This window comes from Rosa chinensis, chromosome 2 (assembly GCF_002994745.2).
Source record: "Rosa chinensis cultivar Old Blush chromosome 2, RchiOBHm-V2, whole genome shotgun sequence".
Lineage (NCBI taxonomy): Eukaryota > Viridiplantae > Streptophyta > Magnoliopsida > Rosales > Rosaceae > Rosa > Rosa chinensis.
The window spans coordinates 58,449,111-58,517,286 of NC_037089.1; the positions used below are offsets into that span (position 1 = coordinate 58,449,111).

At 38.1% G+C, this 68,176-nt stretch overlaps 3 protein-coding genes and 1 long non-coding RNA gene across 8 annotated transcripts; 1 reads left to right on the forward strand and 3 right to left on the reverse strand.

The window, feature by feature from the left end:
• Positions 1-6,928: 6,928 nt before the first annotated feature.
• Positions 6,929-7,309, reverse strand: LOC112184627. Its single transcript, XM_024322878.1, has one exon. It carries the CDS (start codon positions 7,307-7,309, stop codon positions 6,929-6,931), a length of 381 nt encoding a protein of 126 aa, XP_024178646.1.
• Positions 7,310-7,941: 632 nt separating this feature from the next.
• Positions 7,942-13,903, forward strand: LOC112183415. 5 transcript variants are annotated; one of them, XR_005807029.1, is made up of 13 exons: positions 7,942-8,157; positions 8,265-8,352; positions 9,613-9,702; positions 10,008-10,055; positions 10,782-10,867; positions 10,996-11,122; positions 11,223-11,381; positions 12,174-12,251; positions 12,331-12,415; positions 13,079-13,191; positions 13,279-13,401; positions 13,516-13,614; positions 13,720-13,903. It is a non-coding gene; the product is annotated as an uncharacterized LOC112183415 (long non-coding RNA). The 5 variants fall into 5 exon arrangements; XR_002929886.2 differs by having other exon boundaries at positions 7,944-8,157; positions 8,265-8,365; positions 13,522-13,614; XR_002929882.2 differs by having other exon boundaries at positions 7,947-8,157; positions 8,265-8,365.
• Positions 13,904-23,081: 9,178 nt separating this feature from the next.
• LOC112183877 lies at positions 23,082-24,114 on the reverse strand. Its single transcript, XM_024322192.2, has 2 exons — positions 23,726-24,114; positions 23,082-23,464 (listed from the first exon to the last, which is right to left on the reverse strand). Exons 1-2 carry the CDS (start codon positions 24,007-24,009, stop codon positions 23,152-23,154), a joined length of 597 nt encoding a protein of 198 aa, XP_024177960.1. The 5' UTR covers positions 24,010-24,114; the 3' UTR covers positions 23,082-23,151.
• An 8,734-nt stretch (positions 24,115-32,848) lies between these two features.
• On the reverse strand, positions 32,849-35,646 carry LOC112189554 (profilin). The gene is made up of 3 exons (XM_024328899.2): positions 35,414-35,646; positions 34,870-35,007; positions 32,849-33,229 (listed from the first exon to the last, which is right to left on the reverse strand). The coding sequence occupies exons 1-3, from the start codon at positions 35,534-35,536 to the stop codon at positions 33,095-33,097; spliced, it is 396 nt and encodes a 131-aa protein (XP_024184667.1). The 5' UTR covers positions 35,537-35,646; the 3' UTR covers positions 32,849-33,094.
• Positions 35,647-68,176: the final 32,530 nt, after the last annotated feature.

Here is a 68,176-nt window from a genome sequence, read left to right on the forward strand (position 1 = left end):
ACCCTTATTTGTGAGCTTTTGTGCCTATATCTATAGTGTATGCATCGTTCATTCACTTATTCTTTCATGTGTGTACAATTTCATGACATTGCGTATCTAGAACTTGCTTGAGACCTCTCGAGGCTACTTTTAGCTTGTGACATGATAGAAAGGATGGAGGCATTAGGACTATATACCACCATGGCCAAAGAAGCATGTGCCCAAAAATATTTACCACTAGATTGCCACTTTGAGCCTATTTATATAATTTAGTCTTTTTGTTCATTACCACCACAAATTCCTACCTAGCCTATACACTTTTATCCTACCCTTCCATGGTAGTTGGTGAAGCGATTCGAGATAATGACTTTATGTTTGAGTGCTTCCAAAGAAAAGAAAAGTCAAAAGTGTGAGGTTATAAAAGAATAAGTGTGGCGGTGAGTGATGTGTATAGAAAAGAAAGTTCTAAAAGAAAAAAAGAAAAAAAAAAGAGTATTACGTAGAAAAAAAAGAAAAAAAAAGAAGAAGTTTGTGCAAATAGAAAGAAAGTTCAAGGAAAAGAAAAGTAAAAAAAAAAAAAAAGTATTACATAGTACGTAGTTGTACATTGGGTTTAGAGTAAGTGACTTAGCACTCGAAATCAAAAGTCTTAGATCTCTACAAGAGAGAGTTGCTTTATCGATTTCTATGGACTTTGTATTTCCTTATCCTTCATTTCTATTAACCACTTACCCTTAACCCCATTACAACCAAATAAAAGACCTCTTAATCTTGAATGTTGTGGGTTGCCTAGCGGAGATGAGATCGAAGAGCAAGCATATGGCGGCGCGTGTTGTGAAATTGCTTTTGAGTGAAACATTTATAGCCCCTAAACACTTGAGCGGTAATATGTAGTGAACCTATGTGAGTTTAGCGGGTTATATCGGGTCTTCTATGTGCCTATTTGATTGTGGTGGATTGATTTGACACATGGTCAACACATACATATACTTGAGCATTTTTCACATGTGCTTCTTAATTGCCTCACAAATTCAAAATTCTTATGTTGTGCTTTGTCAACTTCATGGTCATACACATAATTAGTTCTCCGAGAGTTATGGTTGGAAAGGCTAATACCGCATTTTCCTTATGTTTAAGCATAAATGTTTGTGAGTTATTATATTTTCAGATTATATTTCTTTTAATTTACTTGAGGACAAGCAAAGTTCAAGTGTGGGGGTGTGATTATACGCATTTATATGCGTATAATTATATCTAAAACACTATAAATAAGCAAATCCTCATGTCCATTAATATGTAATTAATCCATTTTTATTTATTGTGTAGGGAATAAGCGGAATTGCGGAAATCGAGATAAAATGATGAAAATTGCACAAAATAGAGTTTACGACAAAAAGACGAAAAGTTAACACCAAGTAAACCATGATCGATGGCATGAAGGAACGTAATCCAATTGCCTCCGATAATTTGTGTGGAAGTGCAAGAAGAAGAGAAAGGAAAGGAAGAGACAAAAAATAAAAAAATAATAATGCAGCTTAATTAATTAAGTTAATTAATCACTTGATTAATTAGCTTAATTAATCAAGCTATGGTTGAACGGTAGAAACCATGCACGTGCAGAGTGGTTTAATTGGCAGCCACCAATCCAAGCTTGACACGTGGCACATACTCCAATTAACCTTGACCAGATTTTCTCCACGCTGACCCCAATTCCCTCTTTTCCTCTCGACCACAAGCACAGCATATGAAGTGTCTCTCTCTCTCTCTGCAGAGCAGTAACCACGACCACCAACCCTATTGAGAGAAGGGGGATCATTCTCACACCTACAGCGCCGCACACACCAAACAGAGGCAGCCATTTTGGGCTGCTCTCTCTCTCTCCTCTTCTCCTCCATTTTTTTCCTCTTTTCTTTAGTTTTATTTTAGGGAATTCAGAAGGACTCACTCAAGGCTTCAAGAGAATCATCATCAAGAGTACCACACCTTTATTTTGGGTAGTTGGGTGAAGAAATTGCTTGGTTCATACTAGCTCATAGCTAGGAGTGACCAAACTAACTCTCCCCTCTCTTCCTTATTATCTATTTCATGATTTTTATATATTTTTGTTGATGGATTCTTGTATGGGTTGTGAGTAGTTCAATTTTGGGAGTTAGGGTTGTGAACCCCTAACTCATCTTGTATAAATATTGATGTTTTAATTTTAATAAATGCAATTTCCATTGTGTATGCTTTAAATCCGAATTTATTGGTCCTTAGAAGCATGTTTCTAGGCTTTGTCACCCTTTGAAATTATGTTGTGGGCAATTGTGATGAATGGATTGATAAATTGACAACTTATTGGTCTTGTTGCATCTAGGATTTAAGTGTGGTAACCATTAGCTAGCTTAATTGTAGCTAAGCTTGCTTGGGTCTCTATTATCTTGCACTCTAGGCCTCTAATTTTGGATATTGCGGCCTTAACCGGCGTAATGCCCAAATTAGAGAGTTGATTGTGGCCCTAACCGGCATAATCGATACACCGAAAGGATAATTGGTTTAGTAGCCTTAACCGGTACTAGATACGGGACTTGACACATAAAGGAAATTCATGCATTTGTAAAATTGGCATTGATATTTGCAAGATAGTTAGTGTGAATCACCAGACACTCCCATGTTCCCATTAATTTGAAAACCCAAATTTAATTTTCTAGTTCGTTAATTAGTTGTTTAGTTTACTTTTCGGTTGCGTTTAATTTAGTTGATTCCCAATTCAAAACCCCCTACAAATTTCGACTCATTTGTGCATATCCACCGCTAGGCTCTTAGTTTTGATTAGGCTTTGGTGAAAACCAAAGCCGAGCATTACTAAGGCTTGGTGCCTTAGATTAGCATTTTTATTTATTTTCTTTTTCTTTTCTTTGTTTGCTAAGTGTCTTTATTTCCGATTACCCAAGGATTGTGGTTTAGCCACTAATCCCCGTGGTACGATAAACTTTGGGCATAATATTTCCCTATCTTGACAATGATACGTACGCTTGCGTAAACGTAAATCAAGTCAGTGGCTTATGCGAGACCATTTTGGGTGTGAATGTGAGGAACAGGGTGTTCATCCTCAATCTCAATGGACATGCAATAGTCATCAAAAGTTTTTGATGTAAACTCTCCAGCATTGTTAAGACGAATTGACTTAATGGGATGATCAGGGTGGTGAGCCCTTTACTTAATGATTTGTGCGAGAAGTTTAGCAAATGCAGCATTTCTGGTGGACAAAAGCATGACATGTGACCAACGTGTCGATGCATCAACCAACATCATAAAATATATAAATGGTCCGCAAGTTGGTTGGATAGGTCCACAAATATCACCTTGGATTCGTTGCAAGAATGGAATATTTTGTTTAGTGTCCTTTGCATAGGATGGTCTCGATCCTAATTTTGCTAAAGAGTAGGGTTTGCAAAACGAAAGATCGGCTTTAGAAGCAACCATGGAAGAATCCGGTTGAGCCACGAAGTCACAATTGACTTTAGAAGTAGAGAAAGGAACCAAGGAGGCATTAGTGGTGTCAATACCACTGTTGGGCCGCAGGGGGTAGGCGGCTCTGGCCCTACCTTGGACCGAATTTTTGTTCTGACTTCTTTTCGTTTTGAAAAATAGATGTCTTTGTGAAGTCTTTAGTATACGGATCATCATATCACGACCTGGGTGTCCCAAACGATCGTGCCAAAGCCTATATGTATCAGAATCCCATAAGTCATCTCTCATGACATGGTTGGATTCAATGACTCGAATAGTGGTTGCATACAACCCACTAGAGCGACACAAAAGTTTCTCCAATACTCGCTTATGTCCGTAGTCATTAGAGGTGATGCAAAGGAACTCTTGTCCATTCTCACAATGTGTTTCCACATGAAAACCATTGGCTCTTATATCTTTAAAACTCAATAGGTCCTTCCAGCCCTAGGAGCATATAGAGCTTCGGTGACATTAATACTTGTGCAATTTGGCAACATTAATTGAGCTGGTCCTCGACCATGAACCAATTGTGATGGTCCAGCCATCGTAGTCACAGAAGATCGACCAGGCGTCATGCATAGAAATAGTTTCCTATGTCACAATATAGTATGTGTGGTGCCACTATCAACAAGGCATTCCAACTCTCCAGGAAACATACTGAAAAATAATCAAGTTAGAAATTAAAAACATGTCCATGACATTGAATAATACGATACTTTATTAATAAATGTAGCCAATGATTACATCAAATGGTCCAAAAAGGTCTAATCCAAAATAAAGAAAATCAAACTGAGACACATTGTAGTCACTCTATTCGTTTGGCAACTCCAATCAAATATGACCAGGAAAGTGGAGAGAGAAGTTGGTGGAGCGAGGCTCGCTTAAGTACCAATTATCTCAATGACTTTCCTAGACATCATATTTTATTGGGTACGCCACATAAGAAAGAGTTAATACAATTGTCATTTATTGACTATTACATGATTCTTGAAAAATAAAGAGGACTATTTCTAATCAAAGTCTGCAGCATCCTTGTGCACTTCATCTTCAGCTTTGAAGTCATCTATGGTGAGATTAACGTCTCCACCATTTTCTTCTTCTTCTTCTGCAAGGTACACTTCTTGCTCCCTCAGGTCCCTGTATGCCCTGTATCTTGAAGCTAGTTGCTCGCTTGCCTTGCATTGCTTGAACCAATGCTCACTAGATCCACATCGATGACACATATCATTGTGGTTGCCTCCCTTCAATTGAGGTGCACGTTGTGGGTGTTGTGGGCGTTCCCTAGGAGGATTGGCGCCTCCACCACGACCCATGGCGCCACCACCACGAGCTATGGCTCCATTACCACGGATAGGGTTGCCACGACCCCCTCTCCTACTTGTTGCATTGCCACTACGTGTATCCGCTCCAAACTTATGGTTTCCTTCCTGATTAGGGCGGTTATATAGACCCATACGTCCCTCATGTCCCTTATTCCTAGGGTTCCGCTCCTTGCGCCTTCTTTTGGGTGCATTATAATTCGCCTCATGAACGCTCTTAGTTCCAATAGGCCTTGAATTATAATTCCTCATGAGTATGTTATCATGTTTCTCAGTTACAGATATGATATTGATAAGCTGATGAAACCTAGTGATCCGTCTAGCATTGACTTCAGTACGGTATTGCTTTGATACCACAATGGCTGAAACAGGGAAGGTGGAGAGAGTCTTCTCAATTAGCTCTTGCTCTGTGACAAGTTGTCCACAGAATCTCAACATGGATTGTAAGCGAAGAGCCTCTGAATTATATTCAGCAACAGACTTGAAGTCAGCAAAGAGCAGATTGTTCCATTGAACCTTCAAGTCAGGGAGGATGGAATCTTGGACATTGCCAAAGCGCTCTTCTAGCGCTACCCATAGCTCTCTTGCATCCTTGATCGACATATACTCCAATCTGAGTGCCTTGTCCATATGGCGTCGCATCAAGATAACTGCTTGAGCATGCTTTGTAGATGTTCGGATGAACACAAGATCCGGGTTAGGTGCCTGGATTATGGGTAATATTCCCTTTGAAGTGAGATGGTTCTCAACATCAGTTACCCAACTGTGGTAATCCGAGCCTGTTGAGTCAAGCATGAGAAAGTCGAGCCTAGGTTCATTCGACATCCTGAAAATAAGAAGAGAAGATATATTAGTGTCGGAGTTAAACTTCCACGAAAACTAAAACAATAAGATTTCCGAGCTATGCTACCAAGAAATCAATTTCCAAGAATCTCTTTTGGATTAGACCAAACAACAATGTTGTAATATGGTCATATGTGATGCTAACAGACGCTCTTAGTCCAAGCATTGTGAACACTCTTAGTTCACACGAACGCTCTTAGTTCGTTTAATTATGAACACTCTTAGTTCATGAAGCGTGAATCCCCACAATTCCGCTTTGTTAAATACTCAAAACCATTTGGCAACATATATTCTAATATTTACAGAAAATAAAAGGAATTTAAATATAAGAAAGCAGCAACCTTAATTATAAAAACTTACATGATTGTTCTTAGCTTGAGGACACGCGCGTAGCAAGCGTGTTTTTTTTTTTTTCTCTGGGCTGTTGTTCTTTGGGCTTTCCTCTCTCTCTTTTTTCTTTTCTTTCTCCCCTTTTTTTTCTGGGCCGGCCGGGTCCCCTTTCCTTTTTTTTTTCTTTCTTTTTTTTCTTAGGCCGGGTCCCTTCTCTTTTTTTTTCTTTCTTTTCCTTCGGTCTTCTTCTTCTTTCTTTCTTTCCTCTGTTCTTCTCCCTCCTAATCTGCAGGTGGGTGGCTGGGGCGTGCGTGGCTGCAGGTAGCAAGCGTGGGCAGGAGGGCAGGCTGACTGGGCAGGGGCGCAGTCAGGCATGGGCGCTGGTCACTAGCAGGAAGGATGCAGCAGCACCGGGGCAGGAGGCCGCAGGTCGTGCGGTAGATGGCTGGGGCTGCAGTAGGAGGCTAGTGCGCAGAGCTGCAGGGAGAGTGCTGGGCTGCGGGCTGGTGTGCAGCACGGGCTTCAGGGAGGCGGCTGTAGGGCTGTAGGCGGGCTGGCAGCAGGCAGGTGCGCAGCAGGAGGGCTGCAAGCTGGAGGAGGTGGACTTGCTGCAGGGGGCAGCAGGGGCTGCAGTGGGCTGCTGGCCGAGCTAGGGTTTAGGGAGGAGAGGACTGCGGCAGATGTGAGAGATAGTTTTAGGGTTTTTTTCTTTTTCTTTTGGGCTAGGGTTAGAGCGTCGTACTGATAACGTGTTGTAGGAGAATGGAATTGTGTGTATTATTGATAATATGAGCCCTTTAAATAGAGAGTTACAAGGTACCAAAAGGGTAATAGAATCCGATTACAATTGAATACTTAGAACACATTCCTATTACAACTCTAAACCCTAGTTTGTAGAGGCACACATTATGTCGACATCCTTCAACAGCAATAGAATACTGCTGGTGAACTAATTATCCAACACCTTATCCCATAGGTTTGTAAAAGGATATCAATTTGTTAAACCTATCCCGAGGCCTACGAGAGATAACAGCCTTACAAACGGGGTATTTGTTAATGAATGAGTCATCTTCTTTAGCGGTAATGAAGAGCCGATACAGAATCCCATCTTGGACATCTTTGTAGTCGCCCTTGGTCACATTTTGAAACACCAACTTAATATGATCCCAACCGTAATATTCATCAACTGCCCACTTTGCAATATCTATCACAAGACAGTTTCTGATGTTCTTTATGGGCTGCCAACCACTAACCGGAACAGAGGCGCTGTTGTGGTCTGTTCCTTTTGCTACTTGAAGAGGAAAGAGGAGGGCGAGGAGTACAAGGATGTAGTGAGCAGGCAGCATGATGATAATTTTTTATTTCTTTGTATGTTGAACTGTGGAGGAGGATACATAACCAGGCTTGAAAAATAAAACTTTTGATGTGTTCAGTTAAGACTAACTGATTTGGTCTTTATGGGGTGTAGATTTTCCCTTGACTTTAGTAATTTACTATATACCAAAGATGAGTTCACTGTTCACTGCTTACTGTTCATAGAACAGTAAAGTGACGGTTCTGCCCTCCATTTTCTGTAAGCTGTTCACACAGGTACTGTTCATAGGACAGTCAAGTGATGATTTTGCCCTCCTTTGAGATTTTTTGTTTTTTTTTTTTTTGGGGGGTTTCTGCTGTGCATCGATCTTATCTTCTTTTCTGTTCTAGAGTCGGCTATTGCTGTGTATCCATTTTATCTTCTTCTCTACTCACCAATCCTCAAAAGAACGACAACCCAAAACCAAAAACAAACAGAGAGAAATACAGAAAGAGAGACCTGAAGGATTGACGACGAAAACGAGGTCACGTCGGCGAGAGGAGGAAGACTCACTTCTAGAAACAGAGTTGACGTTTTTGCCATTGCTTTGCTATTGTAATTTCAGGTTCGTAGTGGTGTCCGACACGATTTCGGCTGGGTATATGCGTCTTTGGGTATGGGAAAATGTCCTTTGCTTCACGTTTCACGCTGCCATTGCCTTCGTTTTTTTTTAGCCTCCACTGACCCTTCGAGAAGTTCCACGATTTCCAGACTTCTACTGATCTAAATCTCCAGATAAAGAAGAACGATCTAGAGAGAGATAGAGAGATCGGGTGGGTTTTTTTTTGCTTTGTACAAAGAGATAGAGAGAGAAAGAAGTAGCTTATCGAACGATCGAAGGTTTGTAGATTTTCTTTTGATGAGTTCGTTTTCTGGCTTCTTTTAAGATGTTTGGAATTTTTTTTTTCAGTTTCTGCTTAGACTGATCTTTTTGTTTTATGCGATAGAAGGGATTGTGGTGTTTTGATAGAAAGAGAAGTAAGAGTGTTTGGTTTCGATAATCTTCAGTCTGTTGCGTTGGTGGGTTTCGGGATAGTGAGTATTGCAGGTTTGGAACTTTTCTTTTGCTATGGTTTTTGTTAATTGTCGTTTTTGTTGATTGGGTGTTTTCGTTGTTGGTGGTTTTGCATTAATATGGGTTTTTATGTTTTGGGAGGTTTTGTTTGTCTTTCGATATGAAATCTGGAATCTGGGTAATTGATTGAGAGGCTTTCTGGCTGTAGTTTTATTGTTTAGCAGTTGAACGTTTTTGTGAGTTTTGGTTGTATTGGTTGCTATTAATTTTTGATCAAATTCTGCAGAATTTATTTGTGATTTATCTAATTTTGTCTTCAAATGTGCCGATGTCTTCTTTACTTTGTGAACCCCGGCCCACTGTGAAAAGAGATAAGCCCTCCATTCAAGGCTTTTTACAAAAGAAAATCTGTGATAAGTTCTATGGTCAGGAGAGTAAGGGTTAGGAGAGTGAGGGTTTTAGTTTTATTGTTTATTGTTTATGAATGCCAAGGTTTTTGTTGATTGTTACATCGTGGTTTACCTGATTTGATGCATTTTTAAACGATGGCTCATAAACATATCATGGAAATGAAAACAAATATGCATTAGGCATTTCTTCAATTTCAGGCAGAAATTTAACCTAAAGATCACCAAGGTTCTGCTATTTTTTGTAATAACTGCTGGAAACAGATTCTTACCATACACCCAAAAATTTAGACAATCTTGATTACTTTCGTATTCATTATTTCACCCAAAAGCAATTTAATTTTTTTTTTGGTCTGAAATTGAATCGGGTTTTTAAGTAATATATGTCAGATATTATATATCATTTTAATGATACTCCAGCATTATTTTGTCATTTATGTAAATTTTGTTTTCAAATGTTATGACATGTATTGTTTCTTGGTTTTTATCATAGAAATTGCAAAGTATTTGCAGTAAAGGGATGGTTTAGATTGTGGATATAAATGGTTGGAATTGCAGCTTTGTGCATCAAGGTTCGGTTTGACTGCAGCTATTGTGGGTTAATCCTTTATCTGTGTTTGGTACTTTGTGCAGTCAAATTTAAGTTATTTATGTATTTGTTTTAGTTTGGTTTGAAGACGTGTTTGAATCAATTTTCTTTGTAACATTTTGTGGTGTTTTTTTTTATCTTTTGTTTCATCATTCAAAGAGCGAGTAAGCCTTTCAGAGCTGAAGTTCCTCTTAAAGTATGTGAATGATACTATAATTTCTGACTGTTGTTAGCATCGGGTTTGTGTTGCTTCTAATAATTGTTGTTTTGTTTATGTTTTCTAGATTCTATGCAAAAAAGTGTTCGCGTGGTTCTGTTGCCGCTGTTCCTTTGCTCATTGTTCAGTATTATTTCAACGTTGTACACTTCTTTAGGTATGTGATTTTTATTCTCTTTTATTGATTAATATTTGCTATTAGCATTAATACAGATTTTCTGATGTTTTTGTCTTTATTTCTTTATTTATCTGTCTATATTTATGAAATCAGCAGGTTATCTCTTTTATTATTATAGGTATGGAAAACTGATAAAGTGGGTGATATAGAGTTGACTATTGATGTATACAGGAAGATGCAAAATATTGACTTTTTACCTTCTTTTTTTCTAGAGTTGACTGTATACCTATTGATGTATATAGGTATGAAACATATTTTTTAAGTAGTTCTCTTTTATTGTGCAGCTCTTTCGGATAGTGTTCTATCAAGCCCTTTGGCTATCTCAAATTCAGGTATCAATTTCGAGAATTATTGATTAATGAATTTTTTGTGCTAAAATTTTTCTTTTCATTCTGTGGGTGGATTTGTGCTGAATCATAATTTTGTGTTTTTTTTTTCTGATTTTTCTTTTTTTTGTTAAACCCTATTGAATCTCTGCTTTGCATAGATTCGTTAACAAACAATTGGCACTCCAGTAGATGCCGGTTCGAACATGGGGTTCTACCAGTTCGAACATGGGGTTCTACTCACAGTGACTGATAAAGCTGCCTAAATTGGTAGAAATACTTAGAATAAAATGTGTGTGTTATTTGAAATATTAAATTGAAATCGCAAATTGTGAGTTACTTCTAATGTAGCAACAATCTTAATGTAGCCTGCGCTCTGCTGCGGGAATTATTGTAGGACAACCAAAGACAGATATTGCTGCAATTAATCATATAGACATATACTGACAATAGATTGTGAGTTACTTTTACATACTGTGAGCAAATTTCAGTGATTTAATGGTTTCTTCCGTGAGTTACTTTTATATACTGTAAGCAAATTTCCAGTTTTTAGGTCATCCTTTGATCCACAGACGATAGACTTTCTGCAGATACTTCACTTTTATATACTGTGGTTTGATCTACTTTTTTGTGTCATAATTTTACATACCCTGGTTTGATCCAGGGAGAAAAGACTTTCGGTGGTATCATAACAGTTTGGAGTTCTTGGCTGACCAGTAGTTTTAAATGCAGTTATGGCACCGAAAATGAGATGCAGCAAACCACACCTGCACTTTCTTGAACCCACTTATTCCCGAAGCAAAGGAATACACAGCCGAGTAAGTTACCTCACCAAAACCAAATCTCTATGTTCTAACTACGTCATCCATACATTTCTTCTTTACCTCTTCTAATTATTATTTTCAACTCCAAAAACAGTAATACTTACAGCTTGAAAAACTGTCAGGTTTTCCAAGCCAGGAGATAAGGTGAAACTCCTTCCTCCACCGCCTAGACGGCTAACCCCAGATGAACTCAAGCAACAAGCGATGAAATTAGTTTATGAACTGAATGCTCCGAATCCTGATGCACATGTAATATCAACAAAAGAACATTTATCTTTATTTTCATTTGATCAATCATTCATATTTCATGCAAAAATGTCTAACTATTAATCTATAAATTGCATCACAGAAAGGCAGTGTTTATTGCACTGCTTCTATTTGAAGATTTTCAGTGCATAATGGGTGGTGGTACAATGCTTGCTCAAACCTGTTATAAACAGCTGAAACCGAAGGAACACACTGATGAATTAGCATGTGAAAAGCATGATGTAAAAATACCTATTCCATGGTAAGATTACTAACAATTCTAGCATCTATAGATAAAGACATCGCCAATTTAGTTGTTTTTTTTTTCATTGTTATTATTAGTTCAACTTTCCCTTGAATTAGTAGTGCTCTGTCCACAGGTATTCTTCTTTACCTGTATCTTTCTATGTGCATGTTGTAACTGTCTAAGTGTCATTCATGTTACCATATTGGCTCCCTTATAGTGAAATAGAAAGAAAGAGAGAAGTAAGCAAAAATGAGAACAGATTTCAATGTGTATGGTTTCTTTGATCATTGTTCCACCAGGAAAAGATGTTTAACGTCAACACACTGCTAAGCATCTGTTTATCCAATTTCAAAAACTATAAAATATGCCTTTGTGATATATGTTAAGTTCATAAACAAATAGTTATCAAAAAGATCTAGCACTTTGGGCCTTTAGGGTGGCACAAGTTATTTAAAAAGTTATTTAATAGATTATCTTAAGTAACAAAAGGTGTTTACTGACAAATTCAAAAGTCTCTATCTTAAAATTAGGTGCGGGAAGCTTTATATTGAAGACGAGCAAAACCTGAAAAAGTTAATATGCTATTGTATGGTCTCCCTCTAAACATCGAATGTCACTATATTAATTTTTCTCGCACCATCATATAGATTTTATTGTATAAGGTATTCCGAGAATAATTAGTATGGACTTGAACTGTAATTTGGTAAAATTGAATTTTGGTTTCTTATGATATGTTTGATAGATTTTCTTATGTTTACCATGTGCTTTGCTCGCTCATATTAACTCAACCAATCAACTGGGTTTCAGGACTTGAATGAGTGGTCTGTGCTTAAACCCCTTCCATCTTCCATCTTATGGTACAAGAAGAGATGCAGCAGCTGGAAGGTACTCCACTTTCATATTTGGAACAAATCTCACTGATCTCATTGTTACAAGTACCTACTTAGTTTGAATTCTGCAACAGGTTCCAAGTTATCATAAAAAGAGGCAGAGAATACAAAGGTATAACAGGTTCCAAGTTATCATAAGAAGAGACAGAGAATAGAAAGGTATAATTCGATTTATACAACCAAATAATCACTCTTTCTTATTGCATTAGTATCTACTTGACAATATTTCTGTAAAGGCATAAACCAAGACTCAGGTTTTAATTTCTATAATGTATCAGTTTTTAGTTAATACAAAATACATATCAGAAACCACATGATTTCATCGTGTACTCATCTTTATATACTTCTCATTTCTCTGTCCTTTATGACAGTCTTGCCTATTCTATGACCACAATGATGGCACATAAGGTCTTGGTACATGTACTTGATTTTATGTTTATATATCTCATGTTTATACTTTCATAGCCTCAGTAGAATCTTAAATACAAAGTAGATATCAGTTGATTGGGAATTAAGAATACTTATGGAGCCTAATGCAACTAAACTTTGAACTAAGTGAATTACTGTTATGCTCTCCTGGACTGGAACAAAACTTTGAACCAGGAGGTAGATCGTTTAACTTCTCTTTGTTTTTTGATTGATAAAAATCAATCTGTGCATCTCTGATCAATTAAGCTCTGAATAGAAGTACTAATAGTGATCTATTTGAATCAAAAGTACTAATAGTATTCCAGATATTGCAAATAAAACAAGTGTGCTTCCATGCCTGTAGGTAATTTTTTTGTGTGGTGCTAATCTGTGAATAATTATTTATGCTGTTAGTGGGAAGAAAATCTATCCTTCAGACAATAAGTCACGATTCCCTCCGGTGCTATGGTCCTTAATTATTGAAAGCATTGCCCAGACAAATCACAGTGTCTACAACTGAGATACAGGTTAATCCTTAAAAACTGTTGAGCAGATAGTTAAATGGCAAATCAAAGGTTGATGTGGTAGTAATTTTCTGTTGGTACTCTTTTCAGAATGGTACTAACGTAGACGTTTTTGGATCACCAACTAAAAAGGCAATTCTACACTGAGGAATTAAGATTCTATTCAATCTCGAGGATCAGAGCCCTTTCCAGTGCTCAATCTATCCATAAAAGGTAATCATCAATCATCTTCTCTTCCCATTTTACCTTCATCACTGAACAATAGCCAAATGTCTCATAGAAATCATCGCAGTATTTTGTAGTCTCATACAACAGCATTTGACACAGTTTCAGATAACTACAACTTGAATACAGCCGAAGTAGACAACACGCTCTGCTCCAGACACAGAAACAGGAAATGCAAGCGGCTTTCCATCGACTATCAGTGTGAGTATGATATATGCTATACATATTTTTCTCTTAATTATACATTCAACAAAATTTGTCAAATATCACTTCTAGAATTTAATGATCAACTATTTCACCTTGCAGGACCCCAACAATAATCTGGATCAACGTTATCTTCTCATTAGGTTTGATTTCAAGTTAATGATTTTGGTGGAGAAATTCGTGTAACGTGTTTTAATCATGCAGCCAAAAAATTCATGTATCTGACAAAAACAATATAAATATTCTGCCATGTAATGTTATAAGATCACCTTACTTAAATTGTAAATTTCGACAAAAACAATCAGTGATCAAATCAATCCCGCAGCAAAGCGCGGGCAACATTTCTAGTAACATTTTAAAGGAAGAGTTACATGTGGAACAGTTACTTCAAATAAAGCATTCATGATATCTATTGTGGACGAAATAAACTCAGCAAAGTAATTACGAGCTTATTTGTGAAGTCCTTTTTCTTTTAAGTGAGCAAATTGAACCCTCATTGGTGAACAATCTGACGAGCACATATAGTCGGTCTAAAATCGATTTTAGGGGATAATAAAAAGGCAACTAAATTCATTTCAATTGCAAATTGCAGCCTACATAAATGTTCACCCAGTAACTGACTATGAAAATAATGTTCAATCACCCTTTAATGTAAATCTAATGGTGGAGATAATTATTGTAACTGACTATGAAAATAATATTCAACCACCCTCTGATGTAAATCTATTGGTGAAGAGAATTATTATTAAGTTAAGTTGTTTTGTTTCTCACTATTAGATTTACATTTTGTGAAAAGAATTATTATTAAGTTAAATTGTTTTGTTTCTCACTATTGAATTTACATTTTTTTTAGTCAATTACTGACTGAGTGAACAATCTTACGTGCGAAAAACTCAATGCTTGCCCTTTTCAAAACTCTTGAAATGCTACGAAATGGAGCATTGAATTTTAAAATATAGAATAGGCGCCCTCCTTTCCCACTTTTATTTCAATGTTCAAAATGAAATTTTTTTTTGCTATGTAATTGGATGGCGTAATGATTATTCATTTCCATTATTTATCTATGTTCTTAGAAGAGTCATTACTTTCTTTTATTTAGTCCTACACTCCTACCCACATAAAGAACAGTTTATCATCATCTATTATTTAGATCCCAATCTGAGATCCACGTCATTCTCGTTCGAGGAAGTGGGTCATCATTTTATTTATTTATTTATTTATTTATATATTTTTAGAATGGAAATGAGTCATCTTGACTTAATTTGGATTTGGGATTCGTGTTGGCCTCCCATCTCGATTGAGCACCCGTACCTCTGGTTCTTGTTTCTTCAAGGGCCGTTAGTTCACTTTTTCATGTTCTGATAACTTTGGAGGACTTGAGCCGAATTTCATAACTAGAGTGATTACTTTTTTTCTTGTTAGGTCACTTTGTACGGTCATATCTTATGGTGAGATTGTCTAGTAGTCTGTTCACTGCTTTGATGCATTTTTTTTTCTTTCGATAACAAAAAAGATACAAAGAAAACACCACAAACAAAATAGCCTTCCCCCTGTTGCTCTAAATGGAAAGAGTAGGGGAAGGGACATGATCCAGTCTCTATAAGAGGAACAAGAGTGACCAAGAGAAGCAATATGATTTGCTACAAAATTTACTTCTAATAAACATATGAGAGCAAGATATTCAGGTAAATTGTCTTGCCAAAAGAAGAATATATTAGATAATTACTTGAATTAACCACAGAGTTGCAATAGTACCTCAAATGGAGTCAAGTAAGAGTTTAGAATCACATTCCACTTAAATATGGGAATATCGATGCTGTAATACAATCAGCAGACCATCTATAAAGAGCTAGAGATAAACGAGCACATGATTTGATGCATCTTAATACAAACTACCTTGTAATTTTTTTATTTTATTAATGAAATGTGTTGTTTTCCGCTTAAAAAATGCTAATGAGTTGTAAGTTATTATTATTTGTTGTAAATATTATTATTTATATGGCTGTCCACGTAAATACTCATTAGTTATGTACTTTGATGCAAACCCTACCTCTATATAAAGGAGGCTAATGAGACTGAATGAGAACACTTCTACTTCTTCCCTACTATTCTCTCTCCATATTCTCTCTATTTTATAACTGTTGTAGAGAAACTGAATTTGGGAGAAAATTTATGTGTATTCTCATTGATAATAAGGGCCTCTTTATATAGAGGATTACAATGCATAGAATCTCAATCATACAAGGAAAGGAATTCTACATTGATTAGGATTCTAGATCCTTCTAATTAAATCCTATTACCACTAGGTCAAGTAACCTAGAGTTTGGGTTAAACACAAATTAGGTTTTCCTTCAACACTCCCCCTTGTGTTGCCCAAACGCGGTGCTTCTCTCGTTGCCTCATTAAAAACCTTGCCGAGTAACAAAAACCCAGTGGGACAAAAATAACCTCGGTCGAAGGGGAAAAAGAGCACAACACACCCTTCACGATTCGAGACGAACATGTAGACATCTCCCCCTGATGTCTGCACCTCCCCCAGATGACTACGATCATGGGAGTTCAAATAAATTCTGCAAGCCAATTCTTGCCACATGTTTCTCGAACGTGGATTTGGGCAATGACTTAGTAAACAAGTCTGCCACATTGTCCTCAGATCGAACCTAGTTCACTTTGATCTCGAGGAGTGTCTGTTGTTGCTGATTATGCTTGGTGTTGTCGCTTTTGATGTAGCCTTGCCTCATTTGTTCAAAACAAGTAGCATTATCCTAAATGCTCGTAGGCTCATCTGTGGTAGACTTCAAACCACAATTGTTCGAACATGCGTAATTATGGATCCAATCCATATACATTCACGAACCACTTCGTGAAGAGCAATGATCTCTGCATTGTTCGAAGATATAGCGACTACAGTCTGTTCTGTAGACCTCCAAGATATCACGGTCTTTTCCCATGGTGAACACTTAACCAGTTTGGGAGCGACCTTTGTGTGGGTCAGAGAGATACCTAACATCAGCAAAACCTTCCAAAACACATGTCGTTTTGGGATGGGGATAGAGAACGCAGGCCAGCGTTGGCGGCGTACCTGGTGTGTGATGGGTCCGAATCCATCATCTCTTTGTAGGGATAGAACAAGCCCATATCATTCATACATCTCAAGTATCGAAAGATATCTTTTACACCAATCCAATTGCGTCGCGTTGGCGCAGAGCTATATCTAGCTAACAAGTTCATGGTAAATGAGATGTCTGGTCTTGTGCATTGAGCTAAGTACAATAATGCGCCTATTGTACTTAACTAGGGCATTTCTGCCCCTAGCGCATCTTCGTCATCATCCTTCAAACGAAGAGGATCCTTTTCAGGATCAAGACTACAGACGATCATGGGGGTGCTTGGAGGCTTGACCTTGTCAAAATGCCTAAGCATCTATCGACACGATGCTCAAGTTCCAAACCGAGACATAATCGTGTTCTCCCAAAATCCTTCATCTCAAACTACAGATTTCAAGTGTTCAGCGGTTTCCCTTAACTCTTTAAAGGCTTCTAATGAAGATCATGTCCAACATGAACCGCGATAGAATCTGAAACTTGTCATAGAAACGCGTGGGCATATCCCTTCCCAATCAAGTAGTCACTTTAGTGAGCGTTTCAACCTCTTTGTAAACGCGCTCCATGGTCAAGAACCTCTTGACTTGGGTAAATGAAGTTCGCCATGAACATTCATGTATGTTCCGTATCTAGATCCCTATAGAGATACGTAGTGACCATATTTGTAAGCTGCATGTTCAGTTATTCGGAAACTACCAAACTGACAGGGTAGTGGAGTGCAATGACATCCATTACGAGAGAATATGTCTCATCGTAGTCGATTCCAGGTCGTTTTGTGAGAAGCCTTGCGCCATAAGGCGAGATTACCATATCTTTTTCTCATCACGCTTTCTAACGAAGACTCATTAGTCAACAGGTTTTATGTTAGGAGGTGTTGGCATCTCTAGCTCGAAAACCTTCCTCTTCGTTAGAGAATTCATCTTAACCTGGATCGCATCTTTCCATTTAGGCCAAAAACTCTCTACGTTGGCATTCATTCATCAACGGAGCGTGGTTGGATATCATCGGACTCAGCAAACTCATGCGCAACAAAATGCGTAACTACATCATCAATTCTGATGGAGTTTCTATCCCACGTCTCATGTACACTAGTGTAAGTTTCATAGAGCTCTATATTCTCAGGAATAGGGTTTGACGTTGAGGCGTCCCCCAACGATAACCATAACCCGGAAGATACTCATGAGACGGATTTTGAGTCATGATGATTAAAGGATTGGAATGTGCCAAAGTATCCTTCGAACCCACGGGCCTCCCACGCATCCTAGCTGGGGCCATGGCCTGTAACGCCAGAGTGCCACTCTCTTTGGCATTGGCGCCATGCCTACCTCCGTGTAGGGTGGCACGTACGTCCTCTCGTAGGGACGTCCTTCCTTGCAGGCATGTTTGCAGCATAATTGTGTGATCTCGTCACTTTAATAGGGATCAAGATGAGACATAGTGGGGACAGACTACGACAATTCCTGTCGTTCCTGTTGAACATTCGTGTTCTTATCTCCCCCTAACGACGGGAAGACTGTCTCATCAAAGTGACATCCGAAAAACTAGCGGTAAGGAGATCGCCTATCAAGGGCATTTAAGTGGCGGACGATTGTTGGAAGCGCAAATCCAACGTAGTTGCCCATTCGTCTGTAAGGACCCATCATAGAGCGTTGTGGCTGCGCAATTGGCACAGAAATGACTCACTCAAATGTGCGTAAGTACAAAAGACGTGTACCCAGTCACTAGCTGTAACGCATAGGTACATTGAGTGGCGATAGGTCGTAGACGAATTAGTATAGCTGCATGCGATATTGCATCACCCCAAGCGGATGTAAGAAGATTGGTGCGCATTACCAATGTTCGGACTACCATCGTAGTCGTGTCCGCGAGACCAATTGGGTGTGTACATGGGAATGTGATGTCCAACATCAAACCCATTGCAATATCCATCGAAAGTCTTTCGATGTAAACTCTCTAGCATAGTCAAATCCAATTGACTGAATAGGATGATTCGGGGAGTGAGCCCGTTGTCACATGATATGTGCTAAGAGTGTAGCATAAGTAGCATTTATAGGTGGACAATGGCACAACACGTGACCGGCGTGTTAGCGTGTCAACCAACATCATGAAATATTTAAGCGTCCGCAAGTTGGTTGAATCAATCCACAAAATCCCTATGGATTCTTTGTAAGAACAGAATGAGTATTGTCATATCTTTTGCATAGGACGGTCTCAGTCCTAATTTCCCTAAGGAACGGGCTTAGTAAAACGAGCGAGAGGCCTTCGAAGCAACCAATGAGGATTTTGGTTAGGCCTAAGCGTCTGTAGCGCTATTAGAAGCAAAATGTGTGACTACATCTCCCATCATGGCGTGGGAGCCATGGAAATTAGCATGTATGGCGTCATGGCCACTAGGAGGAACAACCATGGCGTTATGCCCATGGTTGGTGCCATTTATGGCGGCATCTTGCTTCATGTTGCTCCAAAGGAATGATGTCCATGTGAAGTCTTTTGTAGACGGATCATCATATCATGACTAGGATGATCTGTCCTGTCCTGACAAAGCCAATATGTGTCTAAATCCAAGAGATCTTCTCTCATAACTTTATTGGATTTAATAGCTCGAATAGTGACATAGAGTCCACTAGAGAGACACATAAACTTCTCTAAGATGCGTCTTTGTTCGCAATCATTAGAGGTAATGCAAAGGAACTCATTTCCGTTCTCTACATGCATTTTCGCATGGAATTCGTTGGCTATTCATAGAGTACTATTTTCCCTAAGAGCGTAGAGAGTTTCTGTGACAACTGTAATCAAGGTGCATGCCATTTGGCAAATGGAACTTGGGCTATTCCATGTCCTTGAATTAATACTGATGGTCTAGCCATCGTAGTCACAAAGTCATATGCTCAGAATCAAAATTGAGTCATAATGAAAAGAACTCGAAATTGTATTCATAAGCCAACGAAATACATCATTGTTTCTATGATTAAAGAAAATCTAATCCAATAAAAAGGAATATGGCAATCGCCTACATCTCTTGAAAATAAAGACTTAAACAGAATTGGCGATCTATTGATCCCAGCCAGATTTGTAGTCTTCAACCCTTCACTCTAGATCATCTTCTTGATCTTCTTGTTCCACATAGTGAGCTTCTCTTGCTTCACAATATGCTTTGTAGGCGGTGACCAGTTCTTCACGAGCTCTACAAATGTGTGCCCAATGCTCAGACACTCCACATCGAGAACATACATCTCTTTGCTCGAACTCCATTGATTGAGGCGCTTTGAAAGCATCATTTAGATGGCTCTTAGTGTTGGTGGCGCCACCAACATGGCCAGAGGCATTGCCTCCCTCTCTCTTTCCACGTTTACCTCTTCGGTTCCGTGTTCGCCTATTTTGGCGGTTACCTTCCCAAGTAGAGCAATTATATGGATCAGAATGTCCAGAAGTATACCTAAGATTAGGGTTTTGCTCTTGGCGCCCTCTCTTAGAGGTGCGACTATAATTGGATTCCGGAATATGCTCTGTTTCCACATATCTCGAATTATAGTTCTTCACAAGGATATTGTCATGCTTTTCAGCGACATTTATAGCTCCAATGAGCTCATGAAACCTTGTGATCCGTCTTGCATTTACATCGATTCGATAGTTCTTAGCAACCATCAATGCAGAGACGGGGAAGGTAGAGAGAGTCTTCTCAATCAACATCGCATCTGTGATCTCTTTACCACAGAATTCCATTAAGGATTTAATGCGAAGTGCTTCCGAGTTATAGTCAAGAACTGACTTGAAATCACAGAAGCGGAGGCTATGCCATCTCACTTCTAGGTCAGGAAGCAAGGAGTCACGGACGTTGCCAAATCTTTCTTCGAGTGAGACCCACAGCTTTCTGGGGTCTTCTTCATTCATATACTCGTACTGGAGCGAATCATCCATATGACGAGTCATTAGGATGATGACTTTCGCCTTATTTGCCTCTAAGGCTGCTCTATTTGCTTCCAAAGCTTGAGCTTGCTCAACAGTTAGCACGTCCTGGCTAGGCTCGAGAATCATATCCAGGATTCTATCAGCCTTGAGATGCTGGCGGATATCACGAACCCACCTGTGATATCTAGAGCCAGTTGTTCCCAATGGAGCAAAGTCCAATTTGTTCAGGTTACTCATCCTGAAAGAGAACAAGAAATTAGGGTTAGTTTCGGAGCGAAATAGGCTACCACGAAAACATATGAAATTTCTGAGCGTAATCGCTTCCAAGAAATTAGGAATTTCCGAGCGTAGTCGCTTCCAAGAAATTAGATTCCAAGAGATATTGGATTAGATCGAAACAATGATGTGTTTGTGGTCGATCATAACTTCTCAACAAACTCTAAGTTTGGAGGACTCTACAAGCTCCAAGCTTGGAGTGAGCACGAACCCCCACAGTTCGGCTATTGGTCTCCCCTATGAAGAAAGGGGGGTAGAAGAAGGGATTTTGGAAGTCCCCGAGAAAAGAAGAAGAAATTGAAGGAAAAACTTCAAAAACAGGAACTTTTAGAAAAGTTTACCTTAAAAGATGGCCGGGGAAAAATGTCACCGAAAATTACTGTAGCAAGCACTGTAGCAGAGGGCTGTAGCAGCCGAAGTACTGTAGCAGACCGAAAAGTTGTCCAGAAAAGTCGCCGGAAGTACTGTAGCAGGGGGGGGGGGTGGTAACTGTAGCACGTTACTGTAGATGCGGAGGTTTCTGGGATTTGAAGGCTACGATTATAGGGTTTCAGGGTTAGGGCTCGTGCTGATAACGTGTTGTAGAGAAACTGAATTTGGGAGAAAATTTATGTGTATTCTCATTGATAATAGGGGCCTCTTTATATAGAGGATTACAATGCATAGAATCTCAATCATACAAGGAAAGGAATTCTACATTGATTAGGATTTTAGATCCTTCTAATTAAATCCTATTACCACTAGGTCAAGTAACCTAGAGTTTGGGCTAAACACAAATTAGGTTTTCCTTCAACAATAACATTATTATTATTATTATTATTATTATTATTATTATTATTATTATTATTATTATTTTGTAAGTTCGGCGTTACTTGAGCCAAATACATAGACAACATATATTAACCATCTCTCTTCTACAATAGTATTCGTCGGCTCCCTTTGAGAGAAACCCTACCTCGGCGGCTACCAAAGTGCAATCTTCTCGTCCAGTAGCGGTCCTAGCACCTCGGCTGGCCTTGGCCTCGCTGATGTCATGTGGTTCTGCTGTCAGACGGGGACTGAATGAGCTGTTCCGGTTGTCCTTTGATTGGGTTGCTCAAGTTTCTGCAGGTGATGGTGGTTTTGAGTTTTCAGGCATGAGATCTCTGGGAGGTGGCCGATCTCGTGTTGATAGAGGCTGGGATTGACGGTGCGATTCGAATTCGTTTGGCAGCGTCGATCGGGGAAGGTGAAATCGAGATGGATTTGGTGATGTAGCTTAGGGCGGTGCGGTTTCATTGTGTTTCTTGTGGGGGTGGGTTTCGCCAGGTTTTTCAGGCATGGCTAACTGGGGCGATCTTGGGGCAGCGGGGATATGACGGAGCAGGCACTGGGGCAGGGCTGCTCTGGTGATGCGGCTTGTTGCGGCGGTGGTTTCGTCATACTTCTTGTGGCGGCTTGTTTTGTCGGGTTTTCTGGCATGGTGAACTGTGGCGGACTCGGGGCGGCGGGAACAGGACTAAGCAGGCAAGGGGGTTGGGCTGTGCTGGTGGTTGGGTGGTCTGGCGGTGGTGGTTGGATCTCGGGCCATGACATGCTTGTTGGGCCTTGAGTGAACCTTCCTCTTGGGCTACTTGGATTGCAGAATTTTGGGCTAGGGTTTTTTTCCCTTGGCCCATTTTTATGTTTTTAGTTAGTCTAATATTACAATAATTCCTTATATTAGGAAACTAGACATTTTTATGCTCTATGTCTCTCTACTGTCTCTGGAGTAGTACCGAAAGAGGATATCCGCTATTTCTACGTAGTTGAATGTAAAATGAGTATGACTATATGTATGTACTATCAGTGGGTACTACCACTAGCTTCTTGTCTGTCTATGACAGCGGAAGGGTATGTAACGGCCTATTCTGACTTGTGAGGAATATAAATGTTTGAATTCATTCAAAAAAATAGACAACATATATATTAATCAACAACTTTGTCAGTTATCTTTTTTTCAATTATATTAACAACTGAAAATTGCAAGTAGTCTTTCGTGAATCGTCATTAAATAGTATCGGGCAAATTGTTAGTTTAACACGTGAAAAATGAAAAACCAATCGATTATTAATGAATGGGATGTTAAATTGTGACACAACTATACCGATCATTGAGGGATATATGTCATCTCAACATTATCAGACCAAACGAAAATGAAGAATAAAAACGTGTTCTCAAGTTTCAACAAAGATTTCGTATTAAATGTATATGCTGGGTACGTACGTTAAACTTTCTTCGTTACAGAAACTGTAGGGACATTATTGTTAATAATACCTAAAGAGGTGCCTCTTCTACTGGAAAGAGATGCAGATGACAAGGGACCTCTCGAGGCCTTCTTGACTTTAGATATGGTGGCCTTAGGAATTAGAGTGTATGATCTTTGGGTACCTAAGCCACCACCATAGCTCTTGCATGATTTTAGTGCTTTTGATCTCTGATACGGAGTCTCTTTCTTTGCAAGATCTTCAATACTATTCACTTTTGATAAAAATGTAAAAGACTGACTCTTGCCTTGAAAATACTTAGAAAGCCCTCTCCTGCAAATGCATAATTAGAAGTTCGGTCCGTTAGCCTTGATAATATAACAAGAAATTCACCAGAAAACTAATCAAATGGTCTGTTCGTCCAGAAATTCTTAGACGTATGAAACTTATTAAGATGGTTTTCTTTTTCCAGTTTAATTGAATATAAAATCATGCAAAATATGTATCGATGAGAAATATGCCAAAACTACCCCAAATTAAGATATGAGTTTTCATCGTTTCAAAAAAGATATGAGTTTTCATCTTTTTTCTTACTTGATGGGCAACTGGGCCATGAGATCTGAAAAGTCGTACAGAGATCCACCAGAACGCAAGGAAGAAGAACACGAGGACGATGCCGATGAAGATGCATCATCCACAAAGTCTGATGAATATGTAGATCGATTCGATGTCGTCGAAGTGGTGTCGGACATATCAGCACGATCATGGTCGTCATCTCCTTCCACGATCTCCCAACTATCTTCCCTTTTCGCGTAGTTATCATATTGGCTGATCGAGTATGCACCCTCAACCATTTGTTTTCCAGTACCTTCACCCATGAATATATGGCCGCTATTAGAACTTATGAAGAAGAAGAAGATGAAGAAACTTATGGATGCTATGGCTTCAAAGAAAATTCATATGCAAGATTGAGCTTTTAGAATATATGAGGGTCAAATATATATAGGTAAGAACATATCCAACACGTACGAAAGTGTTCATGGATTAGGTTGGTTACTTCATACATTGATAATACTCATGACAAGTGATGACATGGAAATTTTATGATTTTAATTGGTTTTTATCTCATATTAAAACGAAATAGAAGATTCTATTGGCTTGTGTTTCATATTTTTAAATTCTCAGAACCACTAATTAACCTAGGCAGCATGCAAGTTTCATGCACTGCTTGTTTCCCAAGCATATATTCTGCTTATTGAAATTGTTTATCTATTTGTTTCTTATATCAGTCATTGCCTTATCCTAAGATTCCTCATTATCTTCTCATATGGTTTGAATTTGTTGACCTTCTTCTTATTATTGTACGAAGAAGCAGAAAAGAGGATAAGCTCTGTGTCGTTTAAGCCACCCACGCAACCGAGTCACCCATACAATGAAGACTATTAAAAATCTTCCATTTTTAATATAGGACATGGGCAACGATTAAGAAATATTAATTCACGAGTGGGTCAATTAGAAAATTTGTTTCTAGATGTACCAACATTAGGACGCATTGCTTGGATAAGTATGGGCATACACCAACATGCCTTGGGGCTTCGGCTACTCCCTTATCAAGAAACATGGGAACATGTTCAGAATATTTGAAAGAATTCACTTCTTCTCGATCGTCCCATCTTTTATAGAATAATTATTTTATAATTTAAATTATCACGTCGTGGTGTGAGTCAATAAAATTGAGTTATATGATCAATTAATATTTTTCTTTTTATATCATGAGGGTCAATAATATTGGACAAGACTCCTGTAATATCATTTATAATGTTTACAGTGTAGGGCTGCCAATCGGTCGGTTCGAATCGGTTATAGGTATTACCAACTTCAAAACCAAAGCTTTCGGTTTCAAAACTGAGTTACCAATTACCAACCAAAATTTTCGGTTGTTAATTATATCTACCAAATTCGGTATTTCGGTTTTCGGTATTACCAACTTTAGAACAACTAATTCTTTATAATATAAATTAGAATGAACAAAACTAGGTTTTTGAATTTTATAGTCATAAAATTTGTATTTATCTACTAATTATAGCTTTCTTTTGTATATATGACATCAAGTTTTAGCAATTTTCAATAAAACTAGGTTATTTAACCATTGTTGACTAGGTTACTTAAAATACATATACTATTAATGTAGTATATGTAGTAATGTTCATACTATTATAAACGTTTTTATGTTTATTTCTTAATATACATGTATGTGTATTGAAAACTGTAGTATATAAATCTAATATTTAGATAATCGGGAGATTCGGTATTTACCAAAACCAAACCAACTTTTTCTGTAATTTTCGATTTCGGTTTTATCGGTCTCGGTTACCAAAAAGTCGGTTTACCAAACCTAAAACATCGGTTGGTATTCGGTCAGTTTGGTAATTACCAAACCAAGTGGCAGCCCTATGTTTACCCGTAAATTTTCTGTTTTGTATATTAAATACATAACCTTTTTTTGAAAGCCAATGAGATGAGGACTTTGAAGTTAATTAAACACATAACCTTTCTCTCTTGGAAAGTTTCCTTTTTTATTGAGTCAGCTTTCTATGGCAATATATTGCAATGGATCCTCGAGGATTTTGGTAGTAGCAGATTAATTAGATTCCTTAATGGTTTAGATTTTTGTTTGACATTTTATCCAACATTTTTGGCATTTTGACTTGAGAGATTATTCAGAGCACCGCCGTGCACTTGCACCAACATAAATGAATGGTTAGATTGCATTAAATATACTTTTTGTTTATTAAAAATAAAGTTGATAATAAATATCAAGGGTTGAGATTATTTTATAAGGGTTGGGTCACTTGCACTGTCGGTGCATAGAATAATTTCCATTTTGACTTAGCTACCAATAAGGAATTCAAAGGTCGTTACACTTGATGGTTTAGTACTTCTTCTTTTGCTTCTCCCTCGGGCACAAACATGACCGATTTTCTCTGGCCATCAGTCAACTTCAAGAAGAATTATTTGTTCTGATCCAATATACCGATAAAATGTCCATTACCGAGGAAAGAAAAAAAATCAATAAAAACCTTTTTTTTTAGAATTAAAAAAATTTATTTGCTTATCATAACCCGGGCGAAGGTGTTAAAACTGCTGAAACACTAACAAAAAACAAAAAAAATAGAGATTTTGTCCATTTACCTTAATTCTAGATTTTTTTTTTCCCACTTACCCCATTAACTTTTCGTAATTCCCCTTTACCCATAAAGACTCTAATAAGATATTCACTAATACCCAATTAAGTTTTGTTTTTTGGTTGTTTTTGAGACTATTTTATCCTCACATCTTTGTTACATAACCAGAGAGAGAGAGAGAGAGAGAGAGAGAGAGAGAGAGAGAGAGAGAGAGAGAGAGAGAGAGAGAGAGAGAGAGAGAGAGAGAGAGAGAGAGTACCCCATTAAGTTTTCGTAATTCCCCTTTACCACATTAAGTTTTCTTAATTCCCCTTTACCCATAAAGACTGTAATAAGATATTCACTAATACCCAATTAAGTTTTGTTTTTTTGGTTATTTTTGAGACTATTTTATCCTCACATCTTTGTTACATAACCACAGAGAGAGAGAGAGGAAGAGAGAGAAGCCATAAGAGACTTCACCGGAGACCGGTCATCGGTGGCGGGATTCTGGCCACTGGCTGTCGGATTTCGACCAACGATCTTGGGAATCTAGTTACCGGCAAGATTCCCGTCACTGGCCTCCGGATTCCGGCCACCAATTGCTACCCACCTGATTTCTCTAAAAACCTCGCTAGATGTCCCTAAAGAGGTGGTCGAAAAGGTCTATTGCCCCCCAATAGACCTTTATTGGGGGCAATAGAGGTTTATGAAACCTCACTGGAAGTCCCCAAAGAAGTTTTCGGAGATCTCATATAGGACCAGAGAGGTTTATTAACCCCCCCCCCCCCTCAATAGACCTGTATTGCCCTCTAATAGACTTTTCGGTCCCCAGAGTATGAACTAATCTCCCTAAAATTAGACAAATAAAACTTTGATTAAGGGAAAAAACGAGGAGATTACATTAATTCAAAACATTTATTTTCCCCCCAATTAAAATCAATTGCCTATAAACATCTATTGTCCCCCAATAAAACTTGTTTTTTTTTTCTTTCTTTCATTAAATGCATTATGCCCCGTTTTATCCAAAAAAAAGAAAAAAAAAAAGAAAAAGGATGCCATCCTTTCGAGAGTGTGAAGACGGGCTAGATCTCAGATGAAGGAAAAAAAATTGTTGAGGGATCCGGTCTTCCAGGAGCTACGTCCTCGTCTCCGGTGAAGAATCAACCGGAAGGTCCAGATCCGGAGCTTTCTGGAGGAGAGTTCAAGCTCCAGCTGGAAGATCAGGTCACCATGCATCCTGCTGATGAGTTCTTCTCCGGCCGAAAGCTAATGCCTCTCCACATCTCCTCCGTCAAACCTCCAGTCAACGAGCTTTCGTCTTTGGAGATCAGATCACCTGTGCTTTAGAGCTCCACCTCGCTCAGCCGAAACGACGAAGCTTATTTCGGTTCCTCGCCATGCTGGACTCGAGAAAGACGACCTGCAGTGCCGTGCGAGCAACTACTCACCAGAGCCTCCATCATGGAGCGAGCCGGGCTCGAAGACTCGGGGTTCAGAATCCGACCGGGGGCGGCGAGAGAGAGAGAGAGAGAGAGAGAGAGAGAGAGAGAGAGAGAGAGAGAGAGTGGCATGACAATGGCTGTAGTTTATTAATTATGCTGATGGGATATTTGTCATTTCTCTTTAAATTATGTTAGTGAAAAGAAAAATATATTGCTGGGGTAAGTGGATAATTTTGACCAATTTTGATATTTTGGATAAAGGACCCAAAAAAATAACCTTCGAGAGAAGCAACAGGGTTACCTAAACAATAACATGGTCATTAGATGGAGAGATTATTCAGAGCACCGCCGTGCACTTGTACCAACATAAATGAATGGTTAGATTGCATTAAATACATTTTTTGTTTATTAAAAATAAAGTTGATAATAAATATCAAGGGTTGAGATTATTTTATAAGGGTTTGGTCACTTATACCGTCGGTGCATAGAATAATTTCCACATTAGATGACCTTTAGCCACATTTATCGAGATCTATGTTGTTTACCACTTTACTTGAACTTTCAGTATTTATTAATGGGTACGTAAAGTTCACTGGCACGTGTAGAAATTTAAGTCAATTAACACATTAGCACTTCAAATTTTAAATTATCATCATACTCGTAGTTCATTATTCAATTTGACACCTTGGTTGACCAAAGTTTTTTCCTGTTTTTAAATTGTTTGACACAATATTCTTCATTTTAATGAAAAATTTGATGGAATGTACTAAAGTAAATGACATAATATGAAGTTGAACTATCAAATGACAATTTTGAAATTTGAAGTACCAAAGTGTTGATTAACTTAGGTTCTGGCTGTGATTTTTTTTTTTTCCTCCATTAAGTTTCCTACTACATAGTGAGTAGAGCAGATGCATCTTAGGGATTTTGCAATTTAATATTTTGGGTTATATGTTTGATATTCGTAGTTCTTAGTAAGTTTAGTTGAATGCAGGTGGATGATTAAACTTTTTATGTTGAAAATGTTCAAAAATTCTAATTTGGAGTATTCATTCTAGAGTTTTTCTGTATTGATATATCAAGTATATTAGTTCGATACAGTGGTAGAAATGTTGGAGTTGTGCGTAGATAACCTAAGGTGTGAAGGGTCAATTGATTCTCCTCAATTTTTTAAAGATCTTTTTATTATTTAAAAAAAAAAAATTTTTAGGGCAACAGAAGACTAGTCCATTGATATTAAATCATATGACCTCACTCAATCAAGCTTGAGACGTCCGAGCACCACTCATATTACAAATCAGTGCTCATGTAAAAGTGACTAAAGTCCATAGCGGAAACTCCAAAACTAAAATCCTAAAGGAACTGCTGAATCAAAAAAATAGAATTTAAAAACGCCCTACCCCTACGCTGCCCTAAAATGGTACCAATGTCTTGAAAATCGAGACGCCTAAGACCTTTTTGGTGTACGTCGCAACATTTAACACACCCACAACAACATTCTAGGAACATGCATAGGACTAAGAGCATGACGGACCACCCCAAGAAGGCCCAAACCCAACCCGAGAGTGAGAGAATAGGGAAATTGGGCTAACCTAGGCCCAATTCACTAAACTACATCTATGCAGCCCATGAAGGCAGAGGCCCAAAGACCCACTGCCTAAACCCTACGTTCCCACACCCCGCCGGCCAAATCTGGAACCTCCAAGAAGCCCGTCAGCCACCGCCTAGTCAATCCGGCTCGCTACAATGGTCTGACCCCTGCAAGCACGAACCAAAAGCCTCATCAGGTATCCCGAAAGCTAATCTTTAGCAGTCTCCGACCGCTCTCCTCCTCTAGATCCGAGAGCGTGCCGCCTACCTCCTCCTAGTCAACCTTGAAACCGCCTCAGAACAATAACATGTTGCGCTTGCAAACCCAAAGAGGAATCTGAACCTTCAACTTTCTCGTTCGGCCAAATCACCTCCACAAACGCACGAAGTAGGTGAAGCCGTTTCCTTCTACCACTTGCAGCGCCAGAGCACCCTGCTGCAGACGGGATTGGAGCACCGCTGCACTGCTACGCGAAATCTAGAAGGTTTTCGGTTTTCGCTCCTGAAAAACGGGAGCCTTTTTCTAAATAAACACTTTGTTCAATTTTTAAAGATCTTAATTAGTATTGATTACTAAATATTACTAAATTCGTGTCCAGCATGCAGTCATTGAAACTGATTGTCTCTTGGCAGTTCAAGACTTGGCTCGGACTGATGTGAATCTGTCGGAACTCAATAATCTAGTTCATGACATACAACAAGCACTAGAAGATATGCAGGGTGTCCAAATCAGTTTTGCGTCCCGGTCCTGCAACAAAGTGGCGCACAGACTAGCAAGTCTAGCTTTTGACGATGGCCAGAGTGAGATTTGGCATGGAAATACTCCCAGTTGTATTCTTGACTTGATTACACAGGATTGTAACCCAATTCAATAATTCCTTCAATGAAAGTTAGTCTCTTTGATTCAAAAAAAAAAAAAAAGTATCCTTAAACATTTGAAAAGGAATGAAAAAAATTTACACTAATAAAACGGTCAGTCAAATTAATTAATACATATTTTTAGAAGGTTTTCTTACTTTATTGATTTCATAATTTTATTTTTCATTAAGTGCGGTCAATTAAATTAATACATATTGAACGTATTTCAAGACATAGCACTCTCGATTCAACATAATTTTAATGTGGTCCTTCAATTTACATATGAGAAATTATATATACACACCTTTTTTATTATTATTATTATTAATACACATCCCTATCTTGCTTGTTTTTTAGAGTAAATTAAATTCCAACAATACCCTAGAAACACTGAAAGCATAAAAAGATGATATTGCTCTTTTGAGTTAGGGGTTTTCTTGTTAATGTTGTATCATTGCTATGACTTTTCTCAGGGAATATGCGTTCAATTCTCGGTTTTCAAGTTGTCAACCGAATGGTGAACTACCCTTACATGTGGGCCATTGTTTTTAGACACGGTCTCGAAGAGGGTGGAGTGGTGCTTCTTGACCATTGACCATGAGGATTTATCATGATTCTTATGATCGAATGCTATTCAGTAGTCCAACGGAAAATAGCAATTTTTGTGGTTAAAATTTGAGCGTTATTGGCTCATGATATCTGTAACTGTTGTGTCAATGTTGGATATTTCTCTAATTTGAGTCGTTTAGAACATATATATATATATATATATATATATATATAGATTATCTTGCACGATAATTACTACGAGGATAATGAATTGATTTGGTTCACGGAAGATGCTTGCAACAGATGATTAATTGGACCACATTAGGCGATCTCGACTTTAGAGCACGTAACTCACACCTACTATTAGTGGGATAGGACCAATTTGAGGCCAGCAATGCCACTTTGAGTTGATAATGCGAGTCGATAAACAGATGGGACTCCTTGGGCAAGCTAACCTTCCAGCCATAGACCTACCAGCAATTATCTATCCTTATCCACACTTCTTAACCTTCAACAACACATCAATGTCATCTTTTTTGAGGATGTTGATGTATAATGCCGACCATGAGGACTAAATAAGTGTTTCCTCACACGCTTTCTATGTAGAGAAGTAACAAAAGTTGCTTCAGAAGACATCAATATTCGGAATTTTTCGTGTACATCCTTATCGTGTTAAAAAAGGAGAAGGGGCTTAAAATTGACACCACTCTTTTTCACAAAGGGAGCTTCTATTCATACCTCCAAAATTGGTATTTTGACCTCCTCATTTAATAGACTTCCAATTTACTTTTACAAATAACCAATTTGCTATCTACACCTCCTTAATTTTCCCACAATGCCCATTGTCCAATAAAATAAATAAAAGTTTTTTTTTTTTTCAATTCATACCTCAAAAAATCAGTAGTTGGACCTCATTCAATTTTTGAAGATTTCACAATTCTATTTTACCTTAATACAATTAAGCTGGAAAAAAAAAAAAAAAACCCTTTAGTTGGTAGTCGTCTCTCTCTCCCCCTGCTTCTCTCTCTCTCTCTCTCTCTTTCTTATTATCATTTGTAATTTTATAGAGGTTTTTGCAGAAAAATTTCAACGTTTTATGATCTTATGGAGGTTAGTTAGCTTATGTTTCTTTTTGTTGAATCAATAAAATACAATGACTCTTTCTCCCCTTGTCAAATCTTCTTTCCACCATCATTCTTGCTAACAGTTCCACAATTTTTTGTTTCCTTATTTTTTTTTATCAGTTTCATAGCTGAAGCTCTTTTTTCGTATGAAACCTATTTCCATTGATGGGTGATCAACTACAAAGTTTAGAAAATTTTGAGAACAACATAGATAACGTTTGCCGATGTATATTTTAAGATTCACGTTGGAGGAGAAAGTTTTCTCCAATTAAAGATTACTACTATACGTTGAGGTAAGAAATTTTCTTTTTCTTCCCTCTTTTGTGTCTTTATTGGTAATTTTACATAAGTTGACAAAGTCAACAATTATTTGAAAAAAAAGAAAAAAAAAAAAAGGTCCTAATAACAATTTTGAAGGTATGAATAGAAGCTCCCTTTCACAAATCACGTCCATAAATGCACGTGTCTGTTAAAAAAATTACTCAGTTTGTAAAAAAGAAAAGCTCAAAGGTCAATTCCCACACCCCCCCCCCCCCCCCCCCCCCCCAAAAAAAAAAAATTCATCCATAACACGAAAAGGGAAAGGGGCTTAAAATTGACACTGCTCTTTCACAAATCACCACTCATTTATGCACGTGTCCGTTAAAAAAGTACTCAGTTTGTTAAAAAGAAAAGGTCAATTTCGACCCCCCACAAAAAACATTGTAAAAAACAGGAATGTTAACTGGCATGAGTTATTAAACTCGGGCGAGCAGTTCAGGAATCTGGCAGAGCATTAGTACACGAACAATGACTCCAAAAGACAGACTCACCCACAAACCCTTGTCATGCCATTTTTTAACATGAGACGACATTCGAGAGGTAACGTCCACCAGGTCAGTGGTATCTTGGATACGGTCATAATTTACCATGAAGAACAAACCTGCTTTTCAGTGTTACTTTGTTTGCAATTACCATAGATCTCCATAAGAGATCATTGCCATCAGATAAACAAATGCAAGATCATTTCTCTTTATCATATAAATGAAATCCAAGGTTCAAATCTTAAGCAAGCAAACACAAATCATGAAAACAAGGACATCGGGTCAATAAATCATATCCTAAACACCATGACTCTTTTTCTGTGTGCACACGGTTATTTTAAGCAATATCACCAATGCAAGTTCAAGGCCACACCAGGAACCCAAAAAGAAAAATTCAAAATATGAAAACCATAAGGTGAGAGATGAGCTCCTACAGGCCCTGATCAATCAGGTAATCTCCCAACCTCTCCACAATCATATTACACTGTCCTGGTGTCAAAGGCTCTTCATATATACCAAAAATCAAAGCCTGGGCAGTTTTCTTCACAGTAACACCTCCGGATCCCTGCAGAATAATCAACTCAAATTAAACTTGACTGCACACTGAATGATGCAATTCCTCATAAATATCTAATTCAGCACTAAAATTTAAACCAAAGCCCCCTTGCATGGTCAGGACATCAGAAGAGCAAATGAGAAAGAGTTTGGTACAAATTAAGTTACGCAGTTGTACATAGCTCCATTCCCAAAATAATGGACCTCATAATTCATGACGGACATCCAGTTGTTGGGAGGGTTTTCTATTCAACTTTATTCAATTTCCATTCAAGTGTTTGTGTACCTTAAGGTGCATGTCAGACTATATCAATGGGACTCATGACCCAACAGAAAAACTAAAACCTGAAAAGAGGAATATTTAGGGTGGTTCACATTAGGCTCTTGAAGGTCTATTATTAGTCCTTCAAGGGCATACCATTATCTAAAGCCCTATAATAAACAGCAAATTAGAAGGTGCAACAACATGCAGAAACTTCAACAGATGAAATTGATAATTAAAACTTATGAAATATCAAAAAGGTAAAACAACCAGGACTAATTGCATGGGGTGCACGTCCATGTGTTTTCAGATTGTGAGCAATTCCTTTACAGGTATAAGCAGTTCCTTAAGTCTTCATTGCATACTTTTTATACGCAATCCATGTGCCCTGTTTACTGATAATGACTGGCGGAGAAGACCTTATGAAATTATTGAATCAAAGTTTCCGCATTTTATGTAAAGCCTCTTAAAATTAGGACTTCAACCGAGTCAAGCTCCACTAGTGAAATGAAGCTTGGCCTGTAGCTTGCGATGAGTCTATAGAACCCAAGCTAAAAACAGCTAATGAACTTGGCTCATCTGGATGTGTTTTTTCATAGATTATAACTTCCATGATGTATAAATTATATATATATATATATATATAAATATATAATATATATAATACAATTATGAAATAGCAGAATGAAGCCAAGACCGATCAAGCCGTAGCTCAGGGTCCGTTGCATAAGCTTTAATTGTGGCTTTAGCTCCGGTTGGTGGAGGTCAAGAAGCCTTCTTCTCTAGCCTTAATTCAAATAATTAATTTGTATGGAGGCTTACTAATGTTGAGTGCAATATATCAACATCTCACTTATCATATGGGAATGGATGCAGTCTCTTAATATATATATATATATATATATATATATATATATATAGGAGTTTAATGCATATTCCTCTACTTCATTGTTGAAATTAAAGGAAATGTTCTACTAGAAATGTCATAACGTACTACCAAGGTTTATTCAACATATATGTATATATAGACATTTTAACTACTCTCCCCAGGTCCTTAAATGATGTCATGTAAAAAATTAGAAGTTCCAACATTTACGAACAATTGAGATACGTTGTACATGAGATGTGATCTCATAATTCAAGATATGTAAACATCTTTCATAGTCCTTTTTGTCAGAATTTTCTTTTTATTCAGTCTTGGGGTTAAGTATGGACTGAAGTGGAATCCCGATCAACAATTTTAGGAGATTTTCTCAAAAACTAAAACTCTATTTAGGTTTGCAACTAAGCCTATAGCCCAGTCATAACAAAAGGAATAGAAATAACAATAACAATAACAATACCATCAATCAATTACATAGTGAAGAACCACTGTAAAACAAACTAACCTTCTTCCCACGAATAACAGCTCCGCCCTCCCCTTGAATAACCATGTACTTTGTGCCAGCAAGGTGCAGGCCAGTTGGGGCAAGAGACCCAGGCTCATTAAAATCTTTCATGATCGCTGTAATCTCTTCAGGCTTAAACTACACGGCAGGATAAGATAATCAACCTCACACTCAATCACTCACCACCACAACTTCAATTAACATTACGAAAATAACACATTTCTTCTTTTCTTATATAAAACATATATGCTTCTAAGGTAAACCCCACACTTTCTTCAGCTGAATTCCTATCATGCATTACTAGCATTGCCTCAAAATCACAGTAAGCATTTCTAAGCAACGAAGCCGAAACTCAAAAATTACTACATGCAGAGAACAGATCCATAGCAATCACAAACCATGCTCTTGAATCACTTGGAAAAAAATCAATCGTAGCAAAATCTAGGCACAAGTGTTCATCAATTTGCACAGATCTAATAGAAGGATTGAAACAACGAAGCAAATGAAACGAAAACGATCGCAGAACAAAAGGTGAGGGAGGAACCTTGGGGAAGTTGGAGCTCTGAGCCCAGACACTACCGTCGTGACCGACGATGGCCGCGGAGGCGAGATGGTGGCCGTCGATGTCGCACATCAAGTGATCGTCGACGTAAGCCTGCCACGACATTTTTCCGATTGAATCTCGACCGTCGAATTTAGCTTTGATCTGTGCAAATCTAGTTTTCTCTTCTTCTACTGTCGGAGCCTCGCTTACTTGCTGGTTCGAAAGAGGATGGACTATATATATATACGCAAATGGTTAAGCCCTCAGATTTGGTGGTGGGCCCAATGGACCGTATGTAAACGCGTAGGTGTGGCGTCGGTGGTCTTTCAACGTGACTGCCCGTCACGTCCGCCTACTGTACACTATGGGGGACTCCTTACCCCTTTAGTCCTTTGCCAAAAGCTTTTTATGCTTTGAAAAAAAAAAAAAAAAAATTGGTGTGGTCCGAAATGTCCTGTGAATGTTGAGACTTGAGAGAGAAAAAGAGTGAATTATTAAAAAAAAAAAAAAAAGTGAATTGGACCCATTTTCATCAAAGCAATATGAACTAATAAAAATGTATTGAATAATAAGTATACAAATTTGTAGAAATGATCTCTTATAGAGACCTAATAAATATAATGTCAAACTGCTGATGTGAGATTAAAAAATGATTCCCGTAAAAAATCTCTTAAAATCTCTTCATCTGGGCCACCCAAAGATTGAAGCTTTGCATCGATGTGTCATTCAACAGTGGTTAACATGCTCTTAAGGGATGAAATTTTCTGGAGGACTTTGGAGGAGTACAGAGATTGTGAGATTCAAATTGGGTATGATGCATTTTCTGTGCTGATAAAATGAATATGATAAGCTGGGCATTGCCATGTAAGGTGTTTGGGTTGTTGAGTGAACTTTGAAAACAGAGAAAAGTTTTCCTCTTCGGTTTCAAAATGTTGTTCTTAAATAAATAGAACTTGACCCAATTTGACACATTTGGTTATAATGGCATTACTGAGCATTGGAATCTCAATTGACAATGCCAAAAGTTTGAACTTTACAAGTTATGTTCCGTGTGTTGTAACTTTCAACAATCTAGTGTGGAATGAATGTTATTGGTTCTTGGGATTTTTCATTTTAAGAAGAGTTTATAGATGGATTTGTGATTTCATTGTTTGATTGTTACATTTCCACAGGTCTAGTAGGTAATATGGAGCCGTTTTCTCTGTACTTAGAATTGAAGGTTGGAGCTTTGATGAGTTTCTCTTTTTAAACAAGGCAGTACAGCAGCCTTTGTCCCACGCAGCAACAAACATGAATCATGGCTTAGTATAGCATAGCCCAGGTTGTAGGAGTCCAGGACAATTATAGAAAATAAGGAGGGGTATGACAGTCTTGTGAAACAAACACCTCCTATGGGGACTCCTTACCCTTTAGTCCTTTACCCAAAGCTTTTTATGTTTCGGAAAAAAAAAAATATATTGTGTGGTCCGAAATACCATGTGCATGTTCACCCATGTTGAGACTTGAGAGAAAGAAAAAGAGTGAATTATTCAAAAAAAAAAAAAGTGAATTGGACCCATTTTCATCAAAGCAATATGAACTAATAAAAATTGAATAATAAGTATGCAAATTTGCAGAAATGATCTCTTATAGAGACCTAATAAATGAAACGTCAAACTGCTGATATGCGATCAAAAAATGATTGCAGCAAAAAATCTCTTAAAATGACTATATATATAGAGGGGGAGGATTGCAGTTTAATTTCTAGGTCAAGGTTACTTGGTTTTACTTGGTTTACATCGTTATCTAATGCGTCTTTATTTAGGTTTCTAGAGTTTCTAGGTCTCTAAGCAGTAACTCAATTTTGACGAGCCTAAGTTACTATGTATTGTATGTTTCTTTCTACTTATTTAATAGATTGACACCCCATTGTTCAACAAAAATTCTTTAATTATTTTCTTTTGGGCAAAACATTACACTCATGGAAATGCCCAAATTTTTATACTCTTAAAGAGAAAATTATTTACCTCATTGTGAAACTTTTATTGTGCCAACAATACAATACGCTGTGTTCATGTACGTTCTTTATTTTATGATGATTGTTGTGTGTTTGGGTAAGAAAGAATTTAGGTTAATTACAAGATTAAGTTTTCTAGTTTATAGGATTGATAGACTGTTTGCAATCCTTAGTAACTCGAATTTATGAAGTGATTGTTTTTCTAACTAAGTATATTCATCCCTCCTCTGGATTAAATCTATCCCAATATTTTCACCTTTTCACATACTCTTTATCACACTTATGATCAATGTGCACTAAGGATTAATCATAGAGTTTGAGGCACTATCAAGTATGTTACACAGAGCATGCATATATATATATATATATATATATATATATATATATAGACACACACACACACACACAAGGATCAGAGGCGGGCGTCCGCGAACTTGAAAAATGCGGATCAAACATGTGTCAGCCGCTGGTTATTCAATGAGTTAACTTAGTTTTTAAAGTTTATAAGTGGGTCCCACCCATATTATCTTCTCTATCCCTCTTGAAGGATCCAGAATGAGTTGGACTCGGCCATCATGGTCGATTCGATCCCGATTTTTTTCTTGAGGCGGAGCGACGAAAAAAAGCAGACTCATCTCAAATTTCAATCATTCCTAGCGGCAATTACGTTTCCATAGTTGAATCTCACTGATGAAGCTCGACATAAAAATTTTTATTTTTTATTTTGTCTTCTAGGTTGGTAGATTGATACTGATCCTCCTCTAGACTTCTCTCCTAATCTCTGTCTCAGTCATCTTTTTGAGTTTTAATCTTCGATCTCAAAATCAAGGATTTTCTAGACATCAGTTTCTCAAATACATGACTTCTCTATTTGGGCATCAGTTTTTCAGTTAAAGGACTTATCTAATTTCTGGGCTCAACTCTATTAATTGGAAATTCAAGTTTGGATTTACAGATCTATCTGTTTTATGATTCAATTAGAAAGCTTTACATCAATTACTCCAATATTAATTGAAAACTATTCCATTCTTGTAGTTGTATGATGCTAGCAAGCATTACATCATTTAGAATTTTAGATTAAAGAACAAACATAGGCCATTTGAGACGTTTTTGGTGTTTTTTGGGCTATCAGATCCTTGGTTGTTAGGAAGATGATGCAGTGGTGGGTGGGGCTGCGAGCTGATGAATTTGGCAACTTAACCAATGAACGACTGACACATCACTTAATTCGCATATTTTCAACTTCACGAACGTTCGCTCTTGATCGGCGTTGTATATATATAGTTGGTCCACTCAGGGATTTCCTATTTTACCCATTTTAAGGGATCTCTTATATGACCCACTATTCGATTGCAATTCGGCATCTCAACCGTTCTGTTTTTTTGTCCTAATGTATAGATCAAATCTGTAAATTTTCAGCCAAATTGATGATTGGTAAAGTATCGAACTAGTTTAAATCAATGGACGAACCAATCTGTCAAACTGAACTGTTCATGTTTATAATTTTAAATCACAGTTTTTAATGCCTTAATGATTATCAATTTGGCTGAAAATTTGCAGATGTGATCTACTCCTATAGATCTAAAAACTTTATGGTAGAGATATAGATATGTGACCGATAAGTGGGTCTAATAAATTATCCCTTAAAATGGCAAAAAAAAAAGGATCCCTCATTAGAATATATATATATATATATATATATATATGGATCCGGCTCCTCTAAAGTTAATTCTCTAAAGTTATGTGAATTTCTTAAAATCACAACCCTCTTTCTAATCTAATGGGTAGAAGAATATACACATCAACAAAATACATAATGAAAATGATTTTTAATCATTTTTCTTCAAAACTAACGTTAAACTGGGTGGTTTCTAGGAATCTATCAGTTCTATGATATTGTTGTTCAATGAGAATATTTTGTGGTTACAAGTAAAATAAATCAAATGAAGGCCACAATTGTCCGTTAAAAAACCTTTCATGATCAATAAGTAAGACCTGCTCACCTAAGGGACAGTTTTTGAGGGACTGTGAGGGGACAAGTGAATCTGACAGCTGAAAATAAATGCACAATTTTAAGTTGTTATAATTTCTGCTTTTATATATTCAATACATGTGGTTGAGATGCATTTGTCCCTCACAGTCCCTTAAAACTATCCCTTAGGTGAGCAAATATGAGTTTATAATATGATTTGTGAAGTTAATTAGATTCTTATGGATTAGAAACTCATCATCTCTCGAGGAAAATGAAGGTGAACAAATCAAAAAGTAAGGAACAGGTATATGGGAACCCTTTGCAATTAAAAGGATCGGATAATAGCCAAATCAAATTCTTCCGACAGAAACAAAAGCTGAAAACTCAAGTCAAAGTTAAAATTTCCTTTGAAATTGAAATATGAACAAAGGCCGGTTATATCTTGAAAGTGGGAGAAAATTATACAGAGGATTAAATTAAAAAGAGAGAGAGATAGAGATTCGAATTTTATAGAGAACGTAGATCCCCAGTTCATAAAGGATCTCATAGAAACTTATACTTGCCAGTTCTTCTAAGGACGCTGGTTATTTGTTTCTCTTTCATTTTTTGTTTGAGGTAACGCAAAGTTAAGAGGGTTTGGGACAGAAAAAATAGGTCTAATTTGTATTAGATGTGGCCATTCTTCTACCCGTTATATTAGATGGAGGGTTGTGGTTTTAAGAAATTCACATAACTTTAGAGGAGCTGGATCCTAACACACACACACACACACACACAGGCAGAATCAGAAGCAGACGTCCGCACTTTTGTGTGCGGATGTCCCTCCTGAAGCCTCGATCAGGCGGAGGCTTCAGGAATTGCGGTTCTCGAACGAACACTTTGGACATCCCGGACGACGCTACCATCAAAGCAAAGGCTTAGCTGATCGGAATCAAAGGTGTGCACGGTGAGCTCGCCTGAAACTATGGAAACCATCAAGGTCGACTTCGAACTCTTCATCGGCTACTCCAGAGGCAAGCAGAGGATCGACAAACCCAATTCAATAAGGGCCATTATCTAGAAAATACGATGTGTCTCTTGTTGGGTGGAAATAACATAACAAACTCACATGTTTGTTCAAAAGATGGAGTTGTGTGGATCAAAATACAGAACCAGTTCAAATCAATATGATGACCACTTGGTTGCATGGGTAGCACAGCCTTATCGTTCAAATTGGAGTGAATATAGTTAATTGGATATTTGCATCCCAATTCAAATTCAAAACCATCAGACTTCATCAAAATAAGTGGATGATTAATTGGAGAAAAAAGAGGCTGCAAATCAACGTAAAAGGTGGTTAGTTAGACTTTTCAATTATGATAAGATCAAAGCCAAGCTAGCTGTCATCAGTTCAAATCCCAGCACCAAACTTGGTCAAACCGATTTTGAATATCAAATTATTTCAAATTCAAATCGGAGTCATCCTCAACTCTACCTCATCCATTACCCCCCTATAAAAGGAGCTACTACACTTATGGAAAGGAGGAAGCGAGCAGAAGCAAAAAATGCTAGAGAGCGACAGCAGAAAATGTTGGAGAGAAGGAACAAGAAATACATCAAGAAAAAGGCGAAGCCCTGCTGCAGAAGAAGGAGAAGCGTTCAAAGATTTTGATCGTGCTTCAAGGGGCCAACAAGTGTCAAGGATCCAACAAGCAGATACAAAGGTTGAGGTCTCTTTGATCTACCAGGGCTACTTCTTTTCTTTTTGCAGCGTCTCTTTTACTTGTGTCACCATGGAGCTATGGAGGTCCCTGGAGTGATCACAATCTTGTTTACGGTACAGTGTGTATCAACTAGTGTATGACCAATCTGATGGAATTTGTTTTAAGCCTTGTTTACGGTACTCCAGAGTACCACCAAGTGCCTTACAGTAGCAAACAGAGTGTCAACATACAAGGCACCAATGTCCATTTGCTTCCACAACAGTTGTTCTACTAACCAACAACTGTCACCACCAAAAGCCCTCTACCTACTACCATCCTTTCCACCGCAACAAAACAAATGGCCTTACACCACTTGCAAAACAAGCCACACAAAAGGCACATGCCTCTCCCTCAAGCACATGAGCATTCATGATCGGTATAGCCCGGAATCAATCCCTTTTGTCAATGCAGAGCAGTCACAAAAATGGAAGAAAATGGGAGTTGCCGGCTGCTACCTCACAAGATGGATGCAGAGGTGTTCGAGGGATACAACATGGTGGAATAGCCCAGCTCGTATAAAGGATTGAACTTGTCTATTCAATCTCAGGAAAGTACAACAATTTGACGATCGAGCGAGTCTTCATCAGTCAACTTTTTTTTAAGCTTCAATAAAGTCAGCACAAGCATGATTGGCTCGTCCCTGGTTTGCTTCCGGTTACAGGCTAGAAGAAATTAAAACAATAGGAAGCCAATTAATCAAGCAAGAAGATTAAGAAGCATATGGCAAAGCCACCGTTCGAAGTGATCTAATCACCCACAACCTTCACAAAGGGAAAACATGATTCCTAAGCCAAAAGACTGCAAGAAATACAAATCACTTGACCAAATTTATGAATTTGATATAATGCAGTGGCTTTTACATGACCAAGTTGCTGAAAGTAAACAAATTTTAGCCTTTGCCTATAGTTAACAAAGCAAATGATAAAGCATGAAAAGATTATCCCCTTGTAAAGCCACGTAGTGGCTAAGGGAGGGTGTTTGTGTTTAAACTATTCCAAAATGGCATACGAGGCAAAAGAAACAAAAATATGAAAGCATTTGCTGTAGTTATACATAAATGCATCTAATCAAGTAAAACAAAATTGGATGAAGACAAAAACTACATCAAGAGCTACGTGTTTCTTTGTTGATCATAATTGGAAATAAAGGAGATAATGGCATGATAAGTGAAGTGGTGGCTTGTTGACAAAATATTTTGAACTTGTTTGATGCCTCAAGGCTCAAAGTAAAATATGAAGCTGGTTTATGAACAAGTTCAATTGAGAAAGGAAGAAGCAAAAGTCAATAAGACAAAGCTCACCAAGACTACCAAGACTACCTCAATCAATTCTGCAGAGATTGTCTTTGGCCTTTCATCAATCAATTGGTGGGCATCATGTTGCTGTTCTATAAATAAAAGAATGAGAAACGGCGACTCGAAACAGGCTCCCAATTCGACGGTAACTCAAAAACAGTGACTGCACTTTGCCTTGTTTGAACTTACCTCAACCAAAATCCAACGCCATGAAGCAGTTTCGAAATCCCAAAGTCTCTGACAAGCAAGATAAAATTCCAGAATTTGACTTCTTTTGTTCGCAAATCCAATGAAAGAGTAAAGAAAAATAATCAAAGTCCTCACCAGACTTTGCATAGTGAAATCAGTTGCAAGATTCAGACAATGTCATGTTCCCTTGCCATGAATAAAGGCGCAGAACCATCTCCCAGCACATTGAGAAAGCTCCTACCCACCTCTAATTCAGTTTTCGTCTTTAACTCTTCAATTTGTTCGGTGAAGCTCGTGTTGTCCAACTTGTGTTCTACTGAGTTTTGAAAGAAGTGGAAGAGAAAGAAGAAGCAGAACAACTAAGGAGAAAGTGAAAAATAAGAAGTGAAAAAAAGGAAGTGAATTGGAGAGTTAGCAGCTGGGCCTCCTACAAAAAAAAAATGGTAGCAAGCCCATTGCCAAAGGTCTATGTCAAATCCTAAGCCCAAAATCAAAAGTTCGACACGTCAAAAGCAAAGTGTGACTCGACATAAAATTCGACTCTTCAAAATCAACTCTACACTTACTTTGGATTTCCGGGCTTAGATAAATTACCCATCGAAAAGTCTCAAAGCAAAAATCAAGCAGTGCAAGGTCCATTTGAAGTCTTAGGGGCAAATTGCAAAGATCGCATGACAGGTACCTAAATCAGATTATCAAAGACTTCACCGAAATTGAGGTGTCCACCCAAAATGTTCGATTGACGGATAGACAAAAAGATCTATTGATTACTCCGTACAAAACCAAAAATTCAAACTCAATGAACTACAATGATTTGATCCCGTCACAGGGTATGTAGGCAGTCTAACGACACACTAGATCTTTTTGTCTACATACCCTACATACCCTGATTTTTATTTTTTTGGATGTCATTTTTATAAAATCCGTCGTTTGATATAGAATTATGAATTAGTTCAGAAGATGTTTAAGGACAGAACCATTGTATGACCCTAAAAAAATTGAGCGGCAAGTTTCCCACCATGTCAGTGGTGCCAAACCCCAACTCAAACCCCAAATTTCCCCCCAACATGTATTGATCATACGACGAGAAATAATAAAACTGTGGTGTGATTAATATGTTTGATAGAAAGGAGGGAGATTTCCCACCACCATTTTTCTCCAACTCAAAGAAAGAAGTCAAATTGATAGGAGACAAACCCCAAATTTAAAATGGCTGCATTCATACCACATTTTTATAACATTCTGTTGTGTGAGCCCTTATCCAAATTTATAGGGCTTGTCCAAATTAATATAGGCCGGGATTGGAAGCCCAACACTTGAGCAAAACGATAACAAGATATTCTCACTTTCTCCGCAGCGCCTCACTCTCGCTCGACACAAACCCAAAACCAAAACCCAAAGCTCCTCACTCTCTCGACACACACACACACACACACACACACACACATATATATATGGCCCTTTTAGTGAGGGATTCCTTTTTTTAGTCTTTTTTAGGGATAGGGCATTAGACCAATTTTTTGATTATATTTTGGCATCTCAACCTTTCAGTTTCTAGGTCTAAATGTGTAGATCACTTATGCAAATTTTCAGTCAAATTCATTATCGTTAAGGCATTCAAAATGGTGATTTAAGATTATAAGTATGAACGGTTAAAGTTTGACAGGTTTTGTTCTCCATTGATTTAATCTAATTTGATACCTTAACGATCACCGATTTAGTTGAAAATTATCAGAAATGATCTACACATTAGGACCTAAAAACTGAACGGTTGAGATACCGAAATGTGATCAAAAAGTTAGTCTAATACCTTATCCCTATAAAAGACCAAAAAAAGGGATCCCTTAGTGGAATATCCCTCTATATATATAAATGTGAGGATGTTTTTATTTTTAGTATGTAGTTTAATAATCTATTCTAATCATTCTCTTGTTTTATATACACATATGAATCCTACAATATATTAGCCAAATCGAAAAATCTTTAACCATTGGATTAGCACAATGTTCGTACTAATTTTATCTAACAGACTACATTTGTTTACACAATTTTGAGTAACCAAATGATTATGAATTTGGTTTATTTTTTGTAGATACAATTCTTGCATAGAAATCTAAAGGATCAATGGTTGAAATGATTGAGTTATGTCATATACTAGTGTAAATAGTAAAAATTCTTAAATTCTTAAAGTAAAAATGTCCTCTCTTGATTCTCCCCACACACACACACACACACAACAATTTCTCTTCTGATTTTGGGGAAGCTTCTCTTTTTTTCATGGAGGCATTGTAATTTTTTCAAATATGATATCGTCTATTGACTATCTTATCCTCGTATATAAATAATTTGTTTACTAATCTCTATATTATATGAGGGCATATATGGTAGTTGATACATAGGAAATTTACGTGTGTTTCTAGCCCTAATTACCTTGAAATTAGCTAATACTCAATCATTATTTCATAGCAAGGTTCGAAAAAATGCTAGGCGCTAGTCGGGCGGTGGTCCGGGGACTAGGCGATTTTTATTTTTATATTTTAAATTAAATTAAATTGTTTTTGTAATAAATACAAATGAGTAAAATAGTTCACTTACTCTTAATAATTTAATTGCATAATTATTTAAACACACTCTAAATACTAAAATTAATACTAATTATTATAATGGTTCACTTACTCTTAATAGTTGTTATCTTCTTCTTTTTTTTCCTCTTTTTTTTTTTCTTTGTTTGAAAATGCTTAATAGTTATCTATAACTATTTCAAATCTTATCATAAAAAAATGGGTAAGTGGGCTCCTGCATATAGTCTTTCTCTCTCTCTAAATACTAATCAAGTCTTCATCTTTTAATGGTACACCGTACACGTGCTATTGGGACTGCTCTTGAAGACAAATCAAGTCTTCATCTTTTAATGGTAAACCGTACACGTGCTATTGGGACTGCTCTTGAAGACAAATTGTTGAAATTGTATTTCATTGATTAGTGCATATACAATGTTTACAATATATAGGAGAAGTAGCATCAGTTTTGCAATGCTGTAATAACTAAATTTATAACAATATCAAAACTGATCCTAGATTGATGCACAACAATATATACTATAGCTATCTATATTTATAACAATATCAAAACTGATCCTAGATTGATGCACAGCATTATAGCCATATCAATGGCTAGTGATTGAGGAAGATTGAGTATCTTTAACATCCCCCCTCAAACTTGACAGGCCTGGACGGACAAGTTTGCTGGTGAAAAGAAGATGCCGAGACTTGTGAAGTGGCTTTGTGAGTAAGTCAGCTGGCTGATCTCTGGAAGGAATGAAGCAATCTCTGTGACTTCAACGAGCAACTTTTTCACGCACATAGTGGTAGTCAAGCTCAATGTGCTTGGTGCGGGCATGAAACACCGGATTGGAAGCCATATATGTGGTGCTGAGATTATCACAATGAAGTAAAACTGGAAAATGGATCGTGGCACCAAGCTTAGACAATAAATAACCCAACCATGTCGTTTCAGCACTAGCATGAGCAAGAGCTCTATATTCGGACTCAGCACTAGAACGTGCTATCGTAGGTTGCTTTTTAGAACACCAAGAGATGAGATTGGAACCGAAATACACAAGTAGCCAGATGTAGATCGACGAGACGCTGGACAACCAGCCCAATCGGCATCAGAGTAAGCTGAAAGATGAACTGGTTGACGTTGAGGAGTGAACAACAACCTATGACCAAGGGAGCCCTTGATGTAACGAAGGATACGTTTGACAGCGATGAGATGCGAAACGCGAGGCTGACTCATAAATTGAGAGACCAAGTTAACAGCAAAAGCAATGTCAGGACGGGTGATTGTGAGATATTGCAAAGACCCAACAAGGTCACGATACAATGTAGGATTCTCAAGGAAAACCCCATCAGTAGAGTGAAGATCAGACTTGGCACACATGGGCGTACTAACAGGCTTGCTAAGCAAAAGGTCATGTTTAGAGAGAAGATCATAAGCATACTTAAGCTGATTAATATGCAGCCCATGATAGTGTGTTGTAACCTGTAATCCCAAAAAATAATGCAAAGGACCTAGATCCTTAATGTCAAAACCACGCCCAAGGTTATCAATAAAGGATTGAAGCAGCTGATCATTGTTGCCCATAAACAATGTCATCTACATAGAGCAGAAAAAATATCTGATGCTGGCCATGACGATAGATAAACAAAGAGGAATCTGCAAGACTTTGAGATAACCCAACAGAAAGAAGAAAGGTGCTCATACGCTGAAACCAAGCACGGGGTGCTTGTTTCAAGCCATAAAGAGCTTTGTTTAATTAGCAGACATGACTAGGCCTAGACTGATCAACAAAACCAGGGGGCTGAACCATATACACATCCTCGGTAAGAACACCATGAAGGAAAGCATTTTTAACATCTAATTGGCGAAGGGACCAACCACGAGACACAACAATCGTAAGGACTGTACGAATAGTTGCAGGCTTAATGGCTGGACTATAAGTTTCACCGTAATCAATACCTTGCTGTTGATGGAAGCCCTTGGCGACAAGACGAGCCTTGTACCGCTCAACAGATCCGTCAGACTTCCGCTTCACCCGAAAAACCCATTTGCAACCTACTGCATTTTGTGAAGAAGGAGGCACAAGAGACCATGTGTTGTTTTTCAACAAGGCATTGATCTCTTCTGTTATGGCAGCATGCCATTCAGGTTTCTGAGAGGCCTGAGAGTAACAAGTAGGTTCCACAATATCAACCAAGTGAAGGAGAGCACGAGGAATCGGGTACCTTACTGTACCATCTGTCAGTGCTCGGGTTTGGACAATGCCATCCCGAAATCGGGTGACCATTGGATGCGATGGGGCAGGGGCCGGTGTAGGAGCCGTGACCGGTGGATGAGGAGATGGAGCTGGGATCGCAACGGGCAAATTAGAAAGATGAGTAGGAGCCGTGACCAGTGGATGAGGAGATGGAACTGGGATCGCAGCAGGCGAATTAGAAAGATGAGATGAAGGTGCTGTAGGCAGTGAGGATGACGAAGGATGGGAAGCTGCATAGGGGGACGCGAAGGCCGGAGGAGGAGAGATAGGTGGTACTGTCTCTTTGAGAGACGCGGTGGCAGGAGATAGAGGGGAGAGCGGCGCTGTGGCTGGCGCAGTCTTTGGGCGACGGCGAGAGTATTGCAGAAGGGGAGTCCGGGCGGACGGGGGTGAGGGCGGAGGCGTGACGGCTGAGTCACCTGCGGGAAATGACAGTGGCAAGTCGGAGTTTCATGGAGAGGCCTGAGCGGAAGGTATGGAGCTGTGTAGCAGTTGTAGGGACGAAGGAGGATCTGAAGCAGGGGGACTGATCGATGTAGGGACTGTTGCTGGTGGAAAAGTCAATGAGCTAGGGAGCTGGGCCAAATGAAGTGGACCAGAAGGAACATTAGATGGTACCTGCAAATCTTTAAAAGGGAAACTATTTTCATTAAATAAAACGTGACGTGACACAAAGACTCGACCAGTTTTTGGATTGAGACACCGATAGCCCTTATGATTAGGACTGTAACCAAGAAAGACACATTTTATACTACGACTGGATAACTTGTTTGAGACATAGGGACCAAGGTAAGGGAAGCAGGAACACCCAAAAACACGAAGAGAAGAATAGGAGGGAGAGCATCCATAGAGACAAGAATGAGGTGTTGCCTAATCTAAAATTGGTGTAGGAAGGAGATTGATAAGATAGACCGAGGTTAGGACAGCCTCTACCCACAGATTATGAGGAACCCCTGGTGTGAGTAGAAAAGTTCAGGTCAATGTGGCTATATGTTGATGTTTTCGCTCAGCAAGGCCATTTTGTTGAGGCGTATGAGGACAGGAAAAACGTTGTTGAATGCCTAGAGATTTGTAATAATGGGAAAAGGCATTATTGATGTATTCAGTGCCATTATCACTTTGTAAAAATTTTATGGAACTGTGAAAGTGATTTTGTATCATGACAACCAAGGACTGAAAATGAGTAAAAACCTCATTCTTATGGTGCATAGGATAGACCCAAGTAAAGCGAGAATACTCATCCGTAAATAGGACATAGTATCGAAAGCCACTAACGGACAAAGTGGGAGACATCCACACATCACTATGAATTACATGGAAAAGAGAAGTAGCATGATCATTATTTGAATAGAAAGGCAACTGACGCGATTTACTCAGCGCACAATTATTACAGAAATCTTTAGAAGAAACAATAGAACCAAGAGTTGATCCCAATCGTGCTAAGACAGAAGATGGAGGATGACCCAACCGATTATGCCAAAGGGAGGAGTGAACTGTGGCAAGAGCTTGAGGAATGGTGGGAACGGACGAGAGAAGAAGGGGGTAGAGGCCATCTTTACAGGGGCCCTTAAATAGGAGACAACCAGTTCGTAAGCAACAAATCTGATAAAAGTCAGGAGTAAATAAAAAATAGACAAGATTATCTTTAGTGAAACGAGCGACAGACAATAAATTTTTACGAATTGAGGGAATTCTTAAGACATTGCCAAGAAAGAATTTAGAGTTGCCTAAGGAAAAAGGAAAACTACCAGAATGGGAAACCGGCATGGAATCACCGTTACCCATATAGACATTGTGGGGACCACCATAAGGCTGAGAATTTTGAAGAGGCATGGCTGTCATGTGATGGGTAGCGCCGGTATCGGGATACTAATTTGGATCACTAAGAAAATGTGCACCCGCAAATGGAGGAGCAGTGGCTGGGCCGGAAAAACTATGTGGACACTGATTCAATCCATGCTGATTAGTGTTGCAATTAAAACACCATTGTGGCCCGGGGCCAAGAAGCCCATTTGACCATGCTGGGCGAGTTGTCCATGAAGGAGAGGAATGTGCGTTTGGATTAAACGCAAAGTTCTGGAACTGAGGACGTGCACCACCACCTTGACAGTAGCGCTGGTTGTTGTGCCATCCATATGAGGGCCGGCGGCCGTCACGGCGAGGGGGAGGGCCACGGGGGAGGGGGGGGGGTGCAGAGTTCAGGGGTGCAGCTGGGTTGGATCCATGGTGAAACAAGGCTGAGGTAGTGTTAGAATCTGGTGACTGGGTTTGCTGAGCCTCCAAAGCGAGGATTCGGGCTCCGAGGTCAGAGAAATCTGGAAGAGAAGATGATTGAGCAAGGGCAGTACAACATTAGGTAATCTAGTCCATGTCCATGAAGTGTGGCCATAACCAGATCAGCGTCAGAGACGAGTTGATTAATCTAGGCTAGGGAATCAGCAATTGATTTGGCTTGTTGGAGGTACTCATCAACAGATTGAGAGCCCTTTTGAAGATCAAAGAGTTGAAGTTTGAGGCTTGTGGCACTGGTAACAGACTTCTGGGAGAAATGGCGACCGAGGCAGTCCCATATCCGTTTAGATGTATCGAAGCCAATGGTGAGACGCGCCACATTTTCAGAAAGGGAAGTGGTGAGGATGCTGACAATTTGTTGGTCAGTAGTGAACCAGGTTTCATGCTCAAGATTAGGGATGGTTGCGGCAGATTGGCCATCACTGGCAGGTCGTGTTTTGGTGGTAGTAGGTTCAGGGATAGAGCCATCTATATAGCCCCAAAGTTTTGCACCATGAAGATATGGTTTCAGCTGATGAAGCCAGACAAGATAATTTGTTTCTGTAAGTTTGGTGAATTGAGCAGTGTTTTGGGAGGGAGGGTTGGATGAGGAAGAGGCCATGGAGATAGGGAGGGTGAGATTGGAAGAAGGATGAAGACACAGGAAGAAGACACAGGTAAAACAAAGGAGGTAAAGTTGACACCTTAGACTACTGATACCATGTTGAAATTGTATTTCATTGATTTGTGCATATACAATGTTTACAATATATAGGAGAAGTAGCATCAGTTTTGCAATGCTGTAATAACTAAATTTATAACAATATCAAAACTGATCCTAGATTGATGCACAACAATATATGCTACAGCTATCTATATTTATAACAATATCAAAACTGATCCTAGATTGATGCACAACAGTATAGCCATATCAATGGCTAGTGATTGAGGAAGATTTAGTATCTTTAACACAAATCAAGTCTTCGTCTTCTACTACAACCAGTTAGTCTCTCTCTCTCTCTGACAGTGAAGAAACACCGAGCTAATCAAGTCTTCATCTTAAACAAACATCGAAGAAGATGAAGAAAACTCTCAATTTCCGATACGGCTATCTTCAATCTGACTATAGTTTACTGCCCCAAACTAATCCAGTGTCAACAGCAAGCTTAAATCTTTGAAGTCGAAGGTTGGAATAGGCTTGAGCTTGTGTCTTCCATTTCCAATCTCTCTCTCTCTTCCTCCCTCACAGACGATGAGAGTATTTGTACTTCTAATCTCTCTCTCTCTCTCTATCTCTCTCACACTCTCATAGAGACGATGAGAGTATTCTTCTTCTGGGTTTTTCAGTTTTTGCCAAGCTTCAGCCGTAACGCGAAAGAAGAAAAAAAACTGAAAAACGCCCGGTGCTTACTGCCCAGCTGCCTAGACCGCCTGGGCGCCCGCCTAAAATCAGAACGCCCAGAGCCACCGATTTGCCATTAGTTGAGGTGGAGAGGCACCGCCCACCTCCTAGGTGCCGCCTAGGTGGCCGAATTTTAGAACATTGTTTCGTAGTATCATTTTGTTTTCTTCATTTGTAGGAATTTATGGTCAAGAGAGAAAAAAAGACGAAAAAAGTAGCGAATTCGAGCAAAAAGTCAACTCCGACTAAATGACAAAAAGTCAACTAAGTCAACTTGGCCTGATAGCATGAAGTCCAAGGCCCAAGACCAAAGAAGCACAAGTGAAGACCCAAACCCATTTGTATTACATCTTTGTATTCAAATTTCAAATTCAAAATGGATGTAATGACAATAATAATAGTGGACCACACCTCTCACATCACACATATGGATGAGATATTTATTTGTGTTCACACTAGACACACACTCACTTACACTTTTACCCTCCGGTTTTCTTTATATTTTCCAAAATGTTTTCTAATCTTCTAATTCTCTACATTTTTATTAGGTTGTTTTAGTATTTTCATTTTACCCATTTTCTACTTGTTTTTGAGCCCTTAGATCTTGGGTAGTCCAATCTTGACTCTTGAACACAATGGGGTATTTAAATACATTTGCACACACATTTCACAAGCTGAAGACCCATTGTTTTACACCCTAGGACTTTTGGCGAATTTGGGACATGGGAGGAATTTGAAGGACAACTCACCCAAAACTTCAAAGATTCATCAAAGGCTTCTACCTCTACAAGATTCAAGACTTGGGTAATTGTGGGAGTTGTAATTCAAGGATTGTCATGCTAGCTTTCTAGCTATTTGTGGCTACCCTTGTTTTCTCCTACACTTCTATACTCTTTTCTGTTTGAATTTTGTAATTTTGATGTCTATGATTATGGGTTGTGAGTAATTTCCTTGTTGGGGGTTAGGGTTGTGTGCCCAGCCCAAATTTTTTGTAAAAAATGTTTAATTTAATGTAATGATGCAATTTTCATATGATGAATGCTTATATCCATTTTTGTTAGGTTGAAATGCATGTTTAGGAGCGGAGTCAAGTCTAAGGTGTGTATTTTGAGCATGTCTAGCATGGAGTTAGAGGCTTGACCCCCTCTAATTCCTAAGCTAGAAACATTCAATTTCATATTCGAGGGGTAATAAGCATGGTGATTTACACCCGTTGCATGATTGCTCGGGCGGGTCGCTTAGTAGTCTAATTCCTTGAACTCTACGCCATTTGATGTGAATTAGGAACCCTTGAACCGGCTCTAATTCATGTCAAGTGAGTTCCTACGACTCTTGAACCGGAGTAGGAATATCATGAAAGGGAATTTCGGTCCTTGAGCCTTGAACCGCCTTGGATACGACTACTGCCAAAGTAGGAGATTTGCTTCTACATTATATTAGCTACTGACACATAGAATTTGGGTTAAGGAACCTCCCTGACACCCGACATTCCCATTTATTTGGTTGTACTTTTATTAATTTCTTTGCATTTTTATTAATTGCTTTACATTTCATCACATTTTGTTAATTTAAAATTCTTCCTCAAAATATTGAAACTCCTACTCATTGTAAATAACCACCACTATGCTCTTAGTCTTGATTAGGCTTTGGTGAGACCCAAAGCCGAGCATTGCTAAGACTTGGTGCTTTAGAGTAGAATTTTTGTTTATTTTGTTCTTCTTTTGCATGCTAAGTGTCTTTAGTTCCGACTACCTAAGAATTGTGGGTTAGCCACTAATCCCCGTGGTACGATAATTTTGGGCTTAGTACTTCCCTATCTTGACACGATTCGTACGCTTGCAAGAGTTTATGCATCAAGTAAGTAGTTCAAAAATTTAACAATTTCCTTAAGAATTGGCTTAATTATAGATGTTAGAATTCAAAAAAGAACAATCAAATTTGAAGCGAACAATATTGACGAGGCCATATTTTTTTGAATCAAACCCAAGAGGGTGTCAATATCATTCATCTCAAGACAGAATGACCATTACATATCATTCTGCTGCCATCTAGAGACAGACAAGAAAATGTGTTAATATCAACGGTGGTACATAAAACTAGGTCCACTCATTAGAGATCAAATACATCGAAATAACATGATTCCTCCGGTACTATTTCAGAAGATTTGCTAGAAACACATAAAAGTGCATAGGTCCCTAAAAAATTAGAAAATTATTGAAACGATATTGAGTTATTAACATAGAGCTCCCTAAACAAAGGAAATTAAAAGAAAGATGGAAAAACTAACTAATTAGATCTAGTAGCCCAATGGGAACCCACAAAGAAAGTCCAAGCCAAAAGCTTAGGCCCAACAACGTCTCCTCTGCACAGGCCATTTCATGTACAGCAACACAGCCCCTACGATCCAAGACCCTGCTGCCGTCAAACTTCAGATGCCATCGAACATCCAAAGGCCATGATTGCAGGAAACCAGAATATCCAAACCCAAAACCGGGTTGAAACACCTGAGCATCCGACACCATAGAGACTATCAGAGCTAGCGACGCAAAAGGAAATGATGAAGACCAAGTATTCTAAAGGCTGTGATGATGATCCAGTGCCATAGAATTCGCATCAAAGCCCGACGCCGAGCAATTCCATCATTTTTTGACTACAACCCTCCCTTTCGAGACCCTCCGAGTACTAGTATTAAAACTCTCATCCGGCAAAAAGTCACATAACATCAAGGAGGTCAAAGGCTAGCCCAAACGTCTGGCCGCAGCGGGACATGAGCAGTTTTGCAAAAAATGACTCTAATTTTAGGGTTTGTTCTTCCAATCACTCTTTTTTTTCTTTCTTTTATGTCAAAAATATTATTAGTCGATGGTACTCTATTATATCAACTATAACACATAAAAATGGAACTCATCCATTGGCCAAAAAAAAAACAAAAAATGGGAATGGGAACTCAGCCCACTTCATTTTTGGAAGGCTTTCTATTCCAATGGTGGCTTCTAGTGCACTTTTTTTAGACTTCTTAGGGTCGGATTTCTTAAGAGGATTTCATATCTAATCTTTTTATTATAGTATTGAATTATTAGGGGTTGACCACCCATGATAACCGAACCATCCGCTTTTGCAAAATATTAGGTTCCATTATTTGATCCGCCGGCTAGGTGCACGTAAAAGCCCGCCAGACCCCTTGAAGAAAAGCCTAGCCCAGCCTGACCAGAAGAAAAGTTCATTTCGACCTGGCCTGCATGGCTTAAGGCAGGGCTAGAGCAGAGGGTTCAAAGCCTAGGCCCTGCCCAAAGCTCGTCCCATTTAAGCCCGAATAAGGCCCGCCCAACCCTGAAAACCTAGTGATAATTTATATATTTACATATATACATACTAGTTCTTTTCAAAGTTGGACAACATGTTTTCAACCATTAGTTAATGCTTAACATCTAGGGCTATCAATTCCTACACAACTCGAAATCCGCACGAAATAAAGCTGGTTGAACCCCCACATTTAAAAAGCGGGTCGGCCGTGGATCAACCTGCTATGACCCATTTAATAAATGAGTCGGTCACGGGTCAACCCGCCAACACGAAGTGAACCCGTATAACCCGATCATGCTATACTTCTTCTTGCAAGTTTGGACGTTGGGATTATTTGATCATACAATTAGACAATTTGAAATATTTTGCTCTATAATTATTGAATTTAATTATTTATGAATTATATATAATTATTTGTATTCTTCGTCTTGTGGAGTTTTTAGTGAATTTAATCAATTTTTTATGCATTTTTTAATTAAATGGGTCGCATTGTTAACCCTTAAATGGGTCATTTTGTCTAACACAACATGACATATTTATTAAATGGGTTAAGCGGGTTGCAAATGGGTAACATGTTTAATAAATAGGTTGAGTTTGAATTTAAATTTAAATTTTTGACACAATTATTAAATTGGTTGGATTTGGGTTTGTCTTTTGCGAAACGACAAATATTTTGACTCTACACAACCCATTGACAGCCTTACTAACATCTTTAACCACGATTGTGGAAAAACATACCACACATATCACTACAAAAAAGAATTGCAATGGCTATGATTACACGCATTTTTATGCTTGTAATTATATCTAAAACACTAGAATTAAGTTAATTCTCAAGTCAATTGTTATGTAATTAATTCATTTTTATTTATTTTGTAGGAAATAAGCGGAATTGTAGAAACGAGATAAAATGATCCAAAATTGAGCAAATTGGAGTTTCCGACAAAAGGATGAACTAGTCAATGCGAGTCAACTATGATCAACGTTATCAAGGGCACGGAATCTAATTGCCTCCAATAGTATTTGCGGAAATGCATTGAGAAGGGAGAAGAAATAAGAAAGAAGAAAGAAGAAAAGAGAAGAGAAGACAAGAAAAAGGAAAACAAAAAAAGGAAAAGAAAAACAAAAAAAAAATAATAGCCTTGGCTGACGTCATGATGACGTCAGCATCAGCCTTTTTTTGTTCCCTCTTCTCCTCCCCACGTGCACTCTTCATTTATTTCTCTTTCCTTTTTCTTTTTATTTTCTTTCCTTTTTCATTTCCTTCCAATCACTTGTTGACACGTGTCCCCTTCCTCTCTCTTCTTCCAACCCTACATTAGCCGAAAACCACCCCCAACTCCATCTTTTCTTTTCTTTGTTCACAGAGAACCCACTTCCATATCTCTCTCTTCCCATTTTAACTTTTCATCACCAATTTTCATTCTTTCAAAGGAAACTGAAGGGGCTTTCACTACACATCATCAAGGCTTCATCACCACAAAGATATTTTGGCTTGGTAAAGAGTAGGGGTTTAATCTCAAGTTGGGTTCATATTTGCCTATAGCAAAATTGTGAGCCTTGCTTGTGCTCCCTCTCTCCTCTATCATTACTCTTAATTTCTTATGTATTTGATGATGTATTTGATAATGGGTTGTGAGTAGTTCAATTTTGGGAGTGAGGGTTGTGAAGCCCTAACTCATCTTGTATAAAAATTGATGCTTTAATTTTAATAAATGCAATTTCCATTGTGTATGTTTTAAATTCGAATTTATTGGTCCTTAGAAGCATGTTTCTAGGCTTTGTCACCCTTTGAAATTATGTTGTGGGCAATTGTGATGAGTAGATTGATAAATTGACAACTTATTAATCTTGTTGCATCTAGGATTTAAGTGTGGTGACCATTAGCTAGCTTAATTATAGCTAAGCTTGCTTGGGTCTCTATTATCTTGCTCTCTATGCCTCTAATTTTGGATATTGCGGCCTTAACTGGCGTAATGCCCAAATTAGAGAGTTGATTGTGGCCTTAACCGGCATAGTCAATACACCGAAATGATAATTGATTTAGTAGCCTTAACCGGTACTAGATACGGGACTTGACACATATAGGAAATGCATGCATTTGTGAAATTGGCATCGATATTTATAAGATAGTTAGTGTGAATCACCCGACACTCCCATATTCCCATTAATTTGAAATCCGAATTTTAATTTCTTGCTTGATAATTAGTTTATTGCTTTTATTTTAGTTTGCATTTAATTTAGTAATTCCCAATTCAAAACTCCCAAACAAAATTCTACCTTCCATTGTGCATAACTCATTTGGGCTACAAGTTAGTGGCTTTAATTAGACTTAGTGTAAGCTAAACCGAGCATTGCCGAGGCTTGGTGCCTTGTGAATATTATTTTACTTTATTTTATTTTTATTTTTCATTGTATTCTTTTATATTATTCTAGCGCCAATTACCTCGGTTAGGTCCAACACCTAATCCCTGAGGTACGATAATCAAGGTTTTAATACTTCCCTTACTTGACAACGATTCGTACGCTTGCGAGAGTTTATGAGTCAAGTCAGGCTATAGCAGTTTGCATCGGCAAGCATTTTCCGTCGCCATTGCTCATGCTTTAACTTTGGCAAACTTCTGCCGTCATAAGAATATAAGAACTATGCGACATAATTGAGGTGTCGTGGCAATAAGGGTTGCAAAACACTAATATACTGCTATTGCAATCAACTGCCGTCGTGTGAAGACATGAGATAGGAGAGACTAGGGTGTAGCAAAATTTTTATCTTATCTCTATGCAACTCTGACCAAACGAAAAAGAGAAAAACTTCATTCCCTGTCGATTCCTCTCTCTCTCTCTCTATCTCTCTCTCTCTCTCTTCTTTTCTTTTCCTCTCCCTCCATCGCCATAACCCTTCCATCATCCATATCACCATGACCGTGGAATCCACCATCAGCGTCTTCGCCGTCCACTTCATCGCCACGCGCCATCGCCTGGACGTTTGATCACCTCCATGCCGTCATTGTCATGTTCATGCAGCTCAAATTCCGCATCTAACATTTCGATCAAAACCTCGTCAAGGGCAAGATCTCATACTCAATTAGTGGGCATTTGACCAGCCTCTCAGCTACATGTGAATCTACCTCTCCTATGTATGGTATCTATCTAATCTAGGGTTTTTAATCCATATTCCAAATTTGGTTTCTTTTTTCTTTTTGTTTGTATTCTTTCTAATTCAGGGTTGTATGATAATTGTTTGAGTTCAGCTGTTCGGATTTCAAATTTGATTTAAAGGCTTTATGAATCTGGTTTGGCATGATTCATTTGATTTTCACTTGGCATGTCTAATTTTAAATATTTTGTCCATCTGCACTTTTGCTTAGCAAAAGCTTTAGAGTGATGCTATCTTCAACAGATATTCTAAATTAGGCCTGGGACTGTTGACCAGAAAACCCGCAGAACCGGCCCGAACAGAACTGAAACAGGCGGTTCGGTGCTGTTCCTGAAAGAAAAGCAGTGGCTATTGGAGGAAAACCGAACCGATATAGAAAAGAGCGGTTCGGTCCAGTTACTGTATGTTTAAAATGCAAAACACCTAAGGAACATATATAACCGTCACCTTTTCCACCTGGCATCGTATCATTGGCTTACAGCTAACTGATTCGACTAAAACCCTAAAATTGTAAACGCAGCCCCGAGCCTTCTACTTCAGTTCTTCAATTCTTCTTCCTCATTCTTGTCGACCTCATCCCAACATCCTCGATTTCACCCGAATGAAACCCTAAACTGCCTTCGGCAATTCCTTCATGCCTTCACCCGATCCCAAATTCGAAAAGTTCAAACAATTCAAAAATTCCCAAATCCCCAATTCTTCTCCCCAAGTCTGAAACTCATTCCATTTATTCCAATTCAAAAATTCCCAAATCCCCAATTCGTAATGGCCTCTGAAGGCTCTGATTCAGGAACTCAATCCAGTCACTCCACTAATTTAGTAACTGGCAATGAGCTCATGGCTGCTCCAGAAAATGGACATGGTGAACAGAATCAAACATCATCTCCTTCTCCAGCAATTCGAGCTTCAAAAACAAAAGGGAAGAAGAAGTTTGAGCCTGCAAACACTAATAGAAAGAGGGATAAGAAGGCCAAGAAGGAGAGTTCTGAAGTGTGGGAGCATTTCACCAAATTCGACAAGCCTTTAATGGAGGTTGTGGATGGACAGGAGAATGTAGTTGGCAGTACAAAGAGAGCTCAGTGTAAGTACTACCCCACTAATTTAGCTTTTGATTATAGGGAAAATGGTACTAGTTCACTTAGGAAGCATATAGAGCTAGTTTGCAACCGGTACCCCTGTAGGAATAACTTAGAAGAGAGTCAACAAATATTAACCAGTGATGTGTTTGATCATAAATGCTCTTTAGTTTCTAGGCAGTGGTCAGAAGAAGCATGTCTAGATGATGCATGTGTAATGATTGTGTTGGATGAACTGTCTTTCAGTTCAATTGAAAGGCCGGGGTTTCTTTATTTTTGTTCAATAGCTGTACCAAGGTGGAATGTGCCTTGTAAGAGAATTCTTGTGAAGAATATTTTGCGCATGTATGATGCCAAAAAGCAGACATTGAAGGGGGAATTGAGGTCACATTCTGTCTGTTTGACAACAGACACATGGACCTCCTGTCAGAATATCAATTATATGGTTGTAACAGCACATTTCATAGATGCTACCTGGCATATGCACAAGAAGGTTATGACTTTTGTGTTATACCTAACCATAGTGGGAATAACATAGGAAAGATTTTGGAAACTTGCTTGGTTGAATGGAATTTGGATAGGGTATTGACTGTATCAGTTGATAATGCATCAGCAAATAAGGTAGCCATAGAGTACCTTAGAAACAACATGAGTGGATGGCCTAGGAAACCTTTGTTTGATGGGAGGCTTACGCATGTGAGATGCATGGCTCACATTGTCAACATAATTATGAGGGCTGGTCTGCATATAATGGATAGGTCAGTGGCTAGCATTAGAAATGCTGTTAGGTATGTGAGGAGCAGTGGACAAAGATATGATGCATTTAAGCTATGTGTTGAGAAAAGAAGATATTGTGTAAAAAAGATTGTGTGTTAGATGTGCCTATAAGGTAGAACTCCACTTTCATTATGCTGGACACTGCTCTAGAATTAAAGAAGGGTTTCGATAGAATGGCAGATGAGGAAGATGCTAGATATAGGAGTTATTTTGATGAAGATGAGGAGCTTGATGACGAAAATATAGAGGCTGAAACTCAAGTTAGGCAAAGGCAGGCTAGGAAGAGGGTAGGGTCCCCTATGCAAGCTGATTGGGATAAAGCAAGTGTTTTTGTGAAGTTTCTGAAGGTTTTTTTAAGATGTCACAGTTAGTGTGAGTGCACAGCTTCACCCTATAGCAAACGAAGCCTTCCATGACATAGTCACAGTCAAGGCACAGCTTGATGAACTGTTTTACAAGCCCATAGATAGTGAATCAAGTGAGAGTGAGAAGGTTATGCTTGGTATGGCTAACAAAATGAGGACCAAGTACAAGAAATACTTCGGATCTCTCGATGACATCAATGACTTTTTTTTTGTTGCACTTGTCTTGGATCCAAGGTATAAACTGAAGAATTTTGATTATGTGTGTGAAACAATGCTTAACATGGGAAGTGAAGAGATTAAGAGGAGATCAGATGGAGTGAAACAGCTTGTGCTGGACTTGTGTGATCTATATGCAACTTCTAATAGTGATCAGATTGCATCAAAGAGAAAAAGAAGTGGGGGAGAAGACCCTAGCAGCATACCAACACCAAGTGTGCCCACAAGAGGGTTTACCGGGAAGAGGGCTGCTATGCTAGACTTGTGGAACAAGCAGCTTAAAGGTGAGGCAGTGGTGGTTGGAGGAAAGGTTGATAGATACTTGCTTGATCCGATAGAGAAGCCTCAAGACAATTAAAATTGGAAGATTTTGGATTGGTGGAGGGTTAATGGTTCAAAGTATCCTAACTTGCAAGCTGTGGCAAGGGATGTTTTAGCAATCCAAGTTTCCACAGTAGCTAGTGAGAGTAGTTTCAGCACAGGGAAGAGGGTAATTGATCCACATTGGAGTTCATTAACTCCTAGAACAGTTGAAGCCCTAATCTGCCTCCAAAATTGGCTCAAATCTGATGCAATAATGGGGTTAGAATATATTTCAACCATTGAGGAAATGGTATGGTTCGAGGATGTTGAAAAAGGTATGTAACTTGCTCACTTTCATTTTTACTTTTTAGTGTTATACTTATAACTGTTATAGCATAGCTTGTTTTTGCAACTTTTAGGAGTTTAAGCCTTCAATAATGTGAACTGTTCTTGTTTTTTACACTTATTCTGAACAAGCAGAAGAAGAGAGAAAGTGATTCACTATGCCAGAAAAGCAATCAGACGACAGAGGAGATCTGTCATCTGATCTCCTCTGTCGTTTGATCAAAAAAATTTATGTTGTCTAGTACGGTGCCGTCTCTTAGGGGTATCAAACGACATATTTCCTCTGTCGTCTTATTTTTCAGACGATAGAAATTTTTTTGGTCTTCTGTCGTCTGATGAAATCAAGACATGAGCTAATTGTTTGTACTAGTGAATTCAAACGACAGATAAATGTCATGTGCATTCAGTTCAGATTACATTTATCTATCGTCTTTAGTAGCCTACAATAACATTTATCTGTTGTTTCAGTGCACAAGTAACAACATATTTTTTCTTGTTTATGTTGTTCTTAGATATGTCCAACAACATATTTAGATTTCATTTTGTTGCCTTTTATTTCAGATGACAATTTTCTGTTGTTTGAGCGCACAAGTAACAACATATTTTTTCTTGTTTCTGTTGTTCTTAGATATGTCCAACAACATATTTGGATTTCATTTTGTCTTTGCTTTTTATTTCAGATAACAATTTTATGTTGTTTGAGTGCACAAGTAACAACATTTTTTCTTGTTTTTGTTGTTCTTAGATATGTCCAACAACATATTTGTATTTCATTTTGTTGTTGCTTTCTAATTCAGATGACATATTTGTATTCTTGTTGCGCCACAATTATGTAAATCTGAAAACTACCCAATGCATTCATCAAATATGGAATCCATTCATAAAAATACCAATATTTGATTAATCTGTTACTGCAGCTATACATACATTACTGCAGCTATACATACATTCATAATAGAGCTAAACTTAGTAAACATCAGTTCAATAACTCATAACAGTTGGCATGATCAACAAATGGAACCCAAAAAACGCTGATATCTCATACTATTGATCATGTTTGGTGATGGCAGATGCAAAAACAAATCATTTGCAGTGCCTTCATCCTTAGCGCTATTGCTTTAGCTTTGGCTGTGTTGTTAGACAGGAGAGTCATGGCTTGAAAGAAACAGATCTGATCAATAGTCAGCAATATGTATCAATAAATGAGGTTAATTAGAATCAGGAGGAAGACAAATACAATTACATTTATGCTTCAATTCGATAGGATGTGGTTGCACAGAGATATTTGTCGGCAAATGCCTTCAATGTAATGATGCAGAAATAAAGGAGATAGGAAGTTGAAATGAAACTATATATCTGCAAAAATTTCACAGAAAATAAGGAAAAAACAAAAAAACCACATGTTCAGTTTGTTACCTGGGGTCAGGACAAGGCAGAAAAGAGAGGGGTTTTCTTCCAAGGCGTTGACGTCAATTGGAGAACTACCTATTGCATACACAATTATGTTTAGCCTGGTTATGATAGACTCTGAAAAATACAATAGTTGAAAGGAAAATATAGCATACATTACAACAAGCCTGAAGGCTAAAGACTTAAATTTCATACATTTGTAAGAAAGCATGAGCATATGGAGATTGAATGCAGATAAGAGCAATAGGATTTGAAACAGAGAAAAGTCATGCATTAGTGCTGAGAATGTGATTGGAGAACAAGTGTAACCGTTATTGACAATAGGCGGGTATGCAAGTTCACAATATATTGCTGAAATGCACTTGATAATTTCTTCAAAAAGGCAATTTGGTGATTCTGGAACATGATCAGAGAATAAGTTCCAAGATGTTCTTCTGCATATAAATTTGAAGTTCCAAACTACGCTTGCTGAAGAGACAACATAGAAGCCACAAATTAAAGAAGCCTATAACTTTAAGTAACCTAATCAGAGTAAGGACATATATAAGAAGCTAACTACCATTTAGGATATTTTTTTAAAATCAAGTTACCTCCAGCTTTGAGAAAGATCAGAAATGGTATGAATCTACAGTTCTAGTTCGAGATTTTGTTCTCGAGAGAAGTTTTTGGTGAACAAGTTGAAATATGACACCAATTTGCTTACTATCGGATGTTGCATTAACATAAGAGACTACCTTTGGGAGTGAGTCTTTGATCGTAGCATCTTATGATATGTGCTGATAACTTCAAGCCATAGCTAAAGCATGACGTGCCACAAGTTGGTCATGCAATTGTTTTTGAATCTGTAAAATCTGACTGACTGATAGACCCAGAAGTCAATAGTACCAGCAGCCCCAATTAATCTTTAGGTATGCATCTACCATTAGTCTGTACAGAATAGTGAAGCCCTATATTTGCAAACAAATTGCAGAGAATTTCAGCAAGCCTTAATTCAATTGTATAGCAACAGTACTACAAGCAAGAAATAAAGTAAACAAAATAAAAAATAAAGCAAACCTGAATTCTTGAGTTCATCATTGGCTTCATCTTTCACATTCACACAGCTCTTATTTGAACTCACACCCAAGAAATCCCTCTCCATTTTTAGCTCAAAACCACAAAGATTTGCAGAGCTGAATTACATCAAGAAGTAAAAAAGTTAACTTCCAGAATCTTAAAAGCCAAGACAAGAACAAGCTCTCTTATCTGAACCTTAATTGTTCCAACAGTAACAAAAACAAAGCTCCTAAACCATGAAAGAATAAAGCTTTTACTAAATTCTTACTTCTCTGGATATAGAAACTAATTGAAGCAAATAAGGGAGCAAAGAGAAATATAAAGAAAGATAGATCCAGTAAAGTTTAGAACCATGATTAGAACATAACATACCTCGAGCTGGGTGCAAACATTTCTCATGTCAACAGTTTGACCACCTTGACATTTTATCCTCACTACTTCTTCATGTTTCCAATGGTTATGAATATCATTCAGCATATTGTGAGTCAAACCATCTCTCCCTACAAGAAATCAAACCATAGTAACAATAAGATGTCGGCAGAGAAAAATAAGAGGAAGAAGACTGAACTATCAATGCATACACTGCTTGTTCTTGTTCAGTACCTTAGTTAAAACATAGAAAACTTCAAACAATGCAAAAGTACAAACTTTGCACAGCCAAGTTTGATCAATCATGAACAAAAGGAATACAACCTCACAAAGCAAATGCACTGTATGGAATTCAAACACCAAATTTCTCAAGACCCAAAACTACCAATTGTATCATATACTCTCCCCAGCTCAAAAACCTCAAACCAATACCAAGTTGAAGAAATACCACCTCCAGTTCATACCCAAATTCCTAATCAAAGTAGTGAAATCAAGACTCAAACTACGAATACTATCAAATACTCATCCAGTTCTACACATCACTTCATAAAACACATCAAACAAAGAAAAAAGCTTACACAACAAGAACAACCAAATACCCAATTCCTAAGCACATTACACTATTAGAAACCTTAAAATCAGAACCATTATACAAAAATAAGAATACCCAGATTATCAAACAAACTCTAGATCTCATCAAATATGAAAAATCATTACACAAATTGATTTGCTTCTTGGGTTTCCTTCTCTGACATTTCTCCACCAATTATCAACTACAACGGGAAGAAACCTCAAAATCAGCTCAATCATTAAAAAATAGAACTACCCAGATTATCAAACAAACTCTGCAGCTCATCAAATACGAAAAATCATTACCCAAATTGATTTGCTTCTTGGTTTTCCCTCTGACATTTCTCCACCAAAATTTGAAGGATTAGGGTTAGGTTTTGTCTCCGTGTCAGCCTCTTCGGAGTCGATCTTCGGAGGATCCAAGGGATGTGTGGTGGCCATGGCTGCTGCAACTCTGCAAATTTATCTTTATGCAGAAGAGAGATGGGTATAGACGGAGAGAGAGAGAGAAAGAACCCGGAATCTGCAAACCCAGAGATAAAGAACAGAGTGTGCATGAGTGAGCATTAGCAATCAAAGTTACTTGAAATACACTATGGAAATTAACAGAGTATCTGATGCCGGTTGCGCCGTCGTCATTGCGGTTGTGTTAAGTTCCTCCGTCACTGGCATTTGGTGCTTGAAGTCGCACCAATCGAGGACGATAGACTCCTTGGAGGCCTGTTGGACCAGTTGGGGTTCGCATCTCGGAGCAACGACGTGGTGGCGTTGGACTAGAAGTACCGGCAGAGGCTATGGCATCAGTGAGGGAGGGAGAGACAATAGCTATGGAAAGAGAGCAGGAGAGGAAGGCGGAGAGCGCTAGCGTTTCAAGGAAAAGTGAGAAAGAAAAAGCTGAACCCAGAGAACGAGCTTAGGTTGGAGAAGGAGCTAAGGTCGGGGACGCGAAGAAGGAGGCAGTCAACACTGAATCTATCAATTAGGGTTCGAAAGTTTCAAACAAAATGACCAAGTGTTGGGGGGAATTAAAATATAATTCTAGTAGTGCTTGTTCAGACAACACAATTAAGAAATTGTGTCATTTGAATAACACTCCATTGACTAGTCAACTATAGGGTTTGAGCATTTAAGAGGGAAAAGACTAAAACTTGTTGGAGGGAATTCGAAAATTTCTGCTAGGTTCAATATAGAAAATTTTAATATTTTCAGACGACATTTAACTGTCGTCTGAATCTAACCATATCTTCAAAATAAAACAAGAATGGTTTTTCTATGTATTCAGACAATACATTTAGTATATCTGTCGTCTGAAAAAATCAGACGACAGAAAATCACTCTTCTGTCGTTTGATGCATGTCTTCTGATAGCTTTTTTGGCATAGTGATTGGAGAAAACCAATGCATCAGTAGCAGTGGAAGAAACTCATGCCACTCAACAAAGCCGAAAGCTGCAAAGGCTTACAAACTGTCAAAGAGTAGTGATGCATCAAAATCTTCCAAATCAGTGTCAAAGGGTGGAAAAAAAAAATAAACAACCTTAGGTTTGTTCACTTGTTGTTTGCAAATTTGCATTCTTTGTTGACTTTGACGACTTGATGTCTTCATCAAGTTTGCATTATGAAAGGCAATAACTCAGTTTATGGTTTCTGTAACTCAAGTTTGACAGTTTGCATTCGTTGATTTGTTATGAATTTATATTTTTTTTTCCTGTTTTTTCAGTTTAGTGAGTTTACTTTTTTTATTTTTTGCCAGGTTGTGTTTGGAAGTTGGAACTGTGGAAGGCTGCAATGCTGCATTTTTTTCATTGTTATTTGACTTATTTCAGAAGCTCAACTTTTATTGTTTCATTGTTTGTTGGATTGGAGTATTGGACTATTGCACTATGTTACTATGTTGTTGGTTATGCACTGTGGAGCTGTACGAGTGTACTCAGTTTATTTCAGTTGATTGTTTGCTTAACAGAACTCGTTGAATTTGATGACTTTGACTCTTTCATGTTTGACAGTTTGATAACTTGATTATTTGCTTGACAGTTTCTAACTTTCTATGACAATTTAATTCATTGATTGTGTAATACTGTCTTGATAATGATAATTTTATTCATTGATTTCAGTTTTATGCATTTCTATCCATGTAATGGAAAATAATAGTGAGTTTTAGTTGCCCAAATTGGGACTTTTGGAGCATGATGCTTCAATTTTGCAGTTTGTGTTTTGCCTGTTCTGTAGACAGCAGTAATCGAGAAACCGACAGAATCGACCCGAATGAAAACGGTTATGTTTGTGCTTGGTTCCAAACTAGAAATGTGACAAACCCAAACCGCAAACAGCTTATGCGGTTCCGGTTCGGTTCCTGTATTTTTTTTTTTCAAACCCGAAAAGTCCCAGGCCTATTCTAAATCTTCTCCTTGTTCAAGTAAAAAAATTTACGCTTCATGTTATTTATCTGCACATTAGAGGTGGGAGTGGTCCCAACTGTGTATGCCAAACGATTTGAACATATTGAATGTGAATTAAGCATGCTCTTCTTCTTCAGTTAAATGAATTGAATTTGATTCCAAGTGATTGGCCTTCCAAATTTGGTTCTTAAGGTTGGGAATATTGGATTATCGTATAGTGTCAATCTGTTTGCATCTAATATGGACCATTTTCATGAGGTTTTCAACTTATCTTATTTTAGTTCTTTTTCTCTTTATTTTCTTCTTATGTAGAGTTTTTTCTTCTTCTTATTCATGCAATCCAGCTTGCTCAGTAGTTCTTATTCTCTAGTGTGTGATATTAGGTTTCATTGGTATTGCTACAATTGTTATCGAACATAGTAATGATAACAATTTCACAAGTGGTAATGATAACAACAACACAAGTTTTGCTATTGTGACAAAGGCTTCTCTCATGTAGTGTAATTTGGACTCAAGGTACTTCTATCTGTCTCTTAAAGTTTATTAAGCTCAGGGCAATGTAATTTATTTGTTAATTAACTCTACTATTTTTTATTTTTTATTTATCTTTGATGTAGGTTCTTAGGTCCTCCAACTGAAAACATGACTATAGCTAAGTTCTGTCCTATATGATTTTTTTTCTTTGAACTTGCGGTGTACTTGTGTAGGGCTTTCAATGGAGGAGCGCTTGAGTAATCAATTGTAGCCTTTGTTTGAGTTTTTGTGAGCAGGTCTCAGTTCTGTTGTTTTGTCGAATTCTTTGAGTTAGGCTTAGTTGTTTAAACTTTGGTAATTAATTTTTGGTCTTCAATCTCAGGGTGGTATTGAAGATGGTGAAGAACCCAAGTCAGTAGCTATTAGGGAACTACAAGAGGAGACTGGGGTAGTGTCTTCTGACAATTAATAGCATGTTGTTCTTATTAATGGCGCTGATGCACACACTTTTTAATATATGTTCTGTTACATAAGCCTATAGAAGGCCTCTTTAACTCTTGTGGGAGTGGTTCTATCTCTCTCATTGTTGTAGGGGAAAAAGCTTGTTGTTTGTCTACAGCTACTAAAAGTTTAGTTATATTATGTCTTGAAAGCCATATAGGAAATGTAAACCTTTTCTCCAACATTGTTTTTAATGTTAGAAGTAGTATCTACCTCTTTGTTTTTACAAAGTGTATTAATTCGTTGCATGTAACTTTCTTATTTTAGGAGCACTTTCGAGGTCTTGATTGTTTTCTTGTTGGTATGTTCACTACTTTCAAAATGTGATATCTTTTATAACTTATTGGTTAAAAGTTAAAACCCTGTGTGAGACACATGTTGTGACTTATTACTCCACTTATCAGCATACGATCTCATGTGCTTAGGATCACGTCAATTACGCATGATTGATATTCCAGCTCCATTATATCATTATTTGCTGCATTGTTTCCTAGAAGCCTAAATCAAATACCATTATGTTTATAGATTAGTTTAGCTGCCAGTGTAACACTGTTCAGGAACGTTTTTGTTTCAGTAACAACGCTTCCTGATTGAGTTGATTTGATTGAACTAGTTATTTAAGAGTCAAATATTTAACTTTAATGATTTCTGTTGTTTTTTATGCAAGTGATGATGTGAAGGAAAAAAAGCCGGACCTTTCAATTTATCTTATAGCTGCCAAGGTAAACAATCTACATTTTAATTTGACATTTGCGAATG

Bases quoted from the DNA above. Each gene is read 5' to 3' on its own strand.
- LOC112184627 (XM_024322878.1), bottom strand. From the start codon at position 7,309: ATGCTGCCTGCTCACTACATCCTTGTACTCCTCGCCCTCCTCTTTCCT.
- LOC112183877 (XM_024322192.2), bottom strand. From the start codon at position 24,009: ATGGGTGAAGGTACTGGAAAACAAATGGTTGAGGGTGCATACTCGATC. The intron at 23,465-23,725 runs GTAAGAAAAAAG...ATGCATTTGCAG, and splicing joins ATGGCCCAGTTGCCCATCAA to GAGAGGGCTTTCTAAGTATT.
- LOC112189554 (XM_024328899.2), bottom strand. From the start codon at position 35,536: ATGTCGTGGCAGGCTTACGTCGACGATCACTTGATGTGCGACATCGAC. The intron at 35,008-35,413 runs GTTCCTCCCTCA...CCTGCCGTGTAG, and splicing joins AGAGCTCCAACTTCCCCAAG to TTTAAGCCTGAAGAGATTAC. The intron at 33,230-34,869 runs GTTAGTTTGTTT...ATTATTCTGCAG, and splicing joins CTGTTATTCGTGGGAAGAAG to GGATCCGGAGGTGTTACTGT.